The sequence below is a fragment of the Cavia porcellus genome, unplaced genomic scaffold, assembly GCF_034190915.1.
Source record: "Cavia porcellus strain 051 isolate PalLab524CR breed Dunkin Hartley unplaced genomic scaffold, mCavPor4.1 scaffold_16, whole genome shotgun sequence".
Taxonomy (NCBI): Eukaryota; Metazoa; Chordata; class Mammalia; order Rodentia; family Caviidae; genus Cavia; species Cavia porcellus.
Window position 1 is genome coordinate 57,583,369 of NW_026947499.1, and position 54,156 is coordinate 57,637,524.

At 45.8% G+C, this 54,156-nt stretch overlaps 5 protein-coding genes across 8 annotated transcripts in view; 3 read left to right on the plus strand and 2 right to left on the minus strand.

The window, feature by feature from the left end:
* Positions 1-1,397: 1,397 nt before the first annotated feature.
* Tgfb1i1 (transforming growth factor beta 1 induced transcript 1) lies at positions 1,398-6,966 on the plus strand. Of its 3 annotated transcripts, none has more exons than XM_003477897.5 (11): positions 1,398-1,545; positions 2,716-2,831; positions 2,926-2,978; positions 3,085-3,227; positions 3,374-3,461; positions 3,581-3,686; positions 3,795-3,989; positions 5,102-5,275; positions 5,523-5,604; positions 5,870-6,018; positions 6,307-6,966. In XM_003477897.5, the coding sequence occupies exons 1-11, from the start codon at positions 1,533-1,535 to the stop codon at positions 6,571-6,573; spliced, it is 1,386 nt and encodes a 461-aa protein (XP_003477945.1). In that variant the 5' UTR covers positions 1,398-1,532; the 3' UTR covers positions 6,574-6,966. The 3 variants fall into 3 exon arrangements, with proteins under 3 accessions (XP_003477945.1, XP_063082954.1, XP_063082955.1); XM_063226884.1 differs by lacking the exon at positions 1,398-1,545 and adding an exon at positions 2,447-2,469; XM_063226885.1 differs by lacking the exons at positions 1,398-1,545; positions 3,085-3,227 and adding an exon at positions 2,449-2,469.
* A 6,734-nt stretch (positions 6,967-13,700) lies between these two features.
* Positions 13,701-20,356, plus strand: Slc5a2 (solute carrier family 5 member 2). The gene is made up of 14 exons (XM_063226886.1): positions 13,701-13,861; positions 14,398-14,469; positions 14,550-14,654; positions 15,673-15,837; positions 16,120-16,225; positions 17,067-17,147; positions 17,258-17,487; positions 17,642-17,777; positions 18,002-18,109; positions 18,212-18,362; positions 18,473-18,641; positions 18,716-18,931; positions 19,665-19,794; positions 19,872-20,356. Exons 1-14 carry the CDS (start codon positions 13,724-13,726, stop codon positions 20,096-20,098), a joined length of 2,034 nt encoding a protein of 677 aa, XP_063082956.1. The 5' UTR covers positions 13,701-13,723; the 3' UTR covers positions 20,099-20,356.
* On the minus strand, positions 19,072-31,741 carry Rusf1 (RUS family member 1). Its single transcript, XM_003478258.5, has 13 exons — positions 31,401-31,741; positions 31,050-31,164; positions 28,477-28,522; positions 27,506-27,538; positions 27,311-27,416; positions 25,069-25,170; positions 22,882-22,952; positions 22,621-22,805; positions 22,482-22,539; positions 21,869-21,939; positions 21,125-21,268; positions 20,946-21,023; positions 19,072-20,505 (listed from the first exon to the last, which is right to left on the minus strand). Exons 1-13 carry the CDS (start codon positions 31,698-31,700, stop codon positions 20,408-20,410), a joined length of 1,407 nt encoding a protein of 468 aa, XP_003478306.1. The 5' UTR covers positions 31,701-31,741; the 3' UTR covers positions 19,072-20,407.
* Positions 31,742-34,785: 3,044 nt separating this feature from the next.
* Ahsp (alpha hemoglobin stabilizing protein) lies at positions 34,786-35,767 on the plus strand. 2 transcript variants are annotated; one of them, XM_003478259.3, is made up of 3 exons: positions 34,786-34,942; positions 35,114-35,192; positions 35,407-35,767. In XM_003478259.3, exons 2-3 carry the CDS (start codon positions 35,118-35,120, stop codon positions 35,638-35,640), a joined length of 309 nt encoding a protein of 102 aa, XP_003478307.1. In that variant the 5' UTR covers positions 34,786-34,942; positions 35,114-35,117; the 3' UTR covers positions 35,641-35,767. The 2 variants fall into 2 exon arrangements, with proteins under 2 accessions (XP_003478307.1, XP_063083142.1); XM_063227072.1 differs by having other exon boundaries at positions 34,812-34,942; positions 35,118-35,192.
* An 8,274-nt stretch (positions 35,768-44,041) lies between these two features.
* C2cd6 (C2 calcium dependent domain containing 6) overlaps positions 44,042-54,156 on the minus strand; it is an 11,612-nt gene continuing 1,497 nt past the window's right edge. Inside the window, exons 2-3 of the mRNA XM_063226887.1 lie at positions 46,961-50,404; positions 44,042-44,326 (exon numbers count right to left, since the gene is read on the minus strand). Coding sequence (XP_063082957.1) covers positions 44,042-44,326; positions 46,961-50,314 — 3,639 coding nt within the window. The 5' untranslated portion in view covers positions 50,315-50,404. The remainder of the gene's footprint in view (positions 44,327-46,960; positions 50,405-54,156) is intronic.

Consider the following 54,156-nt stretch of genomic DNA (forward strand, 5'->3'; position numbering starts at 1 on the left):
CTCAGTTTCCCAGATGGACAGGAGGTGGTTCTCCTGGGCCAGGAGCTGGCAGGACTCTGTTCCCATATAGAGCCTGTTGTGTTTGGTCCAGATTAATGAGCTATTGTAAGAGTCTCCAGGTCTCTGGGTTTACTATCATATCAAAGGACAGAAAAGACCTTCCATATCACATCTCAAAAGCAAACAGCCCAGCTTGGGGCATATTATGACCTTCATCAGTACTACTGGTGGCAGTTGGAGCCAGGACTAGGATGTCTCTCCACAAAGGCAGTTTTGCCAGAGCTCAGTTTATGGTCTGGTTGGCTTTGTCTTTCCAGAAGCCTGAGGCCCACTTTCTGCATAGGATTTTTATAGCTTGTCACTATGTGCTTTGAGGAAGGAGCAAAATGGTTCCCCAGGAACTGGGGATAAGGCTGGGAACTTGAAGGCCTGTAAAGCTGTCCTTCTTGCTTCCCTATCAGCTTTTTGATTTTCCAAGGAAACTTCAGACATGTCTCCATGGTGGCTGGGGCCCTTTCTGTCTGAATTGGACTTGAAGTGCCCTAGGCATCAGCATTTTTAGAGAGCTTCTCAGGTTCTGACTTGCTTCTAGGCCCAGTACTCAGGTCTGTCCGCCAGAGTTGCTGCGGACCAGCTGTCTGTCCATGCCCATCTCTGCAGTATCACGTTCCCTCTTTGATTTCTCAGGTTATCAGTCTGGGAAGAACTTCTTACTTTGTGGCTGGAGTCTGCCTTTTGCCTTTCCTCTTTCATCAGTAACTTGGGAAATGGTTATTTTGCATCGGGAGCCCTGGTCACCTCAGGGTTGCTGAGGGGATTGTCTTGCAGGCTGTCTGGGATCTGGCTGCCTGATAGTACTTTCTCCAAGTCTACATGGGTCTGAGTTTCAGTTCCTTGTTCTGTCAGTCAATTTCCAGATCTTGCTGCAAGGTTCTACCTTAGAATCTGTGTGTACCTGTGCTATTTGCTGTTGTCTGTCTCAGGGATTTGTGTGCAGTCTGTGGCCACCTGGCATCTGTGTTTATTTGGATGTCAGTGTCTTCCCTTAGGAGAACTGAACCTGGGGTTTGACAGATCCTCAGAACCTCACTCCTGCTTCCAGTTCAAGCATTCCGTTAGGGCCAAGTCTCTGGAATGCCCTAGGTGAGAAAGGGCGTCTATCTAGGACTCAGGTGTTGGCTTGGGGGGCGGGGTGAGTGCTTGGGTGCTTCAGTCCTGAATCTCGCTAGTCTGGGACGGCTGCTTCTGACTCCCAGCTCTGCCGGCCTGGGGCTCCCTGCAGCGGAGGCCAAGGCTGGGGTGTGGCTGCCTCCGCGGCAGGCCGGCGGGCCGGGCCTGGGTGGGCCCTGGTGCTCCCTTTCTTCCACGCCCCGACTCCGGCTTCTCCCGTCCCCCCCCCCCCAATCCCAGCGGGTCCCGGCTTCCTTACATGGTCACGGCCGGGCCTCCAGCTCCCGGACGTCCCCCGGCCCCCGCCCCCACCGGACACGGCCCCCGCCCTGCTCGCCCCGCGCGGCCGCCCGCGCCCCGCCATGGAGGACCTGGGTAAGTGGGGCCCGATCCCTGCGCCCTGCCGGCTGCGCGTCCCACCCGGCCCGCGCGCTCCCGAAGCTCCCTATTCCCGCGCCCTCGCCCCGGCTCGGGGTCTGCGTCCGCGCCTCCTCTCCGACTCCACGTCCCGCTTCCTGCCTCTCCCTTCCTGCCTTTCCTGGCTGGCCGCTCCCTCCCTCCTGCCTCGCCGGGCGGCTTCAGTCCCGCTCCGCTGGATGGACAGGGAGGAGCGGCGCCCGCGGACGCCTGGACTCGGGGAAGGAGGAGCCTTAGGCTGGGCTGAGCCCCGGGTCGGGAAGGGAGAGAATGACATCAAGTTTCGAGATGAGAGCCGGCACGCCGGCGGGCCAGGGTTTGGGGACGGGAAGAGTCATAGACTCCTAAGTGTAGTCGAGGTCAAGTCCTTGGGCTAGGAAAGAATAGATGGAGTGACGGGACTGGAGACAGGTTTGAAGCAGCCACCAAGATGCTCCCGTGTGAGGGAAGGGGCAGGGCTCTCAGGTGTGCAAAGCGTTCACAGCACTCGGGTTAGGCGGTAAGGTGTTTCATAGGACAAGGAGGAGGACCCTGCTGTCTGGTCCTCCCTATTTGCTGAGACTGGGGCTGGAATTTCGTGCCCTCTCTGGAAGAGCAGAGCTTGCAGCACCCTCCAGTGGAAGGTGCTCATCAGTAACTTACGGGTACCTGGCACCAGTACTGTGGAGAAGAAGCCAGTAAAAAGCCTGGTCACACTAGAGAGGCCAACGACTCAGTGGGGCCGGGGAATTTAGTAAGTGCGGCAGGGAGAGCAGCAAATCAGGACGCTGGGCCCAGGCATACAGCCAGTTGAGCAATCTGGAATAGATCCCAGTTGACTTCAGTAAAGAGCCAATTTCGGCTGCATCAGGAAAGATGAGAATAAAAGAATCACGTGGCCGGGTTAGTGCTTGAGTCCCAGGATGAGCCCACTCCCAATGTCTGGTCATAAATACTCTTTGCTATCCTACTTCTCTGCCTTGGATTGGCCTTGTGTTTATATTTTTTTTTAACCTCTGCTTTTAATACTGGCTTTTATGTTTGTCAAATACCGCTGACTTTGAACCCCTACCCTCTAATCTCTTAAGGCCTGTCTCTGGCCAAACCTTGAGCCCTTCAGTATCTCATCCCAAGGGCCTCTCTCTGCAGATGCCCTGCTCTCTGACCTGGAGACCACCACCTCACACATGCCAAGATCGGGGGCTCCAAAAGAGCGGCCCCCAGAGCCACTCACACCTCCCCCACCCTATGGACACCAGCCGAAGGTGAGATCAGATATTTGAAGCCTGGGGCACTGCCAGGGCTAAGGTTAACCAGAGTGGGGTCCTCTCATTCCACACATGCATCTCTTCTCTGTAGACAGGGCCTGAGGAATCTTCAGGAACCTCTGGGGACAAGGACCATCTATACAGGTGAGAGGCCTGAGGAACCCGGGCATAGGGATGGGGCAGCCAGCTGAGGCTCAGGTGAGGTTTGGATTCTCCACCCCTAAACCCAAGCTCCCGCCCTGTTTCTCAGTACGGTATGCAAGCCTCGGTCCCCAAAGCCTGCGCCCCCTGCGGCCCCTCCATTCTCCTCTTCCAGTGGTGTCTTGGGCACTGGGCTCTGTGAGCTAGACCGTTTGCTTCAGGAACTTAATGCTACTCAGTTCAACATCACAGGTACTGGGTTACTGAGACAGACCTTGATGGGATGGGGGCAGGGCAGGGCAGAGAGTAAGGGGCACAGTCTTCCCAGAGGAGCAGATAAAGGGACACAATGCCTTGAGCATGGCCCCATATCCAGTGTTCTCCTTTTGTCTCTCCAGATGAAATAATGTCTCAGTTCCCATCTAGCAAGGTGACTGCAGGGGAACAGAAAGAGGACCAGTCTGAAGATAAGAAAAGACCCAGCCTGTGAGTCTGCCAAAGTTGGCAGGACTGGAGAGAGAGAGGGGACAAGTCTGGATGTCTGAGTCCCCCCAGGGAGTGTTCCTCTGAAAGGCTCTGACATGATGCATGCTTGTTCTTTGCAGTTCTTCCAGCCCCTCTTCTGGTGTCCCAAAGCCTTCAGCCACCTCAGCCACTCTGGAGCTGGACAAACTGATGGCCTCACTCTCAGACTTCCGTGTCCAGAATCATGTGAGTCAGGCAGGTCTAACTGGTGTCAATTTGTGACTCCCTGCCCATGTTAGACCCTTCTGTGTCTGCTACCTTGTTGACTCAACTGTAATCTCCTCCCCACTGCAGCTTCCAGCCTCTGGGCCAACCCAGACACCAGCAGTGAGCTCCACAGATGAGGGATCCCCAACCCTGCCAGGACCCAGTAGCAAGGGCAGCCTGGACACCATGCTGGGGCTGCTGCAGTCTGACCTCAGCCGCCGAGGTGTCCCCACCCAGGCCAAGGGCCTCTGTGGCTCCTGCAATAAACCAATTGCTGGCCAAGTAAGTAGAGCCTTGTAAGAAGGGAGGCAGGTATCCACAGACCCATCTTTATTGAGAACCAAGATTTGTGCTTTTTCTTTTTTCTCTTCTCTCTCTCTCTGTCTGTCTCTCTCTCTCTCCATCATTTCTGACACAAGGTTTTGATATACAGTTCAGGCTGGCCTTGAACTCACTTTGTAGCCTAGGCTGGCTTCAAATTTGTAGCTGGTCCTCCTGCCTCAGCCTTCTGAGTGCTGAGATTGTAGGCACATGCTACCATACCTGGCTTTGTGCTGTTTTCTTTTCATAAGTAACTGTTAAGTGGATATTATTATTGTATTTTATTTTTTTAAGTAAAAGACTTTTGGTGTTGAGGTTGGAACTAGGGCCTGTATCACTGAGCCAAACCATTAGCTCACCATTTGTATTTCATAAATGAAGAAACAGCAAATAAGTTGTAGGGTAAGAATTCTGACTGTGTGCTGGGTTCTGCACTAGATCATTTTCAAACCTCCATTTCACAAATGTTTACTGGCTGTACCCAGCATTTCACAGGTATCCAAAGACTGTCTCTTCCCCTTGGAAGAAGATCATCACTGGTTCTTGGCTTATGAATAAGATTTGACTGACATCTGTGACCAGTGGTTGGCCTAGAGCCTTCTGCAATAGTACCAACTCACACCTCAGAATTGCCAGCCAGCCACACTGGTGGCTTTATGACATTCATGGGCTCTGGGTACTTGTTTCTTCCTGGGTCCTTTCCTCAATTAAAAAAAAAAAAAACAGGACTGTTCTGGCGTAAAGATGAAGTATCAATATTCTTTGTTAAATCATTTTTTTCTTGTTTTTATGTAAAGATTCAAAAAACAAATTAAAACCTATTCATCATCCCCTAGGTGTATTGTAGGCCCTCTGCCCTGTCCCTGATGTACCTCAGGGATAGTTTACCCTGGGACAAAGCTGGAAGACCTAGGTTGAATCTCCATCACCTACAGATTGTATGACCTTGAACACTGAATTTTCACCCTTCAATCTCAGGAAGACTTGTAAAGTGCCATACATGCCTCAGTTCACTGGGCATGTGGCAGCCCCCGTGCCACTGCTCTGACCCAGCCCTCACTCCCAACTTGCAGGTGGTGACCGCTCTGGGCCGTGCCTGGCACCCTGAGCACTTCGTTTGTGGTGGCTGCTCCATGACCCTAGGAGGTAGCAGTTTCTTCGAGAAGGATGGAGCCCCTTTTTGCCCCGAGTGCTACTTTGAGCGCTTCTCTCCACGCTGTGGCTTCTGCAACCAACCCATCCGACATGTACGCTCTGACGGGCCCCACGGCCCCCACGGCCCCCACAGACTCGTCTCCCACCCGCCCCCACCCCCGCAGAAGGGGCTCATAGGTTCCTCCCATCCTAGCCTGGGGCAGCCTCACGCCCCCCCCCCAGCTCTGTTTTCAGCTCTTCCTCTGTGACTCTGAAAATCCTTGTTAGACCTTGTACCCCTCAGATTCGTGCTTCAGCTCTCTCACGTAGGTCCACTGAGGCCCTTTTCTTTCCCTGCAGAAGATGGTTACTGCCCTGGGCACCCACTGGCACCCAGAGCATTTCTGCTGCGTCAGTTGTGGGGAGCCCTTCGGAGAAGAAGGTAAGAGCTCCAGGCTCGCCTTTTTTTAGAAGCCCCAAGTCTGCTTGACATCTTGCCTCCACTCCTCTGGCCTCCGCTGTTTTCAGGCCCTGGATTTTCTCCCATTCTCTTATGTTGCCGTCTCCCCCAGCGTGGGTTCCCATCCCTTGCCCTGCCCTCCGCCCTCGCCCAGATCCCGATCCCTCCTGCTGCGGTCACCCTGCCCCTCCCACGTGCCAGGCTCGGATCTTGTTGCTAGTCCCGCCCATTCGGTTCCCACCCCTAGGTTTCCATGAGCGAGAGGGCCGCCCCTACTGTCGCCGGGACTTCCTGCAGCTGTTCGCCCCGCGCTGCCAGGGCTGCCAAGGCCCCATTCTGGATAACTACATCTCGGCGCTCAGCGCGCTGTGGCACCCTGACTGCTTCGTCTGCAGGGTGCGTAGCTGTGCGAGCGAAGCCCGGGGAACTGGCGGGTGGGGGCGTGGCTACGAGGGGCGTGGCTATGGGGGCGTGACTGCGGGAGTGGCTACGGGGGCGTGGCTACGGGGGCGTGGCGGTGGGAGGCCTAGCGCCTGCGAACCGTAGGTGGGGGGGCTAGAGGCGAGGTTGGGGGCAGGGCGGGGCTTCGCGGTGGACCCAGCTGAGGGGCCGGGGAGTGTTTCTCCGCTAGTTCCTGGTCCCCGGCTTTGGCCGCTGACTTCCTATCATGACCGCCTTGCTCAGGAATGCTTCGCGCCCTTTTCTGGAGGCAGCTTTTTCGAGCACGAGGGACGCCCGCTGTGCGAGAACCATTTCCACGCCCGGCGCGGTTCGCTGTGCGCCACGTGTGGCCTCCCAGTGACCGGCCGCTGCGTGTCGGCCCTGGGCCGCCGCTTCCACCCGGATCACTTCACCTGCACCTTCTGCCTGCGCCCACTCACCAAGGGCTCCTTCCAGGAGCGAGCCGGCAAACCCTACTGTCAGCCCTGCTTCCTGAAGCTCTTCGGCTGACCCCAGAGCCCGCGAAGACCCCTTCCCTCTGGAAAGCCCCGATCCTCCAGATCCTGAGCGCTGGGTCGGAGCTCCAGGCTGCCCCAAACCGTGCTTTGTGTGTCCCTAAGCACTGGGGAGCCTCGCCCCTAAAGTACTCTGCGTTCTGGCAGGTATAGTTCAGAAAAGGCCCTGCCCATACAACACCCCCACACCCTCACAATGGGTTTTACGCTGAAGAAATCCCGAGTGAGCCCCTCACTACGTTCCCACCCTCGAGGGTGCCCCTGCGTGGCGGAGGGCACCCTCCGCCCTTGCAATGCCGGCTGATCAGAGGCCAGGGCAGGTTCCCCGCGCCCCCTCACTGGTTTGTGCACTTTTTTCTACGTACATAAACACGCATTCCACGCCTCACAGATGCCGTATCTCTGCTCTGCGCCGGACAACTTGCCTTCCAACGCCCAGCCACTGTGCTGGCGCGGTCCTCGGTGGGCTCTACGCCACCGCCCAGTGGCCATCACAGGAACTGCAGCCTCTGCTCTCAGATGGCAATTACTGAGTCAGATGAGGGGAAGCTGGAAAGGGTGGTCACTTGCGGGAGTTGTACAGATACTGGTGCGACTAGGAAAAAATGCTCGTTGGGGAACTCCTGATCCTTCCTGTTTCCATTAATCCCTCCATTTCCCTATAACCTTGAAATAAGCACTTAATATGCTTCTCCTGCCCTGCTTGTGCTTGGTTCCCAGATTTCATTTTTCCTTAAAAGACCCTCAGAGGTTGGGCTCCATCCAGAAGTGTCAAGGTATGCCCAGCCTTTGGATCTGGCAACTGAAGCACAGTTTTCCTTTTGCTGGTACTGGTACTGATCCACATATTAAATCACCTGTCTTGTCCCACTCTGAAATATCCATCCATGTCAAGGCAGAGAATTCGGTATATCCAAAGTCATTATTTATGTTGCCTGTTGGTTATCAGTAACTCTCTGAGGACTTGCCTGATGCAACTCCATGTCTATACAGGCACTGCCCTGACAGCCCCAGCCTGGTGAAGGGAATGGAGGCTTAGAGGATGACATTTGATGTGTCTAGCAGTGTCTGAGGGAAACCCTGGGACTACTGGAGCTTGAGAGAGGCTTCTAATCAAGACCAGGAATCAAGGAAGTCTTTGTGGAAGAGGTGGCATTTGAACTAACCACAGACAAGGGTGAGGCTGGGGGTTTTCAGATTTGGAGAAGTTCAGGCTCCATCTGAGTTCCTAAGTCTGAGGAGCCTTTATGAGCTCCAGAACCTTCTCTTTGGATCCCTTTCTCTAGGAAGGGGATCTGCACCCCAGGGTCCGGACTATAGAGGCTTTTGGTGCTGTAAACAAGGCCCTTCCAGCTCAAGAGGAGCTAGTAGCCACAGGCAAGAAAAAGTAGTGCCTGTGCCTCTGGCAGACCCGAAGATCTTTCCTCTCTAAGGCTCCACTGCCTGGATCTTCTTTCTTCTCTTTTCCTCCATGTATCCTCCCTGGGGGATGTTTGTCTGTCTCCTCACATGCAACTACTTCTGTCTCAAGAATTCTCAAATTGGCCATCTCTAATCTTGATTCATTCATTCTGCAAATGTGTAGGAGCACTCACTGGGCCAGGCTCTGAGGGAACACTGGGGAACCAACTAGACATCCTCCTTGCACTCAGGGAACTAAAAATGGATAGAAGAGAGGGAGACAGACAAGTAAATGCACATAAGCTATGAGTGTGATGAGAGAATAGGGCCTTGCTGAGTGTTCAGGTAAAGTCAGCTCTCCCGTATTGTCCGTCCCAGGGAACTTCTCTCCTTCCCTGCTGGTGCTTATCACTGTCATGAAGAGATGTCATTTGTTGCTTGTTCATATCGTTTTGAAACTGGAGTGAAAGCTCCTGAAAACAGGCAACATGTTTATTTTGCTGACCATCCAGTTTCTACAACGATATCTAGAATAGGGGAGCTACTTAATAAATGTTCATGAATGAAAGAAAGAATAAAAAAGGAAGGAAAAGAGTGAGGAGGAAAAAGTAGTGATCTTCAGTGAAGTTTAAAGAAAAAAGAAAAAGCAGTGAATTGACTTAGAGATGTGAAAAGAACCAGATAGTCGGAAAAGATCTCTGTGGAAACAATGTTTAAGCTGAGCCTTAGAAATTGAGAAAGTGTGCCAGGCAAAGAGTCTCAGAAAAGCATCCCAGGCAGAAGAAACAGCACGTACAAAGGCCAAGAAGTAGGAAACCGCTTGGCATATTGGAAGAAAGGAAAGAAAGCCATGTGGCTAGATCAGAGCAAACTGCAGAGAGTAGTAGGAAAGGAGATGTTACATCATGATGGATATTTTAGGCTCTGGTAAAGGCAATATAGATTTTAAGTGTACATAACTCCAATATGTACTGTGATCCTTGCCCTCGGATGTCTCTTAGGCACTTTAAACTCACACCCTGAAACGGGCACTGTGGGTCCTTGCCTGTATCCACGTGGCCCACCGCCAAGGTCAGGCGGACAGGTCCCTGACACCTATTCTTTGCTGCTTTGCAAGCTTCTTGTCTGGGAGACACTTTTGTTTTTTTGAGGCAGATTTATTTTATGTCGACTGGCACTGCTTGGGTCTGGGGGACTCTTTAGAGGAGAAAGTGTATGCCATGTATTTGGTAGGCCCGAAATGTGTGTGAGAGGGTGCGTGTACATGAGTGTCTCGGACTTTCTCCCAGGGAGACGGGAACTGGTAAAAAATACCCCAGCTTCCCACCCCTTATGGTTCAATTCTCAGGCATGTCAGGAAGCTCTCTACTCTGGCGTTGGGTTCCAGCTGCTCACAGTGGTTAGTGCGCCGTCTACTGACCTCTTCCCTTTCTGTCTCACTTCCCCATGCCTTCAAAGTTCTTATCAGGTTCCCTTCCCAGTAAAGTACAATTAGCCTTTCTACCTATGGATTCCATATCTATAGATTCAACCAGCCTTAGATCAAACACATTTCAGGAAAATGGCTGTTTTCTAGAAAATGTCTTGACTTTTTCCTTGTCCTTAAGCAGTAAGGTATGACACCTATTTCCACAGCGTTTACTAAGTAATCTAGAGGTAAAGTATGTGGGGGGATGTGGGTGGGTTGGGTGCAAATACTACACCATTTTATACAAGGGAGTTGAGCAGCCTTAGATTTGGCTATCTGCCCGGGGATTTGGATGCAATGCCCCTGTGATGCCAAGAATGATTTACCTCGAGTAGTCAATGAGCCAGAGGTGGAAAGTGTGGAGGCCTGTGCAAGACTCAATAGACAGTGGCGGAGCCAGGACAGAACATCACACTGGGGTGTCCCTGAATGTCCTGCCTCCTTCCTCCCTCTTGACACCTCACATGCTTGAGATAAGCACTTAATTTGTGTCTTCTGTTGCCGTGACTATGTTTAGTTTCCAGATTTTTTTTCTCATCTCAGGGCTTGCTTTTACTTTTTTTATTTACTTGTTTTGTTTTTTTGAGACAGGATCCCCCTGTGTAGGTCAGACTGACCTTGAGTTCACTATGTAACTGAAGCTAGCCTCGAACTTGCTGAGATCCTTCTGCCTCAGCCTCCCGAATGCTGGGATTACAGGTGTGTACCACCATGCCCAGCTAGGACTTGCTTTTAAAGGAATCTAAAATAAGGCACTTTTTAAATAAAATTCATCATTTATGAATTCACCTAAAATATTTGTATCAGAAGAACTAGAGGAGTTTGTATCACTAAAGAAACAAATTATATATGTTATACTTTTTCTACAACTTATTCTGAATTCCCTTGGCTTTCACAAGCACCTCAGCACTTCTCAGTTCTTTTCCAGGCAAGATGACCCATATCTTAATTCCTGAAGGTTCTGGGTCATGTGTATTCCTGCCTGGATTGGATTCTTGTAGTTTGCCATTGAACAGGGCACAGTAATACTAGAAGGTGCTCTAAGGGATCTCCTGTGCTCTGAATATATTTGTGTTTTCCTCCATTATGAAGTAAATAGTACAATTTCCTCTTGATCGTCTGGGTCAGTCACCCCTGCCAACACCTTGGCTCCCTTTTTAGCTAGTTTACTCAGAAGTACGAGGAGATTAAAATGACTGGGGGAAGTCTTAGCTTCCGGTTTAGTGATATCATTGTGTCTCTTGGTACAAACTTTCCCTCTGGAACTAAGACTTTTAGGCCAGCAGAACATAAGGTCGCAGGAACAGGAAGCGAACATTTTGATAGTGGATCACTGAAGGTAATGGTGAGTGATACCATTCGCACTTCCGCTCCGTGATTCCTGAGCCCATGCATCCCAGCTATGGGAGACCCAGTGTCATACAGTGGATGCTGATTCAAAGCATACACAGCCTTTCGAAGACCCCTGCCCCAGCCCTGAAAGCTATTGCTACCTAGCCAGCATGGTAACTGTGTCTTTGAAAGACTATTCCACCTTTCTATCACCTTTTCATCAGCTGCTTCTACATGGTGAGGAACATGGTAAGACCAGTGAATTCTATGTCCAGGAGCCTATTGCTTTACTTCTTGGGTCATAAAATGTGTTCTTTGGTCAGAGGCAATGCTGTGCGGAATTCCATAATGGTAGATAAGGAATTCTTTGAGCCCATGGATGGTGGTTTTGGCAGAGATATTACATGCAGGGAAAACAAACCCACATCCAGGATGTCTGTGCCCATTAGGACAAAGCACTGTCTTTGCCATGAGAGAAGTGGTCCAATGGTATCAACTTGCCACCAGGTGGCAGGCTAATTGCCCAGACTCAGAGCTGATCTCTGCAGTTAGCACATGGGGCATTCTGTGGTGGAGGCAGCCAGATCAGCCTTGGTGACTGGCAGTCCATGTTGCTGAGATCATGCAAAACCTCCATCCCTGTCACCACGGTCACTCTGCTCACAAGTCCATTGGACAATGACAAGGGTGCCTGCAGAAAAAGGCTGACACTATCCACAGAACAGGCCATCCTATCCACTTGATTATGAAGGCTCTCCTCTGCTAAGATCAGCTTTTGGTGAGCATTTACATGGGGCACAGATAATCTTCACATCCTTTGCCCATATGGAAAAGTCTATTCATATATCTCTTCCAGTTTTCAGTTACAGTCCTTCCAAGTCCCTAACCATCCAGCCAGATCACTGGCTACTGCCCATAAATCAATATTTAATTGCACATCTGATCAGTTTTTTCCAGGAAAAATGTATGGCTAGCTCACTGCCTGAAGTTCTGCCCACTGTGAAGATTGCCCATCACCACCGTCCTCCAGGATGTCCTAGAAAGTGGCGATAATGTTGCAGCTGTCCACTTGCAGGTGGTGCCTGTGTGATGTACAGAGCCATCCATAAACCAGGCCCACTTCCTCTGTCAGTAGGTCATACAGTATATCCTATGAAGCCATAGGCGCATACCAGGGGCAGAAGGAAATGCAGCAGGAGTAGGAGCCATGGGGAGCTAGGCGATTTCTTCATGTGACTTACTTATGCCCTCTGGACCTGCTCTGACTCGATCCCATATACAGCACTTTCGCTTAATGATGTTACTGTGCACATCCTGTTTCATGACTCAGGGGATCAGGTGACACCAGCTCACGACGGCAGCTCAGGTCACGTGGTAACCTGGTGTCCCATGATCAAATGTTCAGATTCCACTAAGGCCCAGAAGCAGGGGCTGCTTTTCAGAGGGAGACTATTTGTCTGCAGATGATGGCACAGCCGTGCTCCAAAATCCTAAAATCTTCCACTGTGATTCATCTATGGGTCCTGCCAGAAATAGCAAATAACATATCTACATGCCACTGACACCTCAAGTGCCACTGGATCTGCTGGATCACACGGCCACAGGTGACAGAGCAGCCTGCACAGCAGCCTGGACCTGTTGCACAGCCTTATTCAAAGTTAGCATCTTTTTGAGTCTTTCAGTGAATGGGCCAGAGTAACACAGTATTCTTCTCTGTTTCCCATTTCAAGGATTAATGCAGACAAGAATCTTCTTCAACCACTTCCTGGCACCCATGTCTGGTCAATTCTAGACAGGCAGATGTATATGTATTCACCATCCTTTTTTTTCTGGGTAGAGCAGTAGGACTTCAGGGATGACTCATGAGTCTCTAGTCTGGCAGGGAACCAGACCTAGACTCAGGTAAAGACCATACAATGTGCTTAGAACTATATCAGAAAAGTCAGCAGAGCCTTTGAGAAGAGGTGTTATACATTAGGTACCAAAGGCTGAGGAGGAGGTGACATTTTGGGAGACAACAAGGTGCTCTAAGCTGAGAGTACAACATATGCAAAGGTGGGAGGGTTTGAAAATTTCCAAATGTGAGAGGGAGGAGGGGAGAAAAGGAGGGAGGAGAGAGAGAACGGAGAGAGAATATGAATTTGAATCTGGGCTGGGTAGGGCAAAGTGGTAAGGGTGATGTGGTTTACTCTAGATTTGGGAGAGAGAAGCAGGTAGGGAGGGCAGCAGGCGTCAGGGCCTGACAGGCCTGGGGGTCAGGCTGGGGTGCTTGGAGGATTTCTAAGCAGGAGAGTGACACTGTTAGATTTGAGCTTGAAAATCACCTCTTTGGATTAACAGAATCTGGGAGTTGGCTCAGCCCAGCTCCCCCAGTCAAGGGTGAAGGAGTAGATTATTTTTATTTTGGCAATGTGCATCCTAATAAGTTTTTTTTTTTCTGTACTGGGGATTGAACTCACAACCTGGTGCTTGCCAGGCAGGTGCTTGTGCCACTGAGCTAAGCCCCCAGCCCCTATTTTAATGTGTATTAGTACATGTTTGCAGTACATAATAATTATACTGCGCAGAGTTGATACATGTATATAACACATTTTAATCCTTTTTTCATACTCTTCCCCCTCCTCTTAATCCCTCTTTCTTTCACCTATTGGTCTTCTTCCCTTTCATAAAAGATTAATGAAGGGGACAGATTTTTAGGGGATGGAAATGGTGATTCTGAGCCTGGACACTGGGGAGGAGGTGAAGGCCCTGGAAGAAGAAGTGGTTCTGAACTTGAAAGGGCGCAGCTTCCCAGGACCAGCCTTCGGCCTCGATATGATCTGATTCAGCTAAATAAAGCTGGGGAGGGGTGATGAGACCTGGGGGACTTGTCGGCTCACTGCCCCTGAGGTAACCATTAATCCAGCTCCTGGGGGAATCCGGGAACTGTTCCCTTGAGGGGCAGATGCTGGGCAGAATGAAGGAACACACGGAGGCAGGCTCTGAACCGGTGCTGGGGGACCAGAGAGTCCTAATCGACAATCCTGCTGACATCTTGGTCATCGCTGCTTATTTCCTGCTGGTCATTGGTGTTGGCTTATGGGTGAGAAGTTGCAGGGTTGTTGTTGGAGAATGGGCTTCGGAGGCCAGGGGAAATCTTTTAGGGAGACCCCAGACATGGGTGGGGGAAGGATGCCTAGATATGAGAGGGGAAATCTCATGGCCTGGAAGTAAGCACATTTTTTGAAGGACCCAGAGAAGCCCAGTCAGCATGAATTTCTTGTTTTCCCATCTTCGGATTGTGCTAACTGAGGAGGTCATTGGGTTTTAACCAAGCTCAGCACTGCTGAGGTCTCTGTTACCCTGGCCATGTGGCTGGCCCGAAGTCCATGCCCAAGGCCTGCTGGAAAGTCAGGCCGAATTAGCTACAATTAGGCTTGAGTAGCTGGGCACTAGGATTGGGGTCTGGATGGCTCTGGATGTCTGGGTGGAGGCTGGGGGTGGGAGTATGAACAATCAGGGGAGTCAAACGTTGGTTAATCTTCAGCTGGCAAGAAGGCTGAGGAATGTGTCGAGGAGGCTAGTGAAGTCCAAAGATGTGGCCCTAAACCCAAGTCTCCCCCCACTTCTGTTCCCTAGTCTATGTGTAGAACCAACAGAGGCACCGTTGGTGGCTACTTCCTGGCAGGACGAAGCATGATCTGGTGGCCGGTGAGCGTGACTGGGCTGATTGAGTAGCAAGAGGGGATCTAGAGAGACAGCCTGGCTCACCCCCGCCTTTGGCCACCCAGGTTGGAGCCTCCCTCTTTGCCAGCAACATCGGCAGCGGCCACTTTGTCGGCCTCGCAGGGACTGGTGCTGCAAGCGGCCTGGCTGTGGCTGGGTTTGAGTGGAATGTAAGGGCTCTTTCCCCACCATAAACCTGCGCCTAAGGGGACCTCTGAAAGAATCCTGCACTGGGGAGGCTCCTGGTGGAGTGGGTGATATACCAGGCTGGAGACGGGATGTCCTAGTTGTGGAGTGAGGTCAGGCCGGGGATGAGGGGCACGGGCACAGCAGGGGGCAGCAGGATGCAGAAGACGGCCACGTTCAGGGTAGGGGCAGGTCCTGTTCTGGGCTTGTTGTGTGAGCCAGCCGGTACCAGACACTCCGTTGAGCATTAGTGTATGCCTTCCTGAAGTGGGCCAGTTCAAAGATGGAGAAGCTCTCTGGAGTTGCAGTCTGTGAAGATCTCTAGGCCAATTTAAAGCGCTCTGCAGAAGCTGAAGAGGAGACAGTGGTCTGGGATTGAGGAGCATCTTGGTGGGTTGCAGTCACAGGGCTTTGAGCTCAGGGCTTCCTGGAGGAGGAAGTCTCTGAGCAGAGCCTTGAAGAGCAAAAGGTTTGGGTGAGTGGAGAACAGTGAAGTGGAGGCAGGCCTGTTTGGCAGATGCCGGAGTCAGTGTGAAGGGTCTGTGCTTGGGTTCATAGTCTAGGAAAGGCAAGGGGGTGGAGGTTAGAGGGACTGACTAGGAGTGAGGGCCAAACGGTTTTAGCTAAGGGCTCAAAAAGGTGGCAAGATTCTCCTCCTCTTCCTCTCCTCCTCCTCCTCCTCCTCCTTCTTCCTTCATCTTCATCTTCTTTTTTTGAGACAGGGTCTCACTATGCAGTTCAGGCTGGCCTTGAGCTCACTTTGTAGCTCAGGCTGGTCTTGAACTCGAATTCTCCTGCCTCAGCCTTCTGAGTGTTGGGACAGGCGTGTGCCAACACACCCGGCAAGATTCTGCTACTTACTGGCCACGGCTTAGGTCTGAGACCCCAGGACCGCCTGCCGTATGGTGTCACGTTCAGGAAAACGACTCTTAGCTCCTCCAGCGCGGAGGACAGGATGAGGAGCCCGGAGTCGCGGGTTCCGCTGTCATGCTGTGCCCACAGGCGCTGTTCGTGGTGCTGCTACTCGGCTGGCTCTTCGCCCCGGTGTACCTGACCGCCGGTGTCATCACCATGCCACAGTACCTGCGCAAACGCTTTGGCGGTCGTCGCATCCGCCTCTACCTGTCTGTGCTCTCGCTTTTCCTGTACATCTTCACCAAGATCTCGGTGCGCATGCGCGGCCGCTGGGTCGGGGGCGGGGTGGGGGTTCCTAGAAGGGGCAGGGCTGCCTAGCAAAGCCAGGGAGTCTGCAGGGCGAGGCGGAGGGAAACACCGGTGTAAACCTTGGCGGAGGCAGAGCCTGGAGGGAATAGGGGCCAGGGGCCACGGCTACTGTCATGGGACCAAGCTGTTAAAAATGAGGGACCCTTTGAGGTGTAGCCACCTAGGATCGTAGATTGAACAGAGGTGAACCTGGTCGCTGACCTGTGTGCTTGCTCTTTTTCCAAGGTGGACATGTTCTCCGGGGCCGTATTCATTCAGCAGGCTCTGGGCTGGAACATCTATGCCTCTGTTATTGCGCTCCTGATCATCACCATGATTTACACAGTAACAGGTGACTTCACAGAAGCGGCGGGGGGGGGGGGGGGCTTGCCAGGAATGTGTTGGAAGCTGTGATCAGAGTTTATGGGAGCAACTAGGGCAAAAGGGGATGGAGACACCTGGAAATGTGATATGGTCCAGGGGGGAGAAAGAATGGCAGAATCACTGGGGAACGAACTCCCTTTCTTTTCCCACTGATCCTTGGATTTGACTGGAAGGTCCAGTGCCACGCTGGTTTTGGGCTTGAATAGGGACTGGGGAAAAGTGAAGATTTTGCACCCTACCTACTCCCCACCTTTTGAGACAGGGTCTCACTACACAGCCCAGTCTGGCCTCGAACTCACAGTGATCCTTCTGCCTCAGCCTTTCAGGTGCTGGGATTATAGGCATGCACCACCATGCCTGGCTGATTTTACCCTTCTTAAATGCCTGGGATTTGGTCAGTCTTCAGGATCTCTGTCCAAATCCAGTGAAGTTCTGAGGATTCTAGGGTGGGGCTTGAGGTCAGCTGCAGAGCAGAGCAGAGTGGGGTCTGGTGTCTCTTGAAGGGCCGCTACTGGGATAGGGTGGAATAAATGGGCCTTAGAGAATCACCCTTCCTACAATTTAGATGAGAAAAATGGGGTCTAGAGGGAGTCTACAGAGGGGATCCTCATGTGGATGCCTAACCAAGGAGGCTTCAGTGGAACCTAAAACTCTGCTCAGGCCCTACTTCCTGGTGATGCAGTGCAGAAGTTGGGAGGTTGGCTGCGATTTTCAAATTTGTTCTCTAGAAAGGGCTACTTTCTTAGAAAGGCTCCTCTGTGCTAGAGTTCAGGGACTGGGCTGTCCCCACTGACTCAGGGCTCTTGCAGGAGGACTGGCAGCATTGATGTACACGGATACCGTGCAGACCTTCGTCATTCTCGGGGGTGCCCTCATCCTCATGGGTTACGGTATGGGGTGCAGCCAGTGGGGGAGGGACACAAAGAGGGGGAAGCACAGGCATTAACGGCTCTGGAACATGGACCCGAAGGGCCTTAGCACTGGTGGCTTCTCCAAACAGCTTTCCACGAGGTGGGCGGGTATTCGGGTCTCTTTGACAAGTACCTGGGAGCAATGACTTCACTGACGGTGTCAGAGGATCCAGCTGTGGGCAACATCTCCAGCTCCTGCTATCGACCTCGGCCTGACTCCTATCACCTGCTCCGGGACCCTGTGACAGGGGACCTGCCATGGCCTGCACTGCTTGTGGGGCTCACCATTGTCTCTGGCTGGTACTGGTGCAGTGACCAGGTGAGGGGTCAGGGCTACAGAGTAGGGAAACTGCTGAGCCAGAGGCTGTGCAGGAATTAGAGCAGGGGTGTAGGGAGAGACAGCAGTTTGAGGCAGGCGTGAGGGGCTGGAGTCCAGGGGCCACGCCCAGGCTGTCGATCACCCCTTGTCACAGGTCATAGTGCAGCGCTGCCTGGCTGGAAAGAACCTGACCCACATCAAGGCGGGCTGCATCTTGTGCGGTTACCTGAAGCTGATGCCCATGTTCCTCATGGTCATGCCAGGCATGATCAGCCGAATCCTCTATCCGGGTAATGTCTGCATTCCTGACCCGCCTGAGGCCCGGGCTGCATTCAGCCCCTTTCTACCGTAAGGATTCCAGTGCCTATCTCCTTCTTGTACCTTCCTAAGACTAGAGAATCTGATATCCAAGTCCTGCCTCCTACTAGAGGTACCATCTTTCCCCTGCTAGGATTCCCAGTCTTCACTAGGATTCAGTCTCAGGTCAGGTTCCAGCCTACCCACTCTCTTGCAGATGAAGTGGCCTGCGTGGTGCCCGAGGTGTGCAAGCGGGTATGTGGCACAGAGGTGGGCTGCTCCAACATCGCCTACCCGCGCCTTGTGGTGAAACTAATGCCCAATGGTAAAAGCAGGCCCACGGGTTGTCTCTTGCCCAATGAGCAGGGACACCGGGACACTACCATTGCAGAGGTATCTGCCTTCATGGCTCCTGTTTGGCCTACAGGTCTGCGTGGACTCATGCTAGCGGTTATGCTGGCCGCACTCATGTCCTCGCTAGCCTCCATCTTTAATAGCAGCAGCACGCTTTTCACCATGGACATCTACACCCGTCTGCGGCCTCGTGCAGGTGATGGGGAGCTGCTACTAGTTGGACGGTAGGCCTAGGCTTCCCTACTCCTCCCCGCCTCGTCTCACAGCTTAGCCATGGAGGATTATAGGGAAGGATGGTCCTGGGTAAAATCCCTCCATGGCCTCCCAACTGCAGGCTGTGGGTGGTATTCATCGTGGCAGTATCGGTGGCCTGGCTGCCCATAGTGCAGGCTGCACAGGGCGGGCAGCTTTTCGACTACATCCAGTCGGTCTCCAGCTACCTGGCACCCCCCGTGTCTGCCGTCTTCGTGCTTGCACTTTTTGTGCCTCGAGTTAACGAGAAGGTGAGCAGCGTGCGTACTGATGAGCTGGGGCAGTGCTTGACACCCAGAGCAGACTGACGCTCTCTCCCCTGCAGGGTGCTTTCTGGGGACTGATCGGGGGCCTGCTGATGGGACTGGCACGCCTCATTCCCGAGTTCTCCATCGGCACAGGCAGCTGCGTGCGGCCCTCGGCGTGTCCAGCGCTCCTCTGTAGAGTGCACTATCTCTACTTCGCCATTGTGCTCTTCGTCTGCTCCGGCCTCCTCACCCTGGCGGTTTCCCTGTGCACTGCACCCATCCCACGCAAGCATGTGAGTGCCAGCCTCTGTGACAGGACAGGCGCTGCACAGACCCATTTCCATGCAGAGGGGATGATCTGAATTGCTACAGTGGGGTTGAGGGACAAGTGGTGAGTCCAGTTTTAAGCTGCAGTTATAGAGCAAGCACAACCTTTTCACCTAGATGGTATTTATTTGAAGTAGTTGGGGTGGGGGTGAACCAAACACTTTGGCAGGTTGGCGATTAAAGCTCCCCAAAGCCAATCTTTGGCGTGGCTTTTAGGATACAAAACATGTGACAGGCTGAGAGGAACACTGAATCACCTTGAAAACACATGAAAGGGTTTCTGCCTTGTGCTCCGGGGCACGGTGGACGGCAGGGACAACATAAAAGAGCTGGACTGGGAGAGAGGACACGGTTCAACGGCAGCAACTGAGCAGATTTCACAGGCACGAACACAGTGAGCAGAACTGGGAGGCAACAGCTCTGTGTGTAGACAGGTCACTTGGGGTGATGAGGCTCAGGTGAGCAGGGCCAATAGCTTTTAACCCAGCAGAGGAACTTGGGGGTTAGCCTGAAGGCAGAGAAGCAGGCATGGAAGGCAGAGTTTTGGGCTGAGCCTGGGCTAGCTTTGTGGATTGGCCAGCAGGAGGTTAGCGAGGGCAGTGACAGAGCTATTGTGCTGAGTATGCTCGAAACATCTTCATTTCGGGCCTAGGGTGAGAACACAACTCCTACTTGCTTCCTGCTTCTACCCCTCCCCAGCTCCACCGCCTGGTTTTCAGTCTCCGGCATAGCAAGGAGGAACGGGAGGACCTGGACGCTGATGACCTGGAAGCTCCAACCTCTCCCCCTGTGCAGAACGGGCAGCCAGAGCACGCAGTGCAGATGGAGGGTAAGAACTGCCGGGGAGGTGGGCCCAGGAAGCCACCTTCCTTCCAACTAACTGACCATGGCCTCAATTTCTCCCAGAGCCTCGGTCCCCAGCCCCAGGCCCGTTCCGCCGGTGCCTGCTGTGGTTCTGTGGCATGGGCAGGGGACAGGCAGGCAGCCTTCCACCCTCGACTGAGGAAATGGTGACTGCAACAGCCAGGCAGCTGGACGACATCAGCGAGGACCCACGCTGGGCTCGCGTGGTCAACCTCAATGCCCTGCTCATGATGGCAGTGGCCATGTTCCTCTGGGGCTTTTATGCATGAAGTCAAATGTGTTGGATGCCACAAGCCACAATGGAGCAGGGTTCAGCCTCACAGTCAGTAGGGGTGGGGAGCCTGCAGTGGTCCCCAGGAAAGGAGAATGGGCCAGCGGGGGAAGGCCCTGGTTTTCCTTCTCTCTGCTTCATCTCTGCCGGGGGCCCAGTGCACCTGACTGACAGTCATTTCCTAGAAGGCCTTGGCCAACCTGAATTTGTCTGCGGCCATTCTCCTAAGCAAAAATAAAGTTGCTCTTCCTGTGTCCTTCTGTGGCCTACGTTCTGGGCTCCTGTCCTGGGCCCCCACCTGAGCTGTTCACAAGTCCTTCTTTTCTGGAGATAGGGGCCAGGTAGCTCTCCACTCATCCACCTCGAGCTGGTGCTTTTCTGTCTTCCAGCCAGTAGCCTGCAGTCCTGGGGAGAAGACATGGGGTGATGCTGGGGAGGAGGCCGGGCTGACCATGGAGGGAGTTAAGGAGGGCATGGGCACTGCCTGGACTCTCCAGTTTCTGGGTGATGTCTGGGATAACATCAGACTCAAATCTCATTTGATTGCAGCTAAAATTCATAGATAATGCATAGAAAAGGTGCAAAATGGAGTAAGTTCTAAATAAAAGGTCATTATTAGTAAATGAGCCCTACCTCCCCTCTATTTCTTCAATGCCAACTGGGACTACACAGACTGTCAACCCCAACACAGCCTCAGATCCCATCCTCACTTCCTCTTCCCACACACAGGGAAACCGAGTCCTAAACTTAAGATCACTGAGAAAAGCCAAGTCTTTTATCTCCCAGGTGAAAGCGTGGGGTGGGTATATGAAGGCCCAGGGGATGAGACACAGGACCTATATTACCTTCCAAAAACCTCGGGAACAGCTTGTCCAGCACTCGGTATGTCTCCCTGACGATGGCCTGGCTGTCCTTCTCACGACCTGAGGCGGGTGCAGAACCAGAAGCTCGCATGTCCTCTGCAGGACACACAGTCCATTTCCTCCTCACCCCTGCTCCACAGTGTCGATAATTCAGCTCTTACCTGCCCGCACCCGGTTCCTTAGTTCCTCCAGCTCTCGTGGAAGGGGCCCATCTTCCTTCAGGGCTCCAAGCAGCAGGCCATGGGTGGCAGCCCTAAGGACAGCCTCAGGGCCTGCCACATGGCTCAAAACTACCTGCACCTTGTCTGCAGAGACCCGGAGGAAGGCAAGGTATCAGGGAAGGGCCACCTCCCCAAACACCCTCAACCTTGTCACCCTGCTTCAACTGTCCTCCCCCAGAGGCCTTCACCAGGCATTGCAGGCTCTTTCCCCAACATTTCCCGTGCAACCTCATTTCTTGTTGCTTCCCAAGGCTCTGGCCAAACTGAAACACCCAGTGTTCAAATACAGCCTCACAGCGCCTCACTGAGGCCACTAGTGAGAATTAATACCATTGGCCGACCACCTATCTCAAGGACTGGATTTAGCGGGAGGAGAGTCAGGGAGAATGCTCCCAGGGGATGGACAAGGGGCATCACCCCATTTGGATGTGTGTAATATGCAAAGTGCTTTCACATAACCACCTTATATGATCCCCAGAAAACCAGTACAGGTAATACAGGTAATAAGGCAGCTACTGCAGCTCCATTCCACAGAGGGGTAAAATGAATTTCAATGAAGCACACACCTATCATATGAATGCACATTTTAGACTACCGCGCCCACCACTGAGCACTAGACTGAGGCCAGGGGTGAGCTGATCCCCAGAGAGTGAGTCCAAGGCTGGGAAAATGTGGCATACTCACTTCGTGACTGATTCCAGGACAGGAGATAGGGCTCTTGGTGCCCCTCAACCAGCTGCTGCAACTCAGAGACACTGGTGGAGAGCAGACGGGATGGGAGGAGGGAGAGAGCAAAGGCAGGAGGATCTGCCTGGTCAGGCTGCGAGCTGCAGCTGTCTATCTTGGCCCCCCTTCACTTGCTTCCCATCTATTCCTTAGTTACCCCGGCACAGTCCACAACCAGCCTTCCTTGCTCATGTATCCAGTCACCCACTCTCACATCTACCACCCTTGTCAACAATTATATACACATATACACACACAGTTTTTTTAAAGACAAGGTCACACTCTGTAGCCCAGGCTGGCCTTGAACTCAGTGACCCGCCTGCCCCAGCCTCTCTAGTGCTGAGATTACAGGTGTGCATCACCACACTGGGCAAATATTTCCTCCACATACTCTGTTACACACACTGCTGCCCTCAAACTCTCATGCTGGCCTCAAGTCTGTTTAGTGGCAATGAAAAACCTAGAACAGGGAGGTTGGCCCTGGTCAGAGGCCAGTGTGTACCAGAACAAGGAGCACGTGCAGCAAGTCGGGGAGGCAGAAATGAAGATTGGGAGACACCAGGCTACTCACCTGGAGATCAGGTCGTGTAAAGGAACCCCTAGTGACAGAGACAGAGACGGCCAAAACCCTGTGGGAATTGGGAGTCAGATGCACAGGCATGGGGAGAGGCTGGGAGACACAGGACTTGAGACAGAGCGGTTGGGGTCACCTGTCCAGAGCGGCTCCATCTGATTGGCTGAAGTGGTGTCCAGTATCTCTCCCCTTTGCAGAAAGTGCTTTAAGACCAACTGGAGCCGGCTCTCGTTCAGGGTCTCCATGACGAGGGCACGCACTGCACGGTAGTTGGCATAGATGTGGAGGCCAGTGAGGAGGAAGAAACATCCAAGGCTGAAGCTGCCCAAGACAGTGAGATGGCCAGTAGGGAAGGGGCCCAGCTGGGCACCACCCCCCAGCTCTGTTCTTGGCTTACCTGGGGCAACCAGACACCAGAGGAAGCATCACGAGGCTGAACAAGAGCCCTGCAAGGTTCACCAGTGTCTCCTGAGAAGTGGCAGAGGGGTCAGGAGTTGGAGAGTTAACTCCGGCCCACACTTCATATCCCTGAGTGTTTCTACCACACTCCTCCCTGCTCCGGAACCTCCTAGGGCTCTGACGGGGGGCGGGGGCACCAAGGAAAATTTAACATGTTTGGTGAGTGTGCTTCCATTTGTAAAAGCCAGCTGGTCTGCTGCCCGTGTGGATTACAGTGCCCTCAGCATAGTCTGGAACATGTCTTCTGTTTTGCAAGAGTCAGCCTCATACTCAAACATTCCTTACTGTTTTGGGGCCATTTTTATACCATAGTAAAAGGTAGATTTCTCTCAAATCCCTTGGCATTCAATATCTGGCAACCAAATTTGCAAAGGGGTCAAAAACTACTCAGGAAGCAAAGGACAGGACCCAAACTCTTCTCCTGTGAATTGATGTTATCAGAACCCTCTGGCGGCCAGACTAAAGTCCTCCTAGGGGAAAGTCATCAGGCTGCCAGCCCCCAACTCATCATGAGGGAGGAAAGACTCTCTACTGTGCCCCTGACTACTAAAGTTCCTGGGAGAGCTGGTCCTGGCACAGAAGGGGCCTGATGCTAGAGAGCTCTTTTTACTCAGTCCTGCTGACAAGGTTAGGATTGGGCTGTGATTGAGTCAGCAAACTGGAAACCAGGAACAGAGCGACCTTCTGAGAAAACAGCCATTCTAGCAGCCACACAGAATGGTAAGAGAGCAAAATCAGCCGAGGGCAGGGCCTGCTGCAGAACCGATGGGCAGGCTGTCCTGTGATGTGTCACTGCCTCGCCAAGGAAGCCCTGGAGCCCTTGAACAAACAGTAGCTGGGATGGGGGTACAGGGCTGAGGTCATGGAAATAGCAGGTGGAGGGGCTGGGGATTTAGCTCAGCAGCATAAGCGCCTGCCTTGCAAGCAGGCAGTCGTGAGTTCGATCCCTGGTACCGATAAAAACGAAAAAGACAAAAAAAAGAAAAAAGAAAAGAAATAGCAGGTGCAAGAGAACAGGCGCAAAACTGAAGGTTTAAAGAGAGAGGTATGATTGTTCTTATTTCTCTCATGCCCCTCACCGCCAAAGTACTGGGGACTAAACCCAGGGCCTCCACAGTAAGCCATCTCTAGCCCTTATTTTTAGACAGGGTCCTGCTAAATTATTAAGTCTGCCCAGGCTGAGCTCAAACTTGTCATCCTCTGGCCTCAGCCTCCCAGTGCTGGGATCACAAGTGTGCCACTACCTTGCCTGGCTTATTTCTCCTATTTTTAACAACCTACGTAATTAGAACTGGAAGAGATCGTGAGGAAGAACTAATGCAACCCCCTCCTGACGGAAGGGACCTGGTGGAGGGCACAAGGCAGACTAGACAGTTCTGTATTTTATTTCCTCATGTGTAAAATAGCCACAATGAATACTTACTGCACAGTCACACTCAAAGGACTGAAGAAGTTCACAGAAAGGGAACCGTCGGCACACAGGCAAAGTTTTAAAAATACTAGCTTGTGTTGTATTGAGCAAAATAAAGTAAAAGGTTGGAAAGTAGGATTGGACAGCACAGAGGTTTCTATATCACTTCAGTATCAAAAACCACCACTCCCATTTCTGGGACCCAGCAGGGCGCCACTTCTCCCATCTATAAAACAGGGACAACACAGGACCAGTATCCACCTTACAGGGCTGGGGTAAGAGTTAAACGGTGCAGTGTGCAGAAGCACCCAGCTCAAGGATTTGGGAGAATCTAACAACCACAGAGCTCATTCTCCAGACGCGCCTGGTCAGGTACAGGCTGTGCTAGAAGGGCCTCGAAACACCGTGGTCAGTGCCCCTCGCAGCTCCATACACTGCATACTTTTTGACTTACCAGGTGCCATTTTGACCTGGCATGATCAGAAAACCAGGCTCTGAGCGCGGAGCTGCGCCTACAGAGGGCAGGGGGTAGATCACTCTAGCAGCAGGTCGGGGTGAGGAGTGGATGTGGATGCACTGCCCTCGGAGCTGTACCTTACACCTGACTGCGTATCTTGAGAATCATAGCAAAAGTACTTGTGTTTCTTTGCCTGCATTCTTACCATATTCTTAAACCGTGGCCTGGCCAGGCCCCTGCTCCCCAGAGCTGCTCACCTGGCTGCCATCTTTGGCCGACACATCAGCCATGTTGTTTCTCCGGGCCTGGTGCACTGTCAACGCAGCCCGAGTCGCCCCACCAGCCACACTCACGATGCACTGGCAGGGAAAGGGAGGAGTGAGGTCAGAGCGGTCCTGTGAGGCTAAATCTCTGGCCCATACCGGGTCTCAGGTGACCCCACAGTGCAACCCTGAATGCTGTCCTTGGTGTCCAGTTCTTGCCCTGTGCCTCTCTAGGTACACTTCCCTGTCTTCTTCTGGGGAAAACTACTTCCCTGTGGACCTGGCACCAAGGGAACTCAGTCTCCTTCCCCATGGTGGAAGCCCAAAGATCATTTTTTAAAATTCATTTAATTAATTAATTAATTTAGAGACAAGGTCTCACTATGTATTCTAGTCTGGCCTTGAACAAACTGTAGCCCAGGCTGGCCTTGAACTCCCAGTCAACCTCCTGCCTCAGCCTCCCAAGTGCTGGGATTTCAGGGGTGTGCCACCACATCCAGTCCGAAGATCTTTTTCTAACCCAGAACTTTTCCACCCTCCAACTCTTCCTTTAGCATCATCCTCTCCCTTGCTAAGCAGCCAGGTCGTCTGGCTTCTAAATACATTCTGTCTGTTTGTAATTTCGCTACTCTTTCTGTCCCAATGAAGCCCTATTCAGCCTAATTCCAAACCTACACCAGTGGCACCTGGTGTGACCTCCTGTGGCACCTGGATTTCTTATTCTGAAATCTCAGGAGGGCAAAGCTCCCTGGAGGGTTGGGGTATGACTGATTATCCTCTTTCATGCCACACTTCTCAAGCCTCTTGTCAGTGTGAGACATAGATCAAGATATACAAGTCAGACACAAGACCTACCCTCGTGAAGATTGCGGACTAACAGCTGTTCTATGTGGGAGGAAACAGTCTGCTAAGTTCAGAGACAAGTGGTGCAGAAGGAGGCTGCAGACTGGCCCAGACCTGACTGTAAGAAGTGGTGTGAGTCTTGTTAGGGTCCGGCTGGGGTAGAAGGGACCTAATTTGATTTTCATTGTTAAAAGGATTATTGGACTGCTCACAGGAGGACTGAGGACTGGAGTGCAGAGAATCCAAGGAACCAACTGTTCTTCTTCAGCAGTGGTGGTAATGGGGAGATGAACGTTACGGAGGAGAAACAGCAGAATGGAGTGAAGGGTCTGGCTCAACACGAAGGTGATGGGGAGGAGATGCGGGTGACAGCCAGACTTCCGGCTGGTGTAGCTGGGGAAGGAGTGCTGGCACTGAGCCTGGAACCCTAGAGAGGGGCTATAGGAGGAAATTCATGGCCCTGTTTTACCCCTTCACTTGACAGAAGAGACTGAAGGCCCAAAGGCAAAGTTTAGGGCAGAATCTGAACACACGCCAGAAATCACAATCTTTGGTCCACAGCTAGAGTGGTGGTCTTCTCCAGGGTTTCCTGCCCTGAAGACAAGGCTGGGACTTGAGGAAGAGGTGCTCCCCATATTTAGTCCCTCACCACAGGGAACAGTGGCACCCAGACACCCACAGAGCTCACAGAGAAATGCTGCTCTCCAGCGGTTTTAAAGAACGGGCCTTTGAGATGGGTCTGGTATAAACGCCTGCAGCTTCACTCTGTGCCAGGTACCTGACACTATGGTGAGGATGGCTAGGCTACGGCTAGCCACATGGCTAGGTTTTTCCTTGAACCTTCTCAGGCCTCCATGTGATGAAGGTACCTGAAGGAACTGTCAGACGGCACCTGGCACAGAAGAGCTTGCCTTCATCTGGCTGCCCCTTCTCACCGCACTGACAGTTTTCTCATCTACGGGCATTGATCTTCATTGTTTCTTCCTCCCAGAACACCCACCCGGCGCCTGAACTCGTCCTTCAGGACCCAGCCTCAGGGGGGCCTTCCTGCATGCCCTGGCCATTTTTCATCTGGAGTACTTATGGCTACCATTCCATCGATATTTGTATAATCATGCAGGGTTTCCTTTCAAAGATGGAAGGACCTGTGTTATGTGCCAAATGTGCAGTAGGCACTCAATACGGTGGTTCCTAAACCTGCTTTGGACCAGCTGCCTGAGGCACCAAGGATCATCTGGCTAGAAGATCAGAAAACCTGGTTGGGTCTCAGTAGAATCATCTGAAGATTCGAATTTTTTTAGAGGTGCCATGGATAGTACAGGGCCCAGCGGGGCTCACACACAGCATCACTGAGGCAGGTATTTGGGTGTGGAAGTGCCCCAGAGGCAGGTACCTTGGCCAAGTTGCTAGTGCTGACAGTCACAGTGAAACAGAACGGGAGTGTGGGAGCCGCAATCTCGAGGAACATGGCTGCATCATTGAGGATATCCGCAAAAAGTCTGGGAAAGAACCAGAGGTCAAAGATCATCAATAAATCATGTTCAAAATACAGGGCTCTTCCCTCATCTCTAACCCAGGCCCTCCTTACCGCCACTGCTTCACATTACAGTCCAGTTTGCTCCTGTTGGAGACAAAAGGGTGTTGTCATGTGGGTGAAGGAAAAAACACATGCTGCAGGCAGGGTGGGCAGTCCCAGCCTTGGTAAGGTCTGAAAGGCTCAGGGAGATACACTTCCAGGCAGACCTCTGTCCTCATGTTCTTCTTGCTTTACTGAGGGCACCCAGCAAAAAGTTCATATGCAGTAAAGTGTTCTGGTCTGGTAAATCCTAAATTTATCGCAATGCTGCATGTTACAGGTAACTGGCCCCGATTCCTTTGGATCACATGGAGAGGAGAGGGAGAGGAAAGGCCAACACAAAGGGCTGGGCCCTGACACTCAGGCCTAGGCTACGTCTGTAAAGTAACGCTGCGGACATCGACCTCTTTACCATCTCTGTGTCAGGCAGTGTCTCCCTGGCTCGTGCACTTACACTTGGAGACCATTTCTTTCACTCCACTGTCAGGGGATGCTGTAGCTCCCAGCCCAGCTCAACATTAGCAGCACCAGCTGAGCCTTAATGTGAAATCTCCTGGAGGGAAAGGTAGCGTCCCTGGGTGGCACACACAGGTGAGCTCCTGAACAATGGGCTTGGTCTAGGATTCTACCCAAAAAACCAGCCTGACACAGAGTACAGGCTTTAGGGTCAAATTCCATCTTGCTAATTACAGGCTGTTTGGCCTAGGAAGTAAGTTAACCTCTTCTAGATGTGTTTGGCATCATTAAAATTTGCACATTCAGTCACAATTCACAAATATGTTGTAGAGACAACCCAGCACAGTGTGCTGGTGGGGCGCAGCTGGGGCTAGTTTAATGAGCACCTCTCATGTGCTATGTGATAGGTACTGTGCAGTCTATCTCACTGACCTTCAGAGTCACAGTTAAAGGCTGACACAGTCACTACACTACCCCCACACTGGGGATGACTGCCAGAAGTCCTCTGACTGGGAAAAGAAACTCACCCTTTCCACCAGGCAAAGACGATGCGGCCCAGCATGCCAGTTGAATCTGGGGGAGAAGAAGGTACTGATAAAGAACAAGGAAGACTCAGGAGCTGAGCAGCCTCGTGTACTCCGGTACTAAGAGGTCACTGTGGCTTTGGCAGCTGTCCGGTATGCTAAGTTCTGGATAGACATGCAGTTCCTCTCTGTGTACTCAAAGAGAACAATGTAGCCACAGGTCTCCTATCTGGTCCTGAAGTCACATCTACTGATGTGATGCTCCTCCTCCTTTCTCTCACCTTAACTTCCTCCCTTCAAGTATATGATGTTCTAAATAAAATGTTCACCCTTCCAGTTAAGACTCTTATACTGAATTGATGTAGTGACTCTGAACATGGCAAGATTATTTTTACTGCTTGACAGAAGGCCTACTGGATCAGACTCTATTTATTCCTCTTTGACTGCACACTCATATCCCATCAAGTAGGTATCTTCCCTGGACCCTTGACAAAATGAAGCTCTATTCTACCTTTCTGTGGGTCACTAGCAGCAGTATGCAGGGATCCTGCACAAACCTGGAGGTCGGCAGTATGATGCTCTCCCTACTACCTGAAAGACAATACTGTCCCCTAAAATACTAAACTTATCTTTTTATCTGTTCTTTTTTGGCTCAAAATTGGTAGAGCTGTAAGATATACTAGGTAATGAGCTGTTTACAATTTGTAATTGGCTTCACTCTAAAACCTTAATTGGTAAAAAAGTGGACACAGAGTAAGTTGGCTTGGATCTAAGTTCTGGATGTTTAAGTGCCCTTAGCCAAGTGACTCAGCCTATCTATGCCTTAGTTTTTTCATCTACTAAATGAGCTGGCTGCTGCAGAGATTAAGATACAGAGGCTGTTAAGATAAGTACTGCTGTATTGTTAGTTACGACAATAGACATAATTTCATTAGAGGTCTATAACTGAAAATGATAACATCATAAAATTCCAAGGGAGTTTCTCCGATGAAGGTCTGCATATAAATTCCCCACATTTGATAGAATCAAGCTTATAAAATTCTTTCCAATGAACAAAGTGGGTATTTTTCCATATCTTAAAATGGCCTTATTTTCTTTCTTAATAACATATCTAAGCAAAGAGCATGCTCAGGATGAAGATTGGGTACTAAAAATGACACAAAAACATCAACTTACTGACCCACCTGCATTCCAAAAAAGGCCATCAGGACAGCAATAGAAAATACCTAAGTTCAGCACATTGTACATGGAAATAGACTGTGGTGATAAATCAAATGGGCTCAAATCCAGGCCCTGCCATTTAATGCATGTATAACCTTGGGAAAATTACTATTGCCTTAGTTTCCTTTTATAAAATGGGATATGGCAAGAACTATCTTCAGCTGCCACAAAGATCAAATCTGTTCGCAGAAAGACTGACAATAATAAGCATTGTCAGCCTGAATGATTATAGTTACTATTATTAGACAAACGGGGCTGGGGATTTTGCTCAGCGGCGTAAGCGCCTGCCTTGCAAAGTTTTGAGTTCGATCCCTGGTACCGGGGGGGAAAAAAAAAGACAATCAGGACAAGCCACAGATCACCACTGCTTCTCCACTAATATGCACTGTCAGAGAAAGTCTTTTCAAACATGTGACTCATATCTGGACAGCTTGCTCAGTCTGTGAGAGCAAAGGCAGAAGCCTCCTGGTTTTCAAAAGATTCAGGGAGCCTCACAGAGATATGGACAGGAAGATACATGGGAATTAGCTTCCCCTTCCATCTGATTTAAATACCCATGGGAATTAGGAGTGAAAAGGACAGTGGAACACGCTGGAACCTGGTTCTCGTTTTTTTCTTCCACTTCACTCATTAGGTGGCATGTTACCAAATTTTATTTTTTTCCCCTTACTTTCCAAAAGCCACCGGTCTCCTATCTGGTCCTGAAGTCATTCAGCAACAGACGATCAGTATAATTATTACTTACAGCACATCTAATATCCCAGAGGATTCAAAATACCTTTCATTCTTTCCAATGCCTTCTCTCGTCTATTTAGAACCAATTCCCTTTTGGAAGTAACCAATTTCCATCATTCTGCGCAGCTGGCAGTTTTATTAAATAAATTGTGTTTTTAATAGAGATAAAGGGGAAAGGCCCCTTAATTTATGGATTTGGGATCCAAATTATTTATTTTTGAGACAGCATCTTTCTATGTAGTTCAGGATGGCGTTGAACTCACAGCAATCCTCCTGCCTGAGCTTCGGAGTGTTGAAATTACAGGCATGTGCCACCTCGACTGGCCATGGGATCCACATGATGTATAAGGGCAACAAGTCAGCTGCTGAGCTGGTGCAAGGGATGACGATATTCCAGCTGTGGGTAATAAGACAGCACACAAAAACCTGCGCACTAAGGAGACCTGGCTCCTGCATGTTACCTAATCACGCAGGGGTCCACAAATATGCACATATCATGGCGAGAAACACTGGCTGTGGGGTGGGATGAGACGCTGGGCTTTTGCATGGTCGGAGGACGGAGAGATCAGGGAGAGGGCAGGACTGAACACAACAGGTGGCACGCCAAGGGTCCAGCTCACCTCTCACAAGCCAGGTGGTAGTGGCCGCTGCAAGGGAGGCTTCTGCGTTCCCCACCCCCAAGCCCAGCATGACTGCGTGGGTGGCCAGGGCGCTGGAGAGGCTGGAAGCAAAGGCCTGGAGGAAAAAAAAAAAAAAAAAAAAAAAGGAGGGGGTGGGGTGTGTGTCGAGGAGCTTCGAGGTCTAAATTCTACTACCGGCTATCCCTAGTGTGTGACTTGGACAAGCCATGAATCGCTCTGGGCCTCAGTCTCCCGGCCCATAGCGCAGAGGGAAAAGTGGTTTGCAACGTCCCCTGAATCCGAACAATACCCGCCCCCGCCTCCTCCCCCGCCCCCGCCTGCCAGGCTAACCTGCACAGAATCCCACAGCTGGTAAGGCAGATAGTCCGGGCTAACGCTATCAGGAAAGCCTTGAGGCAGTAATACGGCCTTGAGGCCTGAGACAGGCGGCGACGCAGCCATGGGAGACCCCTCTCTGCGCCCCTCTTGCCCCTCAGGTTTCGGAGTGAAAGCCTGGAAGATCCTCCACCACGGCCAATCCCCGCCCTCCCACTGCAGGCTTCCGTCAGCTGCGGCACAGCAGCTTCGTGCTGTTCCGGAGCCGAACCGCTCGGAGCACAGAGTGGTCTCTCCACTTGCCGCGTCAGCCATCCTAGATCTGTTTGCTCCAGTATTGCTAAAAAAGAAACGCAACAAGTTACACTTCCGGCTTGGCTATGGCGGCTGCGGAGGGGCAATCTTCCTTTGAATAGCTGGCAAACCAGACTGCCCTTTGACCTCCCGGCTCTGCCTCAAACACAGCTGGAATGGTCCAGCATTTTTTTCTTTGCAGCTAGGCTGCAGAAACAATGAGGGCCCTTTGAATTAACAAGACCAAGACTGAAATCCTTGTGTTTTACAACTTTGAGTAACGGGAGAAGGAAAAAAGGCACCTTTGGGGAAATAGTTATATTGAACATCCCCTTTAACGCCTCAATTTTTGACTTTGAACAAGCCTGTGGCCTTTTATGGGCCTCAAATGCCTTCTTTTCTGGGAGGCCAGGGACAATATTGTTACTCTTTATTTTTCCTTTAGTAGTATTTAACTTATAGCAGATGCTCTAACATATTTATGAATGAATGCTTGACTGTTCACAGAGTTTTAAGTTGAAAGTTAAAAGCCCAGCCTTGGGGGTCCCAACAGACCAGGTTAGCCACTGGCTTCCAAACAACAATCTCAGTGAAGGTCATGAAAAAGGGCTTGCATGGCCATGCAGAGAGCAGATAGAGGTGCAAGACCTGACTTTCAGGGTCTGACAAAAACTTTTTTGAAGTGTCATAGAAAAGGGGAACAAGGGCAAGGGTCGGGAGGTTGCATAGCTGTGGGGGTGATGGAGTGGTGGGGTGGAGGTGGGAGCGGGAGTTGAGGGTTGCAGAAATGGCAGGATAGGTAGTCCTGGTGATATAGAGGAATGAAATTCGTGACCTATGTATGTCTGGTTATGAGTTCCTGTTCTCTGAAATCGAAGAATGAATTTTAGGGGTAATGGAGGTTAAGAGCACAATATATTTATTGAGAGAAAGAAAGCTTCTGTCTAAGAGACAGAAGGGGTCCTATGTGGGTTGCCAAAGACTCTGTCTTTTTAAGGGAATTTCATATAGTAAAATCATGAGGTGAGATGGGTTGAAGGTAGGGAAAAATGGGAATTTGCAAGGTGAGCATAAGGCGGGATACAACTGTGGTCAAACAATAAGATTAATTGCTCCGGTAAATGGGGGAGTGAGTCACTTAGTAAGCGGGCATGCTTAACAGCAGTGACTCTTCCTGCTGGAGACTGAGATGGTAACTCTTGACTTCCTCAGGGTCATAGCAAACTATGTGGATCCTTAGGATGTGGTTGTATTTGCTTTGCCTTTTGTGTTGAGATCTGGCCCACCGCAAGAAGTGATTGTCTCTTCCAAGGCTGCAAGGTATCTGAACTTCTCTGATTCCTTTGAGGGCCCAGTCCTGTCTGAGTGCCCATAATATTTCTAACTAACTCAACTGCCTGTAACACTGGTCCAGCCTCTGCTGTAGTTGATTATTTAGGGCTGGTTCTGTGAGATGGTGTCAGAGAAGTTGTTAATGCTTGAGGGTGTTAGACAAATAGACATTAGCAGGCCTGGGGGACAAAGGGGAGTGAAAGGAGCTTTGCCAATTATAGTAAGACAAAAAGACTTCTGTGTAATAATACATTTATAATCATCCACTAATTCTCAGACTAAAAATGTCCCTACACATCATAATGAAATCTTAGGGTCAGACAGTGTGCGCAGCTGGACTGCATAGTCAGCCAAAACTTCAGGGTCATTTATTCTTAAACCAGTTAACCAGTCTTTCAGCACTCCAGGTTGCCATGGCCAACAGCCCATCAATAACAAAAATGAGAACGAAAGTAACATTTTAAGACCCTTGGTTCAATCCCCAGTATTAGAGTAAGATAGAAAAAAATAAAATAGTGATGGAGATACAGCTTAGTGCCAAGGACCTGAGTGCAAATTTCCAGTATGGAGATGGAAAGAGTGAGACAGAGAGAAAGGATAAGAAGGAGGACAAGGAGGAATAGGAGAAAGGAGGAAGAGAGGGAGAAAGTTTCTTGTGTTTATTTGGGGAGAGAGTCCATGGAATTGGGGGGAGGATCTTAAGACAGTATTTCTCTCCCTCACAACCTAGCTCCTCTTCTCACCTACTCCCTCTATCTAGTGCAGTGTGATGAAACCAAAGCAGAAATTTGTGAAAAACATCCTTTCTCTTTCCTTTCCCATAATAAAACTATCATGGTTACTGCCCCATACCCTCCACTTCATTTGACCCTAGCTTATGACTTGCTACTTGGAACTTTTGTTTCTCCCAAACCATTACTTTCCTCTGTACTTCAGCCTGGAACGCCCTTCTACCCCACCTCACCTTATCTGACACCCCCAAAGAGTCTCCCAGAGACTGTGATAAACCTGAATATATGTTTAAAAAAATTGTAAGTGTCCTGGTAGATCAAAACATCGAAGGGTTACAAACATTGTTCTGCAACTTTAACGTGAGCTTCTGTGAATGTGCTGAGGTCTGAGGCCAACCTTTGCAAGTGAATTCCCCGGGAAGACCTTCCTTTGATTGTAGGTTCTGTCCTTGGCCATACCTGTGAGACACCTTGAGCAAGTATGCACAGAGTCAGTGCTGGTTATATTTAATCCTGGGGCAAAAAGGATTCAAATTTGTTGAAAACAGACATTAAGAAAACTATTTAAAAAGAAGAAAAAGTATCTCTGCTTTCTTGATTACTTGGTGATGTGGTGAATGATGTATCTCCTTTCTTGTGGATCGCATGCTGGCGGTGTCCACTCCCTACATTTTAAAGATGGTTCATCAGTATAATATATCTAAGTATTTTAAAAATATGCAATGATGAATGCATGCTTGAAACATGAAATGCATGCTGGGCACGAAGGATTAGATGCAATGGAAGCTGCTATTACTGTACTATCTTCAGATCAGGATGGTAATTCCCCTCCCATTGTGGCAAGGATGCTAACATGCCTGCCACATGTGTTTGTATCAGCTCAGCCTTAGTTTCCTTAGCCTTTGGAACTGGGCCATTGGGGTGTAGGACAGAAGGCGAGCATATGTTTTGGGTTTGGTTCTTACATTCTCTGGACCTCTTTACTTATCTGTCTTTCTTAGCCTCCTTATCTTATTCCTAGGGAGCCTCACCCTGTTACCCACCCAAACTGACCTATCATCCTCCCTCAGGACCTAGTTAGCTGTAGGGCGTTTTCTTCGCAAACTGACATTTGAGTCCTTGCCTGTACCCAGTTTAACACAAAGTAGCGACATACCCTGAAGTGTGTGGGTGAGACAAACTGCGCTGTTGGATCTCCAGGTGAGACCTGCTTGGAAGTAATGTGAGCTCAGAGTGGAGCAGGGTTTGAAGAGTTTTGGAGAAGAGGTGACTCTGTAGGGGGTGAGGGGTCTTCAGGGGGAGTGCAAGGATTGCAGGAAACACCCAGCAGTGAGGGAAAAGGCTGCTTAAATTCTATCTTTTTTCCGGTAGGCAGATGGCGCTTCTTCAGGCCAATAAGGATCTCATTTCTGTGGGGATGAAGGAATTCAATATTCTACTGAATCAGCAGGTAAGAGCTACATGCTGGATTTCGAGGGACAGACCTGGAGAGCGTGTGTTGAGGTGAGGACAGAGAAGGGAGAATAATTGGAAGTTGTGAGGGAAATGATGGAGTGGACAGAAACAACCAAGCACAGGGAATACAAGTTAGAAAAAAGAAGTTGTGAGAGTTGCGAGACTATTGTGATAGTTTTGAAGCTCATTCTATCTCCCTTGTCTCCCAGGTCTTTGACCATCCTCTTATTGCAGAAGAAGACTTGGTGGTTATCGTGAATGACTGGGTGAACATGTACATCAACTATTACAGGCAGCGCGTGACAGGGGAGAAGCAAGAGCAAGACCGAGCTCTGCAAGAACTTCAGCAAGAGCTGAGGACTTTGGCCAACCCTTTCCTGGCCAGATACAGAGCCTTCCTGAAGTCCCTGGAGGAGTCAAATCGTGCAGTGCCTTCCAGCTAACCCAGTGACCTGGGCTTTCCTGTGTAAAAGCCCTTCGGTCCTGCTCTGTGCTCTCCTTGTCCTTGGGAGATGGTCCTTCACGCTATTACTATACCTTGATATCCCAATAAATGCTGGTTTGACTGAACTTTCTGCTTCTTTATTGTTTCTTCCTGGCTTAAGAAGGCAGCTTTCCCTGTTTGTTCAACTCTGCTTCTTAGATATGATCTTGGGACTTCAACAACAGAGGTGAGCAATTTTAGTACGTCCTGGGTCTGCTAACATAATCTGAAGGATGGGCCAGGCAAGCAGAGCCTGAAGAGAAAGTTCTGGGTCAAGGAGGGTGATACAAAAAGGAGACAGAAGCCCTCCAGACACTCTCTGTCATGTATTTGCCTAGCAGAAACTTGCTGCCTATCTCTTTGTTCATTCTGCACCAGATCCACTGTCTTGATAGTCCCTCAGCTTTGGTTGAACAATGCTCCAGGATCTTCTGACTCTAACATCCAGAGTAGCACAGTAATTCTGACTCGTAGTAGATCTTGGGAGCCTGTCAGCGTGTCCCTTATACTTCAGACCTGAGGCTTCTTATCTTTGGCTTCTCCATCCTCAGCCCCAGATCCCTCACCAGACTTCCCAGCTGCCCCAACCTTTCTCTCAGGTTTACTTCAGGGCTTGCTTTAGGGCTATGGGGCAGAACCAGGGCTGAGCCAGGCTCATAAACTCTGAAAAAAATAAAATGAATCCCTTCCCCTCCTATCACTGGGAATGGAGCCAGGACAGCTCCACACTGAACAACATACCCAGCCTTTTTCATTTTTAAAACTTGTCTGCAGGACTATGTGTCTGAGAGGCTGCAGCCCACACAAGGAGAGTTCACAGGAAGCAGGGATAGATGAGGAGGCTAAGTCAGGCAGATGTGGTGCAAGGTGCGTGCCAGGACCTGCCACCTGCAGTGGCTTTCTGTGTCCCTTGTTCTGTGGGAAAACTGGGTCTGGAAGGGATTGTTCCTTACTTCCTGTCATCAGCAGGCTTTCTCTTCCCATCTGAACCCTATCCCTTTTTGTTTTGCATTCTTGTTTAGGGTAAAGAGGGAACCAGCTCAGTGTCTCCAGCCGTGCTTCCAACCTTGGAGGTCTGAAGAGGCCTCCGACTCACCAAAGAGTAGTGGCTTCCCACAGAACTGGCTGTGAGCTCATCACAGATGTTGCTGAGGCTTTCCTGTCATTCTTTCCAGGAAATCTTTGTCAGTGGGGACTACAATCCCATCTCCGCAAAAAGACCTGGATTAGCATACATGGGTGGAAGAGAATGATGGAGGAACAATATAAAAAAGTTACATTTACATTGTTGCCGTGAGCAGCATGGCTGAAAAATGAAGTCACTTTAAACTTACTCACAAAGGCAATCCTTGCATAAATTTATGACTATTCAACCTTGGGAACTATTTAATCATTTCTTGTGTGTTCAAAGGAAATGGCCAATCAGGATGTGGTAGAAAGCATTCTTATAGTGGGGTAGGAAATTCAACATGTGGTTTTGAAATTGAGACAATGCAAAAAAAATTTTTTTAGAACCGGAAAACTATTTAATGGTACTGCATGTTCTTACATTCCAATCACCTATGTGTCCAGTCATAAGTCTACCTAGTAGAAGTAACATTGGGAATATTTTTATTTTTCAGAGAAGACACGAACCATTAAGACCTGGTGGTCCATAATAAAAGTACCAAAGCAGTAAAGACCCCAAATCCACTACTACTCCTGAAGAAAACTTAACCAGAATTAGCAAAAAGAATAATGTTTCTTTTGTTGTCACAGTAGTGCCCAAGTAAATATTAGAAATGCGATTGTTGGCAATAGGTAAACATTACAACCATAACACTGTCTTAGTCTCATCCAGACATTCATTCTGACCCTAGGACTGACCCTCACCTTTAACTTCAACTTCAGCTTTTAACATCCTGTCTCGCCTGACCTTAACCTTGATCATGATGATATCTGACCCTGAATTTCACAGACATTGTCGTCATTCTAGCCTCTCACTGATCCTGATACTGAACTAGACCCTAATGTTTATCCTGAATCTGATCCTGACCTCAGCCTGAATCCCATCTTACCTTTACCCTGAAACTGACATTCACTGACCCTTCTCTACCCATAACATTAACCCTAATCCTCACTCTGCCCAGAGTCAGCATGCTCCTGACCCTGGTAGCATATCTCACCTTCACCAAGAGATGTTTACTCTTACCTTGATTCATGGCCCTACTATTTTTAAATTTACTTTTAAATTTTTAATTAAATTAAATGTATTGATTTTATAAAATATTGGGTTTCACTGTGGCATTTCATACATGCACACACCTGTTGATCACATCTATGTCTGTATCATACTCCCTTACATCCTGTACCTTCTCCCAGTTCCTTTTTTGCCTAATAATAGTCTCTCTTTTACTTTCATGTCATCTTTGTTTTGCTTTTTAGATTCCACATATTAGGGCAAACATGCAATACTTGTGTTTCTGAGTCTGGCTTATTTTACTTTAACGTGATAATCTCTAGTTCTATTTTCCTGCAAAAGCATAATTTTGTTCTTCACAGCTCATAATACTCTATAATGTGCATATACTCCATATTTTTTCTGCATTCATCCATTGATGGGCATCTAGGTTGGTTCCCATTTGTTGTTGTGAATTGTGCTGCCTTAGGAGTACACAGGTAAATATTGTGGTATGCTGACTTTAATTTTTTTGTAAATATACTGAGGAATGGTATAGCTGGATCAAATGATAGGTTTATATTTAGTTTTTTTGAGAAATTTTCATACTGGATCAAATGATAGATTTATATCCATACTGATTCCACTAGTAGCTATACAAAGTACCACCAACAGTATAGAAGGGTTCCTTTTCCCCTGAACCCTTATGAGCATATATTGATTTTTTTATCTTTTATTCTTTCTTTCTTGTTTTTTTGTACCAAGAATTGAACTCATGACCTCATGCTTGTCAGGTAGGTGCTTGTATTATTGAGCTATATCCTTGGTCCCCTAATTTTTACAAAAAAATTTTTATTTTGAAGAAAATAAAATCAAATGAAATAGAATAGAGCCAATCAGAACAAAACAATGAACATAAAACAGGGCATCAAAACAAGATAAAAGGAAATCAACAATTGCTACCATAGTCTTTTGTTATCTTCAAAATAACTACCCATACCATCAGACATAATGAAATCAAACAAAACAGAGCAGAATAAACCAATCAAAACAAAACAGTAAAAGCAATGCAGGACTTCAAAACCAGAAAATAGGAAAATAATAATGGCTGCCATAATGCCTCTTGTTATCATCAAAGTAGCTGCCTGTATCATCAGACATAATAAATCAAGCAAAACAAAATAGAATAAAGTCAATCGAAACAAAACAATGAAAGCAATATAGGGCTTTGAAATAAGATAAGAGAAAATCAATAATATATTGTGCTATCTTTGAAATAGCTGCCCAAGCCATCAAATATAATAAAATCAAACAAAACAAAATAGAATAAAACCAAACTAAACAGAATAAAAACAAGGTTTCAAAACACGATAATAGTTTGACAATGGCCACTGCCTTTCCTTTTTAGACATTTCTGCTTCTTTCACTTTCACAATACCTATTGGGCATTTTGGACCCCACTAGCTCCTTTAGTTTTTTTATACTAGGGAGACAACATGATGTTTATTCATGTGATTCTGAACATTTTCACCCATGAGCATGACCTCAAGTTGTGTCCATTTACCTACAAGAGCCTCAAGGTTACCTTTCTTTATAGCCAAGTAGCTTTCCATTGTATAAAAATGCTGTATCTTTCTTACCAATTTGTAGGGAGCCGCGCGACAGCCCCATTGCTGCCTCCCTGCCTCTCTCTCTCCTATGGGCACAATGCATCTGCCTACATTAACCATAATCCTCTCCTGCTTACGTCACATACCCGGATGTGACGATGACCCTGTTGTATTCATCCCCATATCCTCTTCCTGTCCCACCAGCCCGCCCTTTCCCTACAAAAGATGTAATCACTTCTGAATAAATGGGGCTTGATTGGACTCTCTCAACTTGTATCAGTCTCTCTATGTCTCCCCCATGTCTTTATTTAATCCCCGTTGCCCATCGAGGTATACCCCATGGATTGATCCGCTGGCCGGATCAAGTGGCGCCCAGCGTGGGGGCTCCTGGCATGAAGGAGTCAATGAGGGAGCCGTTCGAGACAGCTGGCTGAAACTGAAAGCAAATTGAACTGAGCAAACTAAATCAAGGATCAAAGCTAAAAGCAACAGGACATTAAATCAAGTACCACAGCCTGTGCGGATGACTACCCAACATGCCTCCCGAGTCATGGTGGGTGAATGGTGACCCCATTCCCTTTCCCGGACAAGGGTCAAGCATTGAGCGAACATGAATTGTTCGTGGGAGGTCTTATAAAGGCATTAAAGACAAGAGGGGTAAGGGTTAGAAGAAAAGAATTATTGCAGTATTTTCAATTTATCCATAAGGTTTGCCCTAGAGGGTTCTATAGATACCAAGAGGTGGAAAAGAGTAAGAGATGCTTTAAAAGATTATTATAGGGTTTTTGGTCCAGAAAAGGTTCCGGTGACCACCTTTGCATATTGGAATTTAATCTCTGAGCTGCTTGCCCAGTGGCATGCAGATCCTAAGATTGAGGAGATGGTCGCACAAGGCCCTCCGAGCTGCACAGCCTTACAGTGACGATGACCCTGTTGTATTCATCCCCATAGCCTCTTCCTGTCCCATCAGCCCGCCCTTTCCCTATAAAAGATATAATCACTTCCGGAATAAACGGGGCTTGATTGGATTCCCTCAACTTGCCTCAGTCTCTGTCTCCCCCATGTCTTTATTTAATCCCCATTCCCCCTCCAGGTACACCCCATGGATTGATCTGCGGGCCAGATCACCAATTCTGCAGTCAACAAACAAGCTACCATTTTCTTCTGGTTCCCTGGCACATGGAGCGTTGTTTTCTCTCCTTTGACTTTCATTCTATGAATCCCCTTTTGAGTTTAATGCGTTTCTTGAATAAAGCATATTGATGGATCCTGTCTCCTCATCTACTCTGCCTGTTTCTTTTTTATTGGTGAATTGAGGTCATCTATATTAATGGGTATGGCCAACATGTTCTGCCTTGTCTCTGCCATGCTATTTTCCTGCCACTAGCTGCCTACTTTTTCCCTCTATTCAACCGTCTGCCCTGCTCAGTGATTCCCCTTTGCTGCTGTTCTTGGAAACTTGGTCATTTTTCTCTCTCTCTAGAATGTCCTTCAGTATTCTTTGTAGGTTTGGTTTGGTGATCATGAAGTCTTTCACTTGTTTTTTTGTCATGGAAGTATAGTTTTGCACGGTACATCAATTTGGTTGGAAGTTGTTTTCTTTAAGGACTTGAAATACTTTACTCCAGTCTCTTCTCGACTTGATGGTGTGTTGGGAAGTCTGTCATGATTCTGATGGGTTTTCCTTTATAGATGATGTTTCTTTTTTTCTAACATCTTTTTTTCAAGTTTTAAATTTATCTTATTTTAAAGAGAATAAAACCAGGTCCTGGGGATTTGGCTCAGTGGTGTAAGCACCTCTCTGATGAGTGTAAGGTCATGAGTTTGATCCTCAGTACCAAAAAAAAAAAAATCAAAGAGAATAAAGCCAAGCAAGACAAGACAGAATAAAGCTATTCATAACAGAACAATAAAAGTGATACAGGACTCCAAACAAAATAGGAAATCAAGAATGGGTACCGTAATGTCTCTTGTTTTCTTCAAAACATCTGTCCATACCATCATAATATCAAAAAGATGGAACAAAACCAGTCAAAACAAAAGAATGAAAGTATTATAGGACTTCAAAACAAGATAATAGGAAATCAAAAATGACTACCATGATGCATTCTGTTATCTTCAAAATAGCTACTATCAGACACAGAAAATCAAACACAACAAGACAGAATAAAACCAAACATAGTAAAACTATGAAAACAACACAGAAATTCAAAACAAGATATTAGGAAATTAGTAATGGTGGGGCTGGGGATTTAGCTCAGCGGCATAAGCACCTGCCTTGCAAGCAGGCGGTTGTGAGTTCAATCCCTGGTACTGATAAAAAAGAAAAAGACAAAAAAAAAAAAAAGAAATTAGTAATGGTTAGCACCTTCATTTTTTAGATCTTTCCTTTCCTGTCACTTTCATTGTGTCTATTATACATCTTGGATCCCACTAACATCTTCAGTTTTTTTACATTAGGAGATAATATGGTGTTCATCTATGTAAGTCAAACTCGTGGCAATCCTCTTGCCTCAACCTCCTGTGTGCTAGGATTAAAGGTGTGTACTACATGCCTCGTTGAAGTTTGTTTCTTGATTCATTCTTCCAATCTGTTTTTAATTGTGGAATTTAGGTTGTTTGTATTGAGTGTTATTATGGACAGTTATTAACTCTTGTTATTGCCTTATTTTCCTGTTGCTGATTTCTTGTCTTTCCCTCTACTTAACTGGCCACCTTACTTACTATATTTATTCTATTAGATCTTTTGTTACTGTTAGCTTCATTGTCTCTTTCCAGGGCATCTTTCAGAATTTTTTGGCATGCTAGTTTGGTGATGATGAATTTATTCAGGTGCTCTTTGTCATAAAAGTATATTATTTCTCCAAGAATTATGAAAAATAGTTTTGCAAGATGTATCAGCCTGGGTTGGAAATTGTTTTCTTGGAATAAGAAGTGTTGTACACTCTCCTGGTTTTTAAGTTTTGTTTTGAGAAGTATGCCATAATTCTAATGAGTTTATCTTTATGAGTGGTTCCTTGTTTTTCTCTAACCATTTTAACCATCATGAAAGAGTATTACATATCGACAATCCTAAACATCAAAATGCTATGTGTAGTGTCTACTGAATAAATATCATTTATATCATTGTAAAGTCAATAAATTCCAAGTCAAACAAACCATCTGTACTGACAAGTCTGAGGACTACTGGAAATTCTTGGTACCTGTAAAAAGTGACTACCCTGATTATAACATTGCATGAGTGGCTAGGAACTATGTTTTCCATTACCCAATTCTATTTAAAATCTGTAATCTTTGTGGACTTTGTGGAGCTGACAAAAATTCTCTAAATTGAAGTTTTTATTCTTTAAGAATGAACCAGTGTTCAATAAATACTGTGCTTTATAAAAATAGAACCAATTCTCAAAAATCTCTTAACTTGAACCCTAACTTAATTGAACTAGATAGAATATATGACTTTCTGAAGTTTTATTTAGTTTCCTGAGTTTGGTGCTGTTTAAAACATACTTTCACAGTTTTTTAAGTGTTAGTTGTTTAAGTAATTCAGGATAGGTAATGCCTCAGGATTTAATATTAAATCTTAATTATCCTTATTCATGGTAAACAAAAATGCAGTATCAATATAAAATTAACAGAAATTCTGTAGGTACAGAGAACTGCAGACTGTTGGATCTAGAAACATAATGAGTGCTAGAGAGCAAAACTTATCCATAACAAGAGGCTAAACACAAATAACTGCAAATACAGAACCTGAGAACTGGGTGCACAATAGATAGAGTGTAACGGAGGATGGCGAGTCAAAGGGGATTTTATCCTAGTTCATCCTTCTAAGAAAACAAGCTGGAATGTGGAAACTTTGCTAATGAATATCAACTGAATATGTCTTTCTGACCCTAAGATTTACAAATTCAGACCCTAAGATTTACAAATAAAAACATGTTTACAACGAATGTGTTTATTTTTCATTTCAGTCATAACAAAATGGTTCTTGTAAGATGAAATCTGGTGACTAACTTCTAACCAAGAACAAGATCTTCCACCTTGTATTTTGTTTTTGCATTATCTATTATGTCCATCCTTTTGATTTGACTCTGTTTTGTTATGTCATATTTGATTTTACTCTCTTCAAAAAAAAGTAATAAGAACTGTGGGAGTAATAAAACCCAAAATGTGTAATTGTCATTGTACAAAAGAAAGGAAAAGAAAGTGCTCTAAAGGATATAACTGCATATATATTTAAGTGTGTAAGATAGATAACCATATTACTGAGTTTTGTTGGATCATTGAACAGAACTGTTTGCAGTCTCACTGTTTGAAAGTCCACTTTATATGCTTTAATTTTGTAACTTGAACAACTATTTCTAAGATAACAATATGTAATCTATTAACTAGTGATTTCCTACTGTTTATTCTTTCTGAAATTCTGTATAACTTGTACACTTTTCTGTTTTTTTTTCTCCTTAAATAAAATTTTAAAAAAAGAACAACATCTTCAAACCATTTTGTTAATGGTTATTCTAACTGTTGTTCTCACGTATCATTCTGACCCACATAACATTAATATTTTAATATCACAAGTGAGCAAACAATTCTCAAAATTTTCTTTTAATTTTGGGAGGCCGCATGTTACACATGGTATGGTCTAGAGTTGTATCATTTATGTGAATTAAGCCTGCTGAAACCATTCGTGGATTTGGAAATTTTCCAGTGTAACTCTCTTGTTTGTTAGGCTCCGGGGCAGTGTACGGCCTTGCAGCAGGTTTTCCCTGATGATGGCTACACTCTGAATTTTTTCTCACAAGTCTTGTTTTTAATTTTGTTTTTGTAGATTGCTTAGGTGGGGTGCCATAAAAATCCTCGTACTTATCCAAGCAATCCTATAAATGGTGAAATAAAACATTAAATTGGTAAGTTAGGTTTTTAAAAAATACAGTTTAAATATAAAGACTAAAGGTTGTCATATCAACAGTTCGAGATAGTAAAAGTACTGCATATTTGGACAGTTCTTAAATTCAGACCCTCTACCCAGTGCTGCCCATTAGATAGCTGTCTTAGAAATCATGCTGTAAAGAAATCTTATTGTTTAAAAGTATCTGTTATTTAAAAACAGATGGAAAGATATGAAGCCGGAAACCAGAAAAACTTAAAAGACACTTGTTCTCAGGGGTCAGACTCCTAGGCAAAGTTGGGGAGCCTACTTTGCAGTTCTTCTCTACAAAAATATGTCTTTGACCCCAAACATAAATTATGAACTTTTAATATTTTACTCTTTATACAACCCAAAGTTTGATCTTCCATTCTTTGAAAATTAATTTAATAAGTATCTTTGTCAGTATATATGCATACATAAAGACAGAAAGAGTGCACACCACAACCAAGAATACGGTTGCTGATTACACTAAAAATAATTTTATATTTTTATGTACATACTAAGAATAAAAACAAGTACAACATGCAGGAAAATAATTGGAAAATATATACTAGATTAATGAAAAAAAGTAGTACTTCTCTTTTTTCAAATTTTTTGTAAGATGGCTAGATTTTGCAACAAAAATACAATAATCTGTATGTACTCCTAAAATATTACTAATCATCTTCACACTAGTGTAAATTATTTTCCTCAGCAGTTTAAGCAGGTTGTGTCTTTATACCTTGCAGATATAGCCACGGCAAGGGAATAGGTTGCCCTGACTGGAGACGAGGTGGGAGTGACCTAACGGAACTGCTAGGTCAGAAAGGTTGAGCAAGACTGATGAAAAAGAGGTTTCCGAAAAAAGAAGATACGGGAAGTCTAAAGACCAATTTGCCCTTCTTTATACTTTTGCTTGAGTTTGGAGAAGGCAGGGAAAGAGTCTTCCTCTTTACTCTTATATACATAGAATAATAAGATAAATCCCATTATTGCAAGAGTTTCTACTATGATGTCAAATGACATGTGACCTCAGCTTCACAGGCTATAACTGATTGCCAGAGCTCCCATGGAAGGGCATGGAGACCCACACCCACTGGTTCCTTTTCTGACAGTGCCTGCAACTCAATCTCTCCTCCTGCCCCCAATCCTGTCTCGTTTTGATTCCTTTGGGAGGTCACTAGACTTTAGAAATGTCTTTCTGGTTATCTGACAAACACCTTTTAGTGTTCAATTCTCTTCCTCAATTTTACTTGACAGAATAGTTTAGGAACAGTTGGCCTAGCACAGGATAATAACAGTTTCCCTTGCACACTCTTAGGGAAAAGGATCGTAAGAACATATATGATCTTACCCCACTTAACATGAACACTATTTTTGACATCATTTGAAGAGGGGACATTAAAGATTTGTTTGAAGGAACTTAAGAAAATCTTTTTTCTCTAAGAAATGTGAGTTTACCTTCTTTTTCTAATATGCACACACATGCTATTTAAATACTAAATTACTGAATTTGGATAGAAAAGTTAAGAGTATAAACTGTACTGATATTTAACTAGTACTATATAGCTAACAAGATATTTAACTGTACAACTATTCTATATAATATATAGCTATATAGTATTTACCCTGCCATTATAAAGCTAATAACTCCCTTTACTATGGAAAAGCAATCCAAATCAACTATTCTGAAATTAGATTTATTTTCTCACTTAAAGGCAGAATTATACACATAAAATTATCAACTTAATACACATTTTTCTAAGTATGAGTCATGTCTATTATACATACTAACAAAGAAGAGCCACTGCTCCAGTAAACTAAGCTATTCCTAGATTTTAACTTTGCCTTAGAATAGTTTTTATGGAGTCTAATAGCAGATTTGTCATTCTACTTAATTTATGTTATACTTTATGTTACTATTTCAAAAAGATTTTATTTTACAAGATCGCCATATATGATGTAACAGAGACAGTGAAGAGAATAAATTTAATTATAAAAATTATAAAATTATAATTAAATTTAGTAATTTTAATAATTCAGTAGTTACAAATTTTGCATATTCCTAATTATTAGCAGATAACTGGCACATAGTAGAAACAATATTTATTTACTAATATAAATAATTCAGCATTCTGAAAAAAAGTCCTGTATTTCTTGGAAAAGAAAATCTCAGTTTTTTCCACAGTACCTGGCCCACTGCTAGTGGCTGTACAGGCCCTTGTCACTGTGAGCCAGAGCTGAGGACTAGACCAGCTTCCAGAGTGTACTTGGCTCTGATTTGAGTCTTGTCTAGAGGGTCTGCTCATGGGAAAGGATATTTTTTAAAAATTTGTGTTCCAAGGAGTGTTCACTTTATTTCATACAAAGGCACGAGGAACATTAAGAGTCTCCTGATTTTCTGATTAAATTGTGAATCAGAAATAGCAATTGTGAATTGCTATTTGAATTTCAGAAAAATATTTAAACTTAGAGAACTATATATTTTGGGGCAATCAACACTATATATCCACTTGCATACAGGTATATATGTGTATGAAGGTAAATCATTTATAGAACTTAGTGAAGTATAGAAACAGAAAACAAAAAAAAATATTCTTACATGTATGGTTGTTCTTGCAGTCCAATGAAGCAGAGTCTTTGGAGCAGGCTTCCTTACATGGATGGCGGTGCTGGGCAGTGTGTTTGGTAATAGCCTACCAATGTTGTTAGATGACTTTTTAGATTTACTGCCACATTTTCTCTCTTTTTGAACCTTGGGTTTGATATTTTCTCTCTTTAGCAACTCTGAGAAGAAGAATGAATTGGAGGTTTCCTCGTATCCTTTATATTTGAATGATTGTGACTCAGGGAGCTGGACACACTCATCACAAATTTCATCTTGGCTCATACACAGAGTTTGTATGGCTTTTTTGTAATGCCCAAATGTTATTAGGTGCTTTTTGTTGTTGTTATTATTTTCTCTCAATCTCTGAATATACTGGTCAAATGTTGCTTGTTCCTTAGTCTCAAAATTGAGATGAGTTGAAGTGTGAGCCTGTTCTAAAGGGAAAGCAGAGCTATTTAAGTGATCTTCACTGTCCCTCGGCATATGACAATAAGGAATTCTTGACAATATTGCTTCAGGGTGTTTTTGAAGAGTCAATGTGCAAGTGTTAATATGCTCCCTTGTCTCAACAGGATTTGCTTTCAGTGTTGTTTTAAAGCAAACTTTTGATAAAATTGCTTCTGATTTACCATCCCTTCTATACGAGTCTTGAGTCTCTGTTCTGTACATAGAGATTTCTGCTCGAGGAGGCTGCCTGAAACCATATTCCTTCTTGTGTTTCTTAAGCAATACATTTGTAAGTCTTTCTGATAATATATTTAGTGGAAGTGCCTGGATGGTGTTGGGATTAAGTTGTGTTTTTGTTAAACTTAGTGCTTTAGATCCTTCTCTAGAGTAGTCATTTTTCTGTTGCCAAACTGTTGATGTCTTTTCTTTTAAATTATGTGAGGAAGAATATTCCTTTTCTTCCTTCCTGATAAATTCTGTTTGTATATGTTCATCCTCAGTGATATTTTGTGCAGTTGTGCTTTGACTGGTTTTCAAACATTTATTTTGCTTTTCTAAATTCTCCTCTATAAAGCCACTTTCACCTCTAAAAGGTAAATCTGTTTTTATATATTTTGATGAGCCTGAACTGGAATTAAGTAAATTTGTACTTTGGATGATCTCTTTTAATTGCTTCTTTGTCAATAATCCTGATTTTAAAAGTTTTTCTATAAAAATGCTCTGGAGCTGCCTGCTTAAATTCTGTTTTAGAGTTAATAGTTCAGTTTCCGTTAAAGTTGTAAGATAATTTTGTAGAGATTTGTCTAAAGGATATTTCATGCTTACTTCAAGCCTTCGGTCAAAATTCTCTGTTGAAATATCTTGTCCTAACTCAGAAAAAGATCTGGAGGTACTATTAGCTCTTGGGGAAGATATTGTTGAATGTGTTGTTGGTGCAGATTCTGTCTCAGTAAGTAAACTGCTCTCTGAATAGTCCTTAAGCAAATAGTTTTGGAGAATTTCATTTAAAAAAGATCTTAGTTTTATTCCTAAATTTTTATCTATAAAATTAATTTTTAAATTATTTATAAAACTCACAATTTCTTTTACAGTTTCTGAATATTTGTCCTGAAAAATATTTTGCCCTTTCAATTTTGTGTTCTCATGCATCAAATAGAGATTTTGGTAGATTTTTGGTAAATCTTCCTTGGGGATATGTCCTGATTCTGCAAGCTTTTCTATAAGATAATGTTGTATATGTTTACTTAATTCAAATTTTAAATCTTTTATTTCTGATTCTGAGAGGTTTTCTAGAAATCTATGCAGTTTTCGACTCAAAAAAGGTTTTCTGCCTGCTTTATTAAAGTTTCCTCGGATTTTTTCAAGATATTCTGTATCACTTGGATAAGAATGCAGAATTAGTGTTTCTAATTCTTCTCCTGGTTGCCGTCTTCTTTCAGACTGATTGGGTTTGAAAAAAACATTAAAAATGCTCTTTGAAAGGGATGTTAATGTTATTGCCTCAGACTCGTTAAAAGTACCCATTAATGTGTCCCTTAAACTTTCTAAAGTAGAATTTAGATCATTTTCTCTTCTATCGAGACTCTGATCTTTACTGATCCCATATGGTTTTTTGTGTGGTGTGGAATGATATTTTGAATCTCGTAGCAAAGCATCTTGGTTGCCTTCTGTAGGTTCAACTCCACTTGCAGCAGCAGTAGCTGCTTGGGGAATGACAGGTCTCTTCTGCCCTGGAGGAGGCTTTATCTTGCTCTGGATACCTGAGGAGTCCACTGTGCCATCCTGCAGCTCTTCTCCTGCAGAGGCTGTATGCAGCGGGGGCTGCATCTCGTGTTCTTTTCCTAGTTCTATCACTTTGCTTATGCCAGATTCTAAGACAGCATTCACAGGAAGTGTTTGTATTATCTGGCTTATAGCAGAATGAGGACATGGCAGTTCTTTCTCCGCATCTTCGTCTCCAGAGTGAAGTAGAATCTTTGAAGACAAACTTCTCTCCTGCTGCTTCATCTGTGTCTTACTCAGCTCTTTCACCCCTGCCTCCAATTGTGAGAAGATTGATGCAGTGAATATTTCCTTTATAACACAGTCGTGTACATGACTGTGTACACCTGATTTACTGCTAGGTATTTCACACAGTAAATGTTTCCTTTTGAAACTACTCTTCTTTTTCATTGGAATCTTGATTTCACTAGCATCTAAATGTTCTGCAGAGTCATGTTCTTTTACCTCTAGAGATTTTCCTGATTTACCTTCTGACTGTAAATCTGCAGAAATGCTTTTAATTGCATTATATAAAAGGGACTTTGAGTTTAAAATGTGTTTTTCTGAAAGCCAAGTATCTAAATCTTGTAAGCTTTTAAATACTTCATCTTCTAACCTATGTGATGGTTTCTTGTGAATGTTCAGAAATGCGGAACTACTTTTGTCTATTACCTGAGTGTTCTTACGAATTTCTGATTTACCAAGTAGTGTGTCTGAAAGGTTTTGCAGACTTTTACTTAAAATTGACTTGATTGCCTCTAGTTGTTTTAAATTTTCCACATGGGAGGGAGAACTTAAAGACTTTGACAGATGACGTTTATTTTCAGGTTTTATCATTGATGTTTCCCCTGTGAAGCTTGGTAAAGATGCACGTCGTAACCCCTCTTTTAGTGTAGAGTGTGGAGTTTTCATTGCAATATTAGCATTATTGGCTAATTTATTCTGAGAGTCCAAAGTGTTTATTGTGTTGGTAGCAGGATCAAATGACAACTTCTTTGTGTCTGAGACTGTTTTTGCAATGGTAATAGGATAACTGATTGTACTGGGAGATTCTGCAGTCTTTGAACTTGCTGTGTAAGGAGGATCTTGGTCTTCATACTCTATATCCTCTGCAAATAGAATGTTTTCTTTTTTGCACATGACTTGTTCTTTGCTACTTCTGGCTGGTATTTGGTTTTCTATAGTCCTTAAAAAAGGATCTAAACTGTCCTTGTTTGTAAATTCTGGAATCTGAAATTTAAAAAAAGTAATTCTGTTGCATGTATCCTGAATTTATAATGAATTTTCTAGTCAATATTTGAGTACTCTGTCAATTTATATTTTCATACTTTTCTACAAAGATAGAAAACCAACTCCAAATACTTTAAATATTTGAAATTAGAATAAAGTTTTAAAGCAAAAATTTCCTAATTATGATACTCTTTTGTGTTCATGTGCTTTTTGCTGCCTAAAATTTGGTCAAGAGGGTGGTTTACTCACCTTGTTTTTTTATTTAGAGAAAAAAAGCAAAACAGAAAAGAGAGTAGAAATAATACAGAATTTAAAAAAAAAAATCACTAGTTGATAAATTATATAGTTATCCTAGAAGTAGTTGCTCAAGTCACAAAATCAAAGCATAAAATGTATGCAATCAATGACAGTACAAACCATTCTGTTTGATGAACAAAAACTTAGTATGGTTATCTATCTTACACACTTATACATACAGTTATATACCTTAGAGCACTTTCTTTCTCATTCATTATCACAATATTTTTTTTTTTTTGTCTTTTTCATTTTTATCGGTACCAGGGATCGAACTCACGACTGCCTGCTTGCAAGGCAGGCACTTATGCCGCTGAGCTAAATCCCCAGCCCCATTATCACAATATTTATTATACATCTTGGATCTTATTACTCTTCCAGTTTTTATTATTATTTTTTATACTAGAGACAATATGATATTTACAAATGTGAGTCTGATTTATTCATTTAGGAGGATAGACTCAAGTTGCCTCCACTTACCTACAAAAGCTTCAAGATCATTCTTTTTATAACTGAGAAATATTTCACTGTATAAAAACACCACATCTTTTTCATCCATTCTGTAGTAGATGGGCATTTTGGTTGTTTCCAAGATTTAGCTATTACAAATTGGGCTGCTATAAACATGGGTGCCATGTCACCTTGTTTTTTGACATGCGGTCTCACTGTGATGCCCAGGCTGACTTCAAAATTCTGGGCCTCAGTGTTCCTCCTGTTTCAGCCTTAATATGTCATAGTAGAACTTGTTTTGGATGCATACTGCATGACTTAGATATGGTTAAGAGAGAACAATAAAAGAATCTTTGGCTTATAGGGAAACTTCAGTATAATATCCATAAGCAACTCTGTAGCTCTGGTATCAGGCTATTCTATGGTTATACTTTACATCTAGGTTTCCCCCAGAGCCTCCTGCACTCCCAAGTGGGGCTTTTGGGAAGTGAGTGAATCATGGGTGCATAATGCTCATCAGTGAGTCAGTCCACTATTGATGAGTTTATAGCTCAATGAAACGTTGGGAGGTGAAGTCTGGTCAAGGAAAGTGAGTCACAATGGTAGGTCACAGAGGAGGAGGGCCGTCGATCTGTCTGTCTGTCTCTCTCTTTATCTTTGCTTCTTGTTGCCATTCCATGAACTGTTTCTCCTCTGCCGTGTTGCCCTGCCTTGAATCCCCTTGACTATCGACTAAAACTTTTACAAATTGTGAGCTAAAACAAATCTTCCCCTCTTAGCTTTGTGGGTATCAGGCACTACATCTCATCATGAGAAAGTAACTAAAGACATCTATCACTGAAATAGTCTTCAAAATGAAGTCTCTAGCTGGGCACAGTAGCACACGGCTATAATCCCAGCATTCTGGCAGGCAGATAAGCAGAATGATGAGTTCAAAACCAGCCTGGGCAATTTAGTAACTAAGGACACCCAAAATAAAAAGTCAAAAAACAAATAAATGGGGAATGGGGATACATTTCAGCGTGAATTCATTACGTCCAGTCCCACTCATGAAAAAAAATCTGTTACTGAAAATTTTTGTTCATATAATCTCTACATTATCCAACAGAAAAACACAAAATCTGAAATAATCACTCTAATGCCGTACTTTTGGTATTTCAACTTAGTAATTAAAATTTCATATTATTGATATAACAGGTTTTCAAATTCTAGTCAATACTAGGTGATTTATTTAAGCATCTCTGAGTTTTCTGGAGAAAGACAGATTCCCGGCTTCCATCTCCAGATTGAGATTCACTGTTAGATGAGATTTTAGATTATGTAATTTGTAATAGAGTCAGGCACCTATAATAAGTATTTCAGAATTATATACTATATAATTAGATGTCATTTATCACTGTTTTAATTATGATTTATTATATAATGATACTTATGAATTCTATGTATAATTTGTATAGAAATATATATCATTATATATTATGGCATTCAAATAAAGTAACTATTTGAATAGTACTGTCAATAGCACTATAAAATTTGCTGTGAACACCATAGTATTTATAGTAAATACTATAAATTCTCATTTGAAGTGTACTGCCTTCTGATATTTTGGTGAAAAATCCACCTTAAAAGTCTTAACTTTAGACTACCTGTAATACAAAGATGTTTCCCAAGATGTTATCAATATACATATATTTTAACTTAAAAATATTTTCTTGTGACAACTGCATTTAAAAAATTATCAAAGAAAAAAATCTTAATTATCAAAAACATCTATGTACATACATTACTTGGTATTTTAATTTTCACCTATAGAATTTATGAGTCAAATTAAGCCTCTCTTCTTTTAAGTTGTGCATGTCAGGCATTTTACCTCAGCAATGGGAAAGTTGATGAATACATTCAAGGCTTTCAAGAAGAAAAAAAGTAGAAATAATATTGAACTGTCAAAACAAATATAATCTGATTTTAAAAGGTTGTGAAATGCTTTTAAAAACAAATAACAAGGCCAGGGATTTAGCTCAGTGGTGTAAGTGCCTGCCTGGCAAGCGCAAGGTCCTAAGTCTGATCCCCAGTGCCAAAACAAACAAATAAATAAATAACAACTGATTTTACCTGATGTGGTATTCTGCAGATGATCATCTCAACCAATGCCATCTCAAACTGGCATTGTTGCTGGGCATGTTGGCACATGCCTGTGATCCCAATGCTTGGGAGGCTGAGGCAAGAGGATTGTCATGAGTTTAAGACCAGCCTGAGCTACATAGTAAGTTCAAGGTCAGCCTGAACTATGTAGCATGACTGTATCTCAAAACACAAAAACAAAAACAAAACGACCGGGATTGTTAAATAAATACTTAAAAATGCTCAAAGAAATAGTTGTTGCTAAATGTGCCTAACCCACGGCCCATAGGCCACATGTGCCCAGGGCAGTAAGGAAAGCAGCACCACAGATTATAAATGTTTAACATTATTCTTTAACTTTTAGGAATGTTTTTCATTATTCAATTTTATGCTGCTGGAGTGTGAACTGTGTAGGTGAGAAGAGGATGTGGTAGAGGACAGGGCACTGTACTTAACTCTGTCTCCTGTGCGGCCATGCATAGTCAGGGGAATTGAAGCCAGAATGCATCAGAACTAATAGCTATTTGTGCAACTGATGAGTAATACGGTGATTACAATAATGGTATTTCAACATATTTACACATGTGTATCCTGCTATTAAATAGAAATACAAGTTTTGTTATTTAATTATTAATCTTGGGCTTGTATTATTTCATAAGAAGTCAAAATTTAAAAAATTTAAGATTTTAAAAATTTAAAAAGTTTGTTGCTTATACGCATTAAGTATATTACATGTTTTATGTGCAGCCCAAGACAATTCCTCTTCATTCACTGTGGCCTACATGAGCCACACTGTTGGGACACGCATCTGTTAGAGTCACAGAACCATTAAATTTGTAGAGATGGAGACACTTCAATGATAAGCCAGTCCTGATCCTTATTTACAC

Bases quoted from the DNA above. Each gene is read 5' to 3' on its own strand.
- Slc5a2 (XM_063226886.1), top strand. From the start codon at position 13,724: ATGCTGGGCAGAATGAAGGAACACACGGAGGCAGGCTCTGAACCGGTG. The intron at 14,655-15,672 runs GTAAGGGCTCTT...CTGTGCCCACAG, and splicing joins TGGCTGGGTTTGAGTGGAAT to GCGCTGTTCGTGGTGCTGCT. The intron at 15,838-16,119 runs GTGCGCATGCGC...TCTTTTTCCAAG, and splicing joins ACATCTTCACCAAGATCTCG to GTGGACATGTTCTCCGGGGC.
- Tgfb1i1 (XM_003477897.5), top strand. The intron at 5,605-5,869 runs GTAAGAGCTCCA...TCCCACCCCTAG, and splicing joins GGAGCCCTTCGGAGAAGAAG to GTTTCCATGAGCGAGAGGGC. The intron at 6,019-6,306 runs GTGCGTAGCTGT...CGCCTTGCTCAG, and splicing joins CTGACTGCTTCGTCTGCAGG to GAATGCTTCGCGCCCTTTTC.
- Rusf1 (XM_003478258.5), bottom strand. From the start codon at position 31,700: ATGGCTGACGCGGCAAGTGGAGAGACCACTCTGTGCTCCGAGCGGTTC. The intron at 27,539-28,476 runs GTGAGTTTCTTT...TGTCTCCAACAG, and splicing joins GTCTTTGCCTGGTGGAAAGG to GAGCAAACTGGACTGTAATG. The intron at 21,940-22,481 runs GTGAGTAGCCTG...GCTCTCCACCAG, and splicing joins TTACACGACCTGATCTCCAG to TGTCTCTGAGTTGCAGCAGC.
- Ahsp (XM_003478259.3), top strand. From the start codon at position 35,118: ATGGCGCTTCTTCAGGCCAATAAGGATCTCATTTCTGTGGGGATGAAG. The intron at 35,193-35,406 runs GTAAGAGCTACA...CTTGTCTCCCAG, and splicing joins ATATTCTACTGAATCAGCAG to GTCTTTGACCATCCTCTTAT.